Source organism: Tripterygium wilfordii, chromosome 1 (genome assembly GCF_013401445.1).
Source record: "Tripterygium wilfordii isolate XIE 37 chromosome 1, ASM1340144v1, whole genome shotgun sequence".
Classification (NCBI taxonomy): domain Eukaryota; kingdom Viridiplantae; phylum Streptophyta; class Magnoliopsida; order Celastrales; family Celastraceae; genus Tripterygium; species Tripterygium wilfordii.
In genome coordinates, this window is record NC_052232.1 from 2,000,041 (window position 1) to 2,054,236 (window position 54,196).

General features: G+C 35.1%; 6 protein-coding genes and 1 non-coding gene across 7 annotated transcripts; 3 read left to right on the forward strand and 4 right to left on the reverse strand.

Annotated features, from left to right (window-relative positions):
• Positions 1-2,467: 2,467 nt before the first annotated feature.
• LOC120003082 (zinc finger protein 10-like) lies at positions 2,468-3,512 on the forward strand. Its single transcript, XM_038851991.1, has one exon. The coding sequence runs from the start codon at positions 2,674-2,676 to the stop codon at positions 3,208-3,210; it is 537 nt and encodes a 178-aa protein (XP_038707919.1). The 5' UTR covers positions 2,468-2,673; the 3' UTR covers positions 3,211-3,512.
• Positions 3,513-11,668: 8,156 nt separating this feature from the next.
• Positions 11,669-15,652, forward strand: LOC119998574 (ethylene receptor 2-like). The gene is made up of 3 exons (XM_038845924.1): positions 11,669-12,170; positions 12,534-14,403; positions 14,908-15,652. Exons 2-3 carry the CDS (start codon positions 12,667-12,669, stop codon positions 15,448-15,450), a joined length of 2,280 nt encoding a protein of 759 aa, XP_038701852.1. The 5' UTR covers positions 11,669-12,170; positions 12,534-12,666; the 3' UTR covers positions 15,451-15,652.
• A 10,412-nt stretch (positions 15,653-26,064) lies between these two features.
• On the reverse strand, positions 26,065-27,835 carry LOC119999367 (AT-hook motif nuclear-localized protein 20-like). Its single transcript, XM_038846881.1, has one exon. The coding sequence runs from the start codon at positions 27,107-27,109 to the stop codon at positions 26,285-26,287; it is 825 nt and encodes a 274-aa protein (XP_038702809.1). The 5' UTR covers positions 27,110-27,835; the 3' UTR covers positions 26,065-26,284.
• Positions 27,836-42,428: 14,593 nt separating this feature from the next.
• Positions 42,429-43,111, reverse strand: LOC120000172 (uncharacterized protein At4g14450, chloroplastic-like). Its single transcript, XM_038848104.1, has one exon. The coding sequence runs from the start codon at positions 42,996-42,998 to the stop codon at positions 42,702-42,704; it is 297 nt and encodes a 98-aa protein (XP_038704032.1). The 5' UTR covers positions 42,999-43,111; the 3' UTR covers positions 42,429-42,701.
• A 4,281-nt stretch (positions 43,112-47,392) lies between these two features.
• LOC120000477 (enoyl-CoA delta isomerase 2, peroxisomal-like) lies at positions 47,393-48,438 on the forward strand. Its single transcript, XM_038848570.1, has one exon. It carries the CDS (start codon positions 47,419-47,421, stop codon positions 48,199-48,201), a length of 783 nt encoding a protein of 260 aa, XP_038704498.1. The 5' UTR covers positions 47,393-47,418; the 3' UTR covers positions 48,202-48,438.
• A 129-nt stretch (positions 48,439-48,567) lies between these two features.
• LOC120004405 lies at positions 48,568-48,692 on the reverse strand. The gene has a single exon (XR_005469527.1). It is a non-coding gene; the product is annotated as a U11 spliceosomal RNA (small nuclear RNA).
• An 899-nt stretch (positions 48,693-49,591) lies between these two features.
• Positions 49,592-52,995, reverse strand: LOC119982611. Its single transcript, XM_038826450.1, has 5 exons — positions 52,817-52,995; positions 50,574-50,688; positions 50,370-50,459; positions 50,125-50,223; positions 49,592-50,030 (listed from the first exon to the last, which is right to left on the reverse strand). The coding sequence occupies exons 1-5, from the start codon at positions 52,882-52,884 to the stop codon at positions 49,929-49,931; spliced, it is 474 nt and encodes a 157-aa protein (XP_038682378.1). The 5' UTR covers positions 52,885-52,995; the 3' UTR covers positions 49,592-49,928.
• Between the last annotated feature and the right edge of the window lie 1,201 nt (positions 52,996-54,196).

Sequence of the window (54,196 nt, forward strand, 5' to 3'; positions counted from 1 at the left end):
TTCGTGGTAAATATTTTTTCAAGTTCACACCCGCAATATAATGGCTGCAGATTCTAATGTTCAAAAGGAAAGGAAAATAAACAAGGAAAATCAAATGGCCCAAAATGAGGGCCCAAATTCTCAACCCAAACACACTATCAATATTGTACCATTTGGGTTTATCGGTTATTGTAGATACATCGGGCCCATAATACTTTATTCTTCATGTGTCATCTCACAACTATATTTAAGCTCAAAAAATAGGTTGTTGTTGAAGTGAGAGAGAATGAATTTTACGTCTAAGCCACTCCACTCAGTTATGCCAGATATATGATTATATTCTTAACAAAACAACTGATTCATCTTTCCAACACTTCCATATATTATGGGCCTTGGAAGACGGGCCAAGCCCATATTAGATTTAAGGAAATGTTATTAATCTGATACAAGAGATAGTAGCTAGCTCGATTGAATGATTGTAGTATTCTAGTGGCTCCTAGGCGGCTGGACTTACATAGTGACCTTGATAAAAGGCCCAACGATGAGGCTCAAGCTTGGGAAATTCCCGAATATTGTCTGGGCCTTAGATGACGAGACCAAGCCCATGTTAGGTTTAAGGATATGTTATTAAACTGATAAAAACATACATTAGAGACTTAAGAGTGGATCGCAGCATATGCAGGGCGGCTGTATCTCCAAAACCAAAACTGGCTCCTGGAGCACCCGAAGACAAACCCACAACGTAACCAATATTTTTCTTGAGACCGCAAAACCAATGTGCTGAAAAAGGTCACTTGTAAATCGGTACAATTTGCAAAACGACACTCGATGATGAATTACATTTTGACACCACACAATTGACTTTTCTTTATTATTATATTGTTTCTAGAACATTCCATTCATGATGACGTGGCATGCCAAATCACATAATTCTTTTTGAACAATCATATTTATAATTTCACAAAAATTCTTCTATAAGGACACATAAAATAAGGATAACTTTTTAACCATTGATTTAAGTGAAATGACAAATAAGGCTTACTGTTTTAGGTCCCACATGTTCCAAAACAATAAAAAAAGTTAGGGATCATAGTAAATGAGATCTCATTAATTTATTTTATCCATTGATTGATATAAGTGTTGAGACCCACAAAATCTAATGATCGAACCAAAGAGTGACTTATCAATTACGTATTGAGATGACTATCACTTCTGGCAAAACAATGATCAAAAAGTTGTCCATAAGAAAGAATTACTGTATAGCTTCAATTCTAAAGTTTTATACAGGAACTTCTTCAAGTCCATGTAAAAATTCTAGAAGACTTGTAGTTAACAATGTAGCCGTTTTAATCTGATACCATATGGAAATGAATTCAATTCCTTCACCAAAATATTGACTAATTAATTCTTCAAAGTTTCAATTTTAATTAATTTAATCCAATTTGCTAATCGGCTAAAGCATAATGAACTGGCACTAATTAAGCACGCACTAATATATACAAACACTCACGTTATTGTCAATGACCAAACTTAATTTTCTTCCATTTGTCTTTAATTGATTGTAATGTGTAATCACAAGGACAATACTTGAGGATCAATGTTCCATAGCTAGCTGTTTGAAGGATATGGTCAAGCTTAATTATATTAATCTAATTAATATGCATGACCAATTAACGCATACTTTGGCCGTCTAGGTATTCCAAAGGAGCAGAAGCAGCTAAACAAAATAAGCCACTAAAATGACATTTGGTATGTCTAGGGGATTACATCAAATTGTTCTTTTTGAACTGCTCCTCCAATTTCTGCTTCCTGATCATATGTGATTAAGCCAAGACTAGAGTGATTAGAGCTGGCTTAGGTAGGTTAAATGAATGAGATTGTGGCATGTGTATATATAATAGGACACTAGTACTTCTTTAATTGGTGATCACATTAACAAATGTCTCTACTTGGTCCCCATAAGACCAAGATATCTATGTATCTACTAGTTACATACATGATGAAGCAAGCAATTAGGTCACATGATACTTCCAAATTCATTACATTTCACTCTACATGATCTCCACATGATGTGAAGGTTTTGGGAGGTTTCACACCTCAAAGGCTCAAAATGGACATTCTATGAGAGTTAAGCAATGCTACAGATCCCCAATTTACGGCCCCCAATTTTTTCCTTAATCCTATGTGACAAGATAGTCATTGATTACAAATACACATATAGGGTCTATTTAACATCTAACACTCCACACGAATTGGGATTAAATGGGGTCATAAATCGGGAATTCGGGGGGTCACAAACATTAATTTTTCTTTCCAGTTGAAATTAAGAGAGACATGCATAGGATTAGGGAGCAAGAGAGGGGGAAAAATTAGTGTATGAGCTAGGAAAAACATCAAGGCATGAAAACTACACAAGGAAAAAAAAATATAGTAGTTAAAATTAAAGAGAGAAAAATTGACTGAAATAAGTGAAGGGTCCATCACAAAGCCGACTAGAACAATAACTCCAAATAGCAAAAGCCAAATAGTTCTTCTCCTAACACACAATTACTCACTCAGAGTGGCAATGCCTATGTCATCTTGTTGTCTCTATATTTCAGTCTTTTCTTCAACTTTTCCTCTCTCTCTACATATAAAACCCTATCTTCTTCTCTCTCCCTCTCACCATATATTCAACCTGGCTGATCAGAGGCTATGGAATCTGAAAAATACAGAAGCAGTTCGGAGTCCTCGAGCGAAGAAAACGATCAAATCAAAGGCGACAAGACCTCGAAAAACCGATCCTACGAGTGCACCTTCTGCAAGAGAGGCTTCACAAATGCTCAAGCCTTGGGTGGTCACATGAACATACATCGCAAAGATCGTGCCAAGGCAAAGCAAAACAACTATAATTCTTCCATGTTCAACGAGGAATACTTGTACCCTATCTATTCTCCGATGAATATTTTCGAGGATCAAAGCAATTACAACTTGTGTTTCCAGCGGCCACCGGCGGCCACAGCTTCCAGTGTTTCAAGAAATACAATTCTTCCTTATGGTTGTTTTAATCAGCAAGAGCAACACAATTTTCGCCTCACGAGGGCTCCGGTTTTGCGTAGTAATCAAGAGCAGCTTTGGGGAGAGAATTTGAGCTTGCGAGTTGGATCGACTAATGTAGAGGGTCTTGTCAAGCTGAATGATGATGAATTGGATTTGGAGCTTCGACTTGGTAATGGTCGAGAGTATACATGATAACTTATATGTATACTCTCTTGTATTTGCAGAAACTATGTGAAATTAAGGTATGATCAAAAGGGGTTCTTCTATTAGTATATGGTGAGACCTGCTGATATCATGAAATAATTGAGTCATCTTGTGCTCATATATCTATATATATAGATATGCACACACACACACACACACATCCATTGAAAAAGTTGTTGCATTTAGTACAAGTTTAAAAGCAAACCCATGTGTGTGTTGTTTTTTTTGGTCTCAACACTTGCTATTGCGATTATATGTATAACTTCCATGAATGGAAAAACAATATAAATCAAATGTTTGATGGCATGCATTCCCTGTATCGATAGGGCTAGCTAGCTCATCTTTCTCTCTTTCTCCTTCAGAATTACTTCACTGGTCTTAATTTGTTCATAAAAATAATTTGTCTTTCTTTGAAGCTAATGTGTAGTCCAATGGCTGGTTTTTGGAAGAAAAATCGACATGGAATCTCTTAGTTTCGGAAAATTTCTTCAAGGAAGCCGTCCAAGGATACTCATAGAGTCATAGAGCTGTTCATATTGGAATATGTTGGCGATTGAATTTTATATATATATTGATTATTCGTAATGTTCAAGACGTCTATTTGATGTTTTAAGTTTTTGAAGAGAATATGCTCATAACTCTCAAAATATATGCATTTGAAAAACAATGCAAATTAATCACGTTTTAGGCATTTTTGTTCACTAAAATTTCGAATAGCCGTCCCGAATTCAAGTTGATTATGTTTCGCCTCTTCCTCGGAGAAAGACGATCAAACAATTCCCAATCCTGGTCCTTGCGGATCGGATCATCCATATAATATACAAAAAGAAACTCCAGATATTTGAGATCTTTCTCTTTGAATGAGATCTCAATTCCAGCGACGGTTTCATTAGATATCTTACAACTAGAATCCCTCTTTTTTCCGATCCAGTTCCTCCACCATCGTGAACTCTAATTAGATCCAGTTTTTCATTTCTTTTAAAAATTCAAAATTAAAAAATGCCCTGAAAACACTCAACCCAAATAGCCATTCTAGCCTTCTTGGAATGATGGGCCGAATGGCACCATTAAGGTTAGGAAGGCCTCAACCATTACAAGTTGGGCCTGGTCTGATTGCTTCTTGGCACTAGAACTTCGGCCGCATTGTGTCACAAGTTCCATTGTTCCAATTCCCAACATTTCAAGCCCACTTTCCAACCGGACTAGGGATAGTTTTGCCACAATGAAAGCCCACTGGGTTAGTTAAAATGATTGTGAAGGCTCAATTAAAGCCCAATTCAATAAGTGTAGACATGTGGACCAGGATAATCTACGTATAACTATGGATTGGCCCAATATGATCCAACATATCGGTACAGGTAGAAGGCTTCGGCACTTCCTCTGGTATTTAGCTTTTGTTTGAACTTTGAATTACTAGAGTTCTCTTAGGCATTCCAACGCTTGGTATTCCAAAGTCATCCCAACTTGATGTGGCATGCAATGTAATCAATGGTTCTCTTTAAATGCAAGGGACTAATACACTCATTACATGCCACATCAAGGTTGGGATGACTTTAGGATGCTAAAAGTTAGGGGTGTGACGGTTTCATGAATTTAACTAGGAGATAAACCTAAAGAGTTAGATTCAGATTGAATTACATATTCTAAGTTTTGAGTTTTGTTTTATCACAACTGCAGTCTTAACATGTCAAGTGTTATATATATCATTCAAAGAGCTGTTGTGATGATTATCAAAGCTTTTGCTTAAATAGATATGAGTTCTTATTGCTTCGAAGTTTCTTTTGTAGATGCAATCTCTTTGAGGTAGAGTGCTAGAGTGAGACAGCTCTAAGTGGAGTGGATCACTTATTGGTGGGCTACCAAACAACGTCTTCTAAGCTAAAGTTTTTGGTAGATACCGAAGCACATGCAGCTAGCGTACTTGTTGTAGTTATCCAAACATACGATGAATCATAGATGTAGTAAAGTGTTTATTGGGTGAGTATGAAACCTTTGTAATTTTTATTCATATAATAGATTGTTTTGAAAGTTGGTCGCTTGATAGACTCGAAGTTTTTAACGTTTTTTCGCAATTACGTTTCCTCGTTAAAATTGTATATTGTTTATTATTTCTTATTCTGCAAGTTTTCCATACAACTTGACTAACCGTTCTTGAGAAACAACACACATTCTCACTTTTTCATAGTAAAACAACAATTTTACCAAAAACATGGAAGAGATGGTACTTATAAGTTATGAGGGATGGGGTGTGAGTGGGAGAGCATGTGCAATTGCAGCTTTTGTTAAGCATATGAAAGCTCTGCACATGGTCTGAAACCCACAAGTGTCTTGCCTTAAATTCCAAGACTAAGACTTTGCCATTGCCGTACTAATTAGGTTCAATTTTGTGATTATTACATTTCACCTTAATTTGTTAGAATAAAATTAAGCAATTGGCGGCTAATTCATTGCTTAAACACTATTTCAGTAAAGGCCTTTTTTTATAAAAAAAAATGTAAAGTGTACATGGCCTACACACTGAGGTTCGGCTCAAGATTAAATTGGTGGTCCGTTGTAAGCATACGGTGATCATCCCAGGTTTAAAACTGTCTCAAAAATCACAAAGTGACCATTGAATTGGTACCTTCACAAATAAAAAAAAAAAAGTGCATGGCCTACACACCCATCCATAAATATCTTTTCTTCCCTATGAATTCTAGTATGAATAAAAATGTTAGTTCTTACCGTTCATATGTTATGATATGAATATACCACGCCAATTCGTTATGTATGGATGAGATTCCATTGATACAGAGCCAATTCCAAGAGACTTATTGGAGGGTCCCATTGGCGAGGATGAAATGTCATTTTAGGGTTCTGATGATGTTCATGAACCTTAATTGTACAGAAAATTCATCATTGAAGCAGCAGCAGCAGAATAAAAACCCTAGATGTTTACAAATAATAATAACAACAATAATGCTATTCTTCCAAGTGCGTCCAGATTCGTTGTTTGAAAAATGAACGGTGACGTTTCACCGCATGGAGAGGAAGTTTCCATCCAAAGACAATGAACTGTCCGAACACGGATTGGTCTATAAATGTTCATTCACTCAATCAAATTATTATCTGCCATGCCATTTCAATTTGAATTTTCAATTTTCAGTGCAAACAGAGGTCATGACGGTGTTGAATGGGCCATGCTAGAGTGATTCCCACAACAGGGTCAAAACAAGCTTAATGTACAAATATGACCACCCATTTGGCTTCTTTTTTTTGTATAAATATTTTTATAAATCGTTGAATGATCTCCTAGCAGATTACAACCCTAAATAAATAACAAATTGAATACTTAGTAAACAAAGAAACTGAAATAAAAGAAATCGCAAAAATTATTAAAGTGTTTAAAAATAATAAAAATGCTAATTTAAAGGCCTAAAACAATAGAATTTGGTCAAAATAACGTGACATATTGAGTTATCCTGTTAAATTTGTGCAATTCTAGTCTCTTAATTTTTCGATCCTACATAAAGATATTATTGTAAAATACTTGAGTAGTGCTACATGATTAAGCTTTTGCATTAATTAATATTGAATATTTTACGTTCTTAATGATTTTTCCTCCACACAAGTTTTTACATAATTGCATGATGGCTTCAAAATGTAATCATTGAGAATTGAATTCATCCCCAAAGTCAAAAACATCAAGAATTCTCGTCCCTTGTATTGGGAGAGAGAGATAGATAGATTCCTGCAAATACACATAGATCAGATAATGAAGGTTGACCAGATAAACATAAGCCTCTCCCTCCAATCAAATTAGGCAAAGTAAATCATCCATTGTTTCAAATCCACTGTGTTTGATGTCTCCACTATCTCGTAAACACAATGGTTGAAAAGGTACATAATTCTTGGTTATGATCAATTCAAGTGATTTCTAAGACAAGAAAGTAATCGATTGAAGTGAGAGGATTCCTACTAAAGTATGGTTTTGTTCATGCATGTATGTATTCCACCACTTGACATGGACCTATACATCACCTCGACGACATCGACCTACATTCCATCAAGATGTCGACTTCCCCGTAATCTCGATGTTGTCCTCAACTCTCGATCTCTTACCATTTCGACAACAAATCCTACTATCAATCTTTTTCTGATCGACCCTACAATCAATTTTCCCGTACATCTCCGAAAACAATTACAATACTCGAGTCAATTTCCCTTTAGATCTTCTTCCTCGCCCTTTTCCTTTCTAATTTAACTGATCTCAAAGGCTTATTGGCAACTTTGATTATCCACAAAACGATATACACCGAATATTCACAAATTAAACATATAATATATTCTTTTTGTCATGGCGATTGTTATTGACTTGATCGTCGAATATCTTTTGAGTGATACTCCATCAATGTCCAAGTTCTTTGATTATCAACTTTCGTTCACTTGGGCCCCCTCCTTCACCTCAACCGTAGGACTTAAGTTATTGAACCATTGACTGTGTCGAGATGATGAGATGCCAGGTCAGCAGGTCAAAGGCTCCGAGCTTTTGCTCTCTTTATTGGTAGCTTATGTATTTTTATTACTTATTTAGATTCTTTACTTTTTATTACACTATATACTTGCGAACAAAACGACATTAGAACATCCCAAAGTTTTTTATTTCTGCCTTTTTCTTCTCTTCCCATGGTTGGGTGATTGTAAATGGTAAAACATTTATTTACATGGCATTCCAACTAACTTCTCTCCAATTCTTCAAACAAAGATTACGTACTTAAATTTGGGTTTGAATATAGAACCTTCCTCCTCCTAATTCCTAAACATTTTTTTTTGGCTCCAAGAGGCTGTGAAAATAAAAGCACTTACATGATAACGGAGTGGTGAATCTTTCTAAGGTCAAAGCATATGGACTCAAGAGGTCCTGATTTTGATTCCCATTAGGAGCCACACCCTTATGGTCACGCGTTGAGTTTTACCCTAATTTATACTATCGTCAGGTGGAATTTTTGCGCATGAATATCACGACATGAGTTTAAGTCTATATAAGATATTCGAAAGATCAAATTATATGATGTCATTATCGGTTAAAAAGTTTTAAAAATAAATATTCTTAACTAAACTTTAATTTTTTCCACGAAAAATATGGAAGAACCTTCCTAAGTAAAATTATAATAAAAAAACCCCTCAAAAAGTACATATGAATTAAGCTAGGGTTAATATCACGTTTACACACTGAAAGATAATCGTTGTTCTAATTTGTACACCGAAAGTCAAAATGTTTCAATTTAATTATTCAAAGATGAAAATGTGTCAAATAGGTCACTCAGACAGAATTTGATACTTTTGGGATAATCAACCGTATATGTGGTAGGTTGACTGTTAAGAAACCGTCGAAATTTGACAACATTAATGACGTGCTTGACGTAAAAGGCAAAGATCTGTGTAGTTAAATTAAAAAGTATTAATTAATACAGTTAAAACCAGATTAAATTATACCATTAAACTAAAACTACATCTAACAGCGAAAAGAAAATATAAAATAAAAAATAAAAAAAATCAATTTGTGGGTCGCGAACTCTATCCACATCGAAGCTATTTTCAGATTTCTTCAGCCGATTTTTCCATCGATGTCCTGAAAAATCTTGAATGGATCACTTGATTCCTTCATCTCATCCAAGCTATCTTCACTCTCCCCTCCATTAATGGCGAAGAGAGCTAATTAATATGTTGTGATTTCAGTGGATTAGTGGTTTTTTCTTGACCATTTTAGATCCCAAAAATCCAAATCTTCCGGTTCTTCAAAGTCACAATCTTCAAAAGCATCTTTTGAAGGTTTCTCTCTATTGGCACCTAATCGATGGTCTGCTGATCTACGGCTGCTGCCTCTGATGTGATTTAGCTGAGGAAGGACTTTTTATTTGAAACCACGACTTTCCTTCCATCTTTCGGTGGGCAAATGTGATATTAACCCAATTGAACCAACTATTGATTTGATTAATGGCAGAGATGGAAAAAGAGTCAACCAGTAGTAGTAGTATTCGAAAATGACATATAGCTAATTAGTTTGGTAGACTATAAGAGCCCAACAGATTTATTATATTGATTTCGCTTTTTTATCCCAGAATTCATTATCTAAATTTATTGTTTTAATATAAATTCAATTGTTTTTTAAAGCACAATTTAAAATTTATTCTTTTAGTTCTGAATTCATTATTTTTTGAAATTTCATTAGAAAAAACAATGGAATTTGAAATTTCATTGAAAAAAATTAATGGAATTGAGGTTTTACAGATAAAACTTTCTGAATATGTATTTTTTTTTTTAAATCTAACATGTATTTTGAGAGTTAAAATGTTTTAAAATTTCGTTTAACATACTTGGACTCCTATGGACTACCACTATACCTAACACTATTGATTAGTATTACTATTACACCTATTAAAATTGTGACTTTTTAACAATTTCAATGTCTCCTTGTCTCTTAAAAGGCAATGCTGTCAATTTTTCTTTGCAAGATTTTTCCATCTATAGAATGTGAATGTCCCACCTTCACGCACTTGCCACGTGTGTAACCAAGACCTTGCATTTGTAATTTACTAATTCCCTAGTTTATTTTGGTATTAAAAATACTACTAATTAAAGACTTTCCCAACAAAAATGACAATATTTTCATTTCAGAAAATATTAAATTGTCTAGAGTTAAGACTTCACATAATAAGTACGTGTCTAATTTATTTTATTTTTAACTTTTACAAATATGCGTGTACTTTAAATGAAATAAATATTTAGGGTTTGTTTGGATCAATGGTGGAGAGAGGGGGCAAAACTTTTTATATGTAATATACTACATATATTTTTAAGAAAAATATATATTTTTTATGTGTATATTTTAGTACGTATACATATGTTTGTATATTTAGATTATGATATTTGAAAAGTTTACTTTACTTATTATCTAATAATAATGAAAAATAGCTAACAAAAGTATACTTGAAATTATTCATTCTATTATTGTTAATATTAAAAAAAATACATAATAATACTTATGTGTTCTAGTTATACATTTATATATTATTTCATCTTACATTGTTTGTAATTAGTTTTCATCAATTTAATATGTATTGATATTAATCTTTTGGATTACTTTATAAGACCAAACATTAAGATAAATATCAAAATGAATGTTTATCAATAATATCATTTTAATAAGTTGTATTGTTGTAAGATAACATTAATTTTTTTTTTCGTGGACGCTATCCCCAAATCTCTGCTAAATTTTTTAGAACAAATCAAAATGCATAGCCCACCCCATTATTATTTCCTGAATCCACCATTGACTTGGATTGATGTTTTAAGGAGTTTGCGAGGAAGGTTAAGGAGGGAGAAGTAACTTCACCTTACTTGAATTGTAGGAGAGAGAGTTAAGTGGTGTGAAGATAGGGGAGGGGGAGAAGTTCCCCCTTACTTAGGGTTTGTTTGGATTGATGTTTTAGAGAGTTAAGTGAGGAGGGTTAATGAGAGCGTAGTAACTCCACCTTACTTAAATTGTAGGAGAAAGAGTTAAGTGGGGTGAACCCCCCTCCTTCACCTACCCCTAACTCTCCAACACTACATTTTGTAACCCCTCAATTTGAGGGGTTTGTGAGGAGAGAAAAAAATTGTTTATTTCTTCCAAAATCATCCATAAAAGTTTTTCAACCATTCTAATTTTCATAAAGGTATTTTTATAACTCACGTTTCTTAACTTTCTTTAACTTTACCTTCTATCCAAATGAGGGTAAGTCAAAGTAATCCCCTACCATAACTCTTCCTCTGTTAACTCTACTCTACCCTACTCATAATTTTTCAATCCAAGCAATTCAGGCAAACTTGAGTTAAGGGAGGAGAAGTTATGGAAGGGGGATTGCCTTTACCCACGCTAAGGGCAAATGCAATGAGAATGAATTTGTTGGGCCAACATTTTTGTTGGCCCAGTCCCACCTCTATTACACAAAAAGTCAAGTTAAACACGTATTCTAATACAGCCACATCAGCAAAACACAAATTTCTATACACTTTTTCTTCCCACACACTTTCTCTTTCCATCCAACCCAACAACATTCCATTCCTCCATATTATCCACAACAAAACTACACCAAAACATCAAATATCAATACATCCACATCAGCAAAACACTTATCCCAATACAGTCACATAAGCAAAACTCATTTTACAATACAGCCACATCAGCAAAAGACAACATCTTTGTTGGCCCAATATCACTTCACCATTGCATTTGCCCTAACTTGGATAGAAAGGTAGGGGAGCCACAAGCGTGAAAAGAGAAGCTGAGAGTAGGGGATGTAAACATTGACACGTGGCAACTTAATTAGGAGAAAAGGAAAGTTTTTAAAAATGATTTTTTTTCAATTTAATTATTCTTTTAATTTTATTCAATTCTCCCCCTTTTAATTCCAACTCCGCTTACGAAACAACGGCGCGATCACAAAAATCTCTTCCATTACCGTCTACAACCTTCTCTCTTACACTAAAACTCTCTTCCTTCTCTTTCTCTGTCTTTATGTGTATATATATATATATATACACTAAGGTCCTTCGAACTGTATGAAATCGTACTCCGTTTGGTTCACAGAAGCGACAACCTTGATAGTGGCGGCGGTTGCGGTTGCGGTTGCGGTAGCAGTGTGAAATCCACCGATTTGCGGGACGTGAAGTTGTCGGTTTTCTGTCTCCTGTTGAGAAAATCGCTTCTCCCCTGTCTGTACTGTCCATTTCGTTTTTGTTGGGATTTTTCGCCGGGTGGGTCCCTTTTTTAATTTCTTCCATGGAGATATCAGGTAGTAAATTTTTGAAGGGGCTGTACCGGGACTCCTTGCCTCTATAAATGCCGGCGAAGTGGAGCCTCTGTGGCTCTGTTTATGGATTAATTAACATGATCCGGAGCTGGGTGTGACTTGAATAATATTCCGGTATGGATTTTTCGCTGCACTTCTTCTTTATTTTCGTCTTTATTTTCCTAAAGAGAACAATATTTGGTGGGTTATCGCCCATGTAGTTAGGTTATTTCCTTTTCTGGAATTGCTTTCCAAAAGTTTTATGTTTTGTTTGAGGGGAGATGTCATTTTCTTAGTTACCGTGTTGTTGTTCTAAAGTTCTCTAATTAATAAAATGGAAAATTTTGAGATTCTTGGAAGATAAAAAAGAAATTGAAAAAGAACTATTTGATTGAAAAAAATCGGGATTTGATTAATTTTGGGAATCTAGGAGGTACTATGTTAGATCTCTTGGAAGGACCTTAAAAGATTTGTTGGGTTTTTAATTTTGTTTCACAGGATATAAAACTCAAAGATTGGGTTTTGAGTTCCAGTGAATGAAGGCACCCTTGGTTTTTTGAACCTATCTTTATAGTTTCAAATTCAAATGAATTGAAGCAGCTAGAAGCAACAAGTTGTCAATCTGTATGCAATGTTGAGGATATTGGCACCGGGGCTTTTGATTTCATCTCTCCTTATATCTGGATCTACGGCAGATAATGGCTTCCCAAGATGTAATTGTGACGATGAAGGGAGCCTATGGAGCATTGAGAGCATTCTGGAATGTCAAAGAGTGAGTGATCTCTTGATTGCTGTGGCCTACTTTTCGATTCCTCTTGAGCTGTTATACTTTGTGAGCTGCTCGAATGTTCCATTCAAGTGGGTCCTGTTTGAGTTCATTGCCTTCATCGTTCTATGTGGGTTGACTCATCTGCTAAATAGTTGGACATATGTCCAACACCCATTTCAGCTCATGCTAGCGCTCACTGTATTCAAGATCTTGACTGCTCTTGTATCCTGTGCCACTGCCATTACACTTATTACCCTTCTTCCTTTGCTTCTCAAAGTCAAGGTTAGGGAATTTATGTTGAAGAAAAAAGCTTGGGATCTTGGACGTGAGGTTGGGATGATAATGAAACAGAAAGAAGCTGGTTTACATGTTTCTATGCTTACTCAAGAGATCCGGAAGTCGCTTGATAGGCATACGATTTTGTATACGACACTGGTTGAGCTATCTAAGACATTGGGCTTGCAAAATTGCGCTGTTTGGATGCCTAATGAGACCAATTCTCATATGAATTTAACTCATGAGCTGAATAGGAGGAATCTCTATAGTTGTTCTTTAGCAATTACTGATCCAGATGTTGAGAGGATTACAAATAGCGATGGAGTAAATATCCTTGCGCCTGACTCAGAGCTAGCTGCAGCCAGTTGTGGAGAATCTGGTGAGCCAGGACCAGTCGCTGCAATTAGGGTTCCAGTGCTTCATGGTTCCAATTTCAAAGGGGGAACTCCAGAGTTAGTCCAGACTTGTTATGGCATATTGGTTTTAGTCCTTCCGAGCGAGCAGCAAAGATCTTGGAGCAACCAGGAAGTAGAGATAATTAGAGTAGTTGCTGATCAGGTGGCTGTGGCTCTCTCTCATGCAGCGGTTCTTGAAGAGTCCCAGCTTATGAGAGAAAAACTGGAAGAGCAGAATCGAGCACTGCAGCAGGCAAAGAAAAATGCTATGATGGCAAGCCAAGCTAGAAACTCATTTCAGAAGGTTATGAGTGATGGCATGAGGCGGCCAATGCACTCGATTTTGGGTTTGCTTTCTATGATGCAAAATTTGAGTGCTGATCAACGACTTATTGTTGATGCGATGCTGAAGACCAGCGATGTTGTATCTGCCTTGATAAACGATGTGATGGAGATTTCAATGAAAAATAGTGGTAGGTTTCCATTGGAGATGAGATCTTTCAGCTTGCATTCAATGATTAGAGAAGCAGCTTGCCTTGCCAAGTGCTTGTGTGTTTACAGGGGTTTTGGTTTCTCGACTGAGGTCGACAAGACTTTGCCTGATCATGTCATGGGTGATGAAAGAAGGGTTTTTCAAGTGATCTTGCATATGGTTGGGAACCTGTTGAACAGCAACGATGGAAGAGAGTTTGTAATACTTCGGGTTCTCTTAGTGGGTGGAAGTCAGGAATGGAGTGATCAAAGATGGGCAGGCTGGAAACAGAGCTCAACTGACAGGGATGTATGTGTTAAATTTGAAATCGGGGTACAGAATAGTGGTCCTCAATCGGAGGGCTCAAGTTCAGTACTGCAGCTTGGTAGTAAGAGAGATGCAAGCGAGGGACTTGATGAGGGCTTGAGCTTCAGTGTTTGTAAAAAAGTAGTGCAGGTAAGAACCGTAAGTTGTGTGTTTGTCTGCCTTCTCTTTTCTTCCTCTTCTATGTCAACGATTGTAGAACGAGCTTGCCTTTTGATTGAGGAACTTAAAAACAGAAAATTGTGTAGCTAATGTGCATGGGGATAATTATTCGTATCGAAATGGTCCTCTGTCATTATCTTGGACAATTTATTTTGATGTCTAAGCATAATTTTCTTCTCTTATATCATGGTGGAATATTCAACTGGCAACCTTGAGCTTTAAAATTATATGTGGTTTAAGAAGCTTTAGTTGTATTGTCATTTGTTTCCGTATAATGTCCTGTTGGTACATTTCATACACGACCTGCTGTCTGATTGTTCGTTATAAGCGTACGTTGGGCACTACAGTAGCACATTAGCACATAGCTTTGTTTACTGAATACTATAACATGTCATTGAAGCTCTAGATTTCTCGGATATTATTCTCTCTTTCCAATGTGCTCGTCCCTCATCTCTAACTTTCTTTTAATGGCAGTTGATGCAAGGTAACATCTGGGTAGTCCCGAACCCTCAAGGTGATACGCAAAGCATGACACTTGTTTTGCGGTTTCAACTCCGACCATCCATTGCATTAGCTATCTCTGAATCTGGAGAATCTTTAGAGCACCCGAACTCCAACTCCCTTTTTAGAGGCTTGCAGGTTCTGTTAGCTGATGATGATGACATGAACAGGGCTGTGACGCAGAGGCTGCTGGAGAAACTTGGTTGCATTGTTTCTGCTGTTTCATCTGGTTTTGAGTGCCTTAGTGCTGTTGGCCCAGGGACTTCATCTTTCCTAATCATTCTTCTGGATCTTCAGATGCCGGAGTTGGATGGATATGAAGTTGCAATGAGAATTAGGAAGTTTCACAGCCATAGTTGGCCATTGATGGTCGCCTTGACGGTTAGTGCTGATGATGATGTGTGGGATAGATGCTTGCAAAGTGGAATTAACGGAGTCATTCGAAAACCGGCCCAGTTGCAAGGAATTGCCAATGAGCTTCGGAGAGTGTTGATGCTTTCAAACAAAGTTGTGTGATGTTACAGAACCTGAGTAGCCTAGATCATTCAAATTCCATCCTGGGTCTTCTGATAAAAAAAAAAAAGTATACAGCGGCACTGTTTAGCCCTTGAAAACCCCACATGAACTGGCAGTACACAACATTCAGAAACAATGGTATACAGTTAGCTTCTTTTTCCTGATGGTATTTTCATCTTATTTCATAGATAATTTTGCACAATTATATGAGCATAAACCAAGTAATGATTTGCAGCACAAGGAAGGAAGGAGAGGATAAGAATGAACACCATTTTATCTAGGGTTAGTTAAGGTTTTAGAGGGCAACAATAACATTGTGTAGAACATTTTCAACTAAATGTTATAATTTCTAATGTATTTGCGTAATGAATATCAATTGTATGAAAAAGAGGATACTTTGATGATGATAAAACACAAACAAGTGTTGCCGAATCAATCATTATTTCTTTCGGTTTCTAATTTCGATTTTAGTATGATTGACTATCAAAGAATTTATTTGTGACAGAATTGCTGTAAGTGGTTAACACCATGCTGTTGTGTTCGAAACTTTGATATTTTATGAGCCCAAAACAGACAACTGTTGGCAAAAATATAACCATTTCAGTGAACATGGGTCAAAGACTCGTGTTTACGATGCTCGAAACTTTGATATTTTATGAGCCCAAAACAGACAACTGTTGGCAAAAATATAACCATTTCAGTGAACATGGGTCAAAGACTCGTGTTTACGATTCTATTCCAAATAGAATTGAGACGCGACTTCTTTCACAAATTATGAAGGCATATCCAATCTCTTAGGCCAATCCGTGTGATTCACACGGATCGTATTTGTGAGCCATATCGAGTGAAAGAGAAGCCAATTTCATCGGTCATGTTAATTTATGCATGTAAAAATCTTGTGCACGAGTGTTTTAAAAATAAAAATAAAAAAAACTTTCATTAAAATAGCCTCAAATTTTTGACAAGTAACAGATGGACATTTTTCATGTGTCCCTCTCCGGCAAAAACTATAGTCTACAATTTCTAGCAAATAGGGTAATGGGTTAGTAAAAAAGTTATTGGTGTGGGTATGGATGTCGCGTGGCATATCTGCACAATTCATATTTGATGATAGATAAATAGTTAGACAAGTTTTGAAAATGACAAAAACAAAAATATGATGTGATGTGATACATTTTCGAAATTATTATATTTAAATTATATACTCTATAGTTTCAAACGAATAATGGATCCCCATATCTAATTTTTAAACCGTGCACGAATCGTACTACGAATATAGACACTTTGCAATTATTATTATTGTTGGAATATTATTATTACACACCAAGTGGACTTTTGTCTGGGTAAAGATACATTTTTTTAATGGTAATAGAACCAAAAAAGAAAAAAATGTGCGATGAATTGGGTCAATAGAGTTTCTAAAATGATAATCATTATTGTATTTTTTTATGATGAGGTTCCTTGACGTTAGTCGTTGGATGCTCTTGTTAGATTTTTTTTTTTTTTGACTTGTAAATTTCATTCTATTCCCCACACACAAATTTCGGATGACATGAGCAGCTCCCCTGTAATATCATAATAAGAATGGGAAATTTTTTTAAACCGATGAAAATAATATAACTCCGCCTGCCCTTGCAAACGGTCGAAGTCCGGATATATATATATATATATATATATATATATATGCGCTCTGATATGCATGCACGTAACTTTCAAACTTACGAGCGTTTTTTCAACTGTGCATTGGGCTCCACTGTAAAGACAAAATGTCAACAACTTGACTTAGTGTAAAAACTGGATGATTATGAGCGTCTGTAGGTGAGCACCATGAAATACATTAATAAACTAAACTACAAGCCCAACTGAATAAGTAAGCTTAAAAATTGAATGACCCACTAATGATAATACATATCCTCCTAGCTCAATAAAAGGTTAATGACAAAGAGGTATTCATCATATGGATTAGAAAAAAATTTAATAATGTTTGATCGAATTTTGAGTGAGGTTATTATGCAATATTAACAAAATATGAGAATTTGAAAAGAAACAATTATAATAGTTTATCAAATTTATAGATATGATTTTCAATTTTATCTTAATACTAGCAATTGATATATATAACCTAAAAAAATTTCGGAGGCCTCGTATAAAATTTCACACCTATGGAGGGTATGAGAATTTGTTGCCCTTCATGTTGGGTGGGAAGGAAAAATGTATAGGAATTTATGTTTTATTGATGTGGTTATATTGGAAGATGTGTTTATTAATGTGATTATATAAAAAGACGTGTTTGACTTACTTTTTATATAATAGAACTGAAACCAATATTAATTTTTACTAACCCAGCAAAAATCAACCATTGGAAGTGCCCTAATATCCTATGTTTGTTCCGCCCTTGAAAACAAAGGTCCGGCACCCACAAATTTCTTCTTAATCAAATCCCTCGCTTTTGCCCCATTGTTTCATGTGAAAGTTGCCTTTTAGGTCTCTCTCTCTCTCTCTCTCTCATGGCATCCTCTCACAACTATACATCTCACCCGTGTCATTCTCCGTGGAGTCCATAGAACTTTTTAATGATATTTTATGGAGAAAAATGTTTGAAGATCTTGAAAGCAGCAGCATATCACGTGAAAATATGAAGAAAGATTTTGAGAATCTAAAAACTTGGTAAAATAAACGATGATTGGCCTAATTCTTGTCACACTCAACTTGTCCATACTTTATGGCAGATGAGATCCCCAGTAACCCAGAGAGTGTACATATATATATATATATATAGAGTGTTGTGGCAGGGGCTCTGTATCCCTAATAAAATAGAGCACCAACTTTTTGTCTTTCCCGACTTGCGATTGTATCAAGAGATCCACAGCTTGAAATCTATGTTTATAATATCAAATCAATGGGGACTTAGATGGACATTGACAGCTGCTGGAGATGGGTTGGCATACTCAAAACCACTTTCATGCTTAATGCTAAGAGGGAACTTAATAATATATATATATATATATACACCACATAAAGTAGACCATAGCCTTGCTGCTAACCTAAGTTACATTATTAAAATAAAACAAATTAATAAAGGCTTAACCTAGCTACTTGATTGAATAATTTATACCAATACATCACATTTATATAATTCCAAGTGGAAATATTCCAATTTAACAATAAAGGTGAATGGATCGAAATGGAAAATCAACTCTCCTCCCAACACTAGAAGAAATTTTGTCAAAACCGCTTCCATAGGTTGAAAAAACAACATAGCCTGGTTGGTAGAGCTTATGTTAGAGCTTATAAACTTCAAAATAAACTCTTTCAAACACCCGATATAAAATGTCTATTTGATACGGTGGTTCCCAAAGCGAGACCGCTAGCGAATACCACTATGCCAAATAGGTATGATAATTTAGCGGTATCGCTGGATATAAGCCAACGATACCGTTGGGTATGGAGCTTATGGCCAGCGTTATGTATTTTTTTTCTTTTTTTCCAAAAATTATGTGGGGCCCATGTGATGACTGCAATGGTCAAAGGTCTGTTTGGAACATGAGTTTTTCTTCACTTAAGTAGATTTATATTTTCATTAAACATAGATTTATATTATGTAATTATATCTATGTTCAATAAATAATAAATCAAGCACGTAAATACCCATTAATTTCACACTTCAATTTAGTTTTCTTTCACACATGCAAGTCATGTCCTTGTGAAAAACATAGTAAAAATCTTTCATTAGTATATTATTATTGTATTTAGACTTAATAAATTATATTTAGAGTACAATTTTTTTTTAAAAATCATGATTTTATTAATACATATATGGCAAATAGTGAAGTCAATTAATTTAATTAACCAAACACTACACAACTTATTCCACAGCTTATAAGCTACAAACAGCTTTCAGTTTCACCAAACACCTGATAACTTATTTCATAGCTTTAAACTCAGTTTTTTTTCACAATTTAACAGCTAGCGTTGAAAATCAATACAACCGCTCTACCAAACGGAGCCAAACTAGGGGTTGTAAGTTTTAATAAGCTAGCTTGTAAGCTCTAATAAGTTCAAAAAAAATAAGCTTCAATTTGAAGCTTATTTTAGAGTTTATGTTTGATTTTTTTTGTTTCTTCTTTTTTTATTAAGATAATATTATATCTAATACTATAAAAGATTTTATTTTATCTTTTAAATTAAACTTAAGTAGACTTTTGTAAAGTTTATAAGCTAATTTATACTATAAGTTTCGTCAAACGCCTAACAACTTATTTCACAACTTATAAGTTAGCTTATTTTTCATAAATTATAAACTAACTTATTTTGACATCAAATAAGCTTTACCAAATGGAGTCATACAAGGTTACATGATATTTCTAATAATTGGTACGTCTTTGGAAACAATATTATTTTGTCTAGTATTTAAGTCTTATAATAGTGGGCCTCATTGAATGGATCTAAACTCTCAAGCGACTGATTTATATTTGCTAAGGCCCAATGGTTCTTAGATCCACTACCACTTGGGCTAGAACTAATATTTGGTTGTTAAATTAATTATAATTTTTACCTAATCAATTATACTTATAAATTAATAATAATACAAATAAATATATTTTATACAACTTAACCAATAAAAACAAGTAACAGTTTTACCAAACACCTTACAGTTTATATTTCACAGCTTTAAGCTCGGTTTTTTTTTGTATAACTTAACAGCTAGAGTTGAAAATCAACACAACCGCTCTGTCAAACACACACATTATCCTAACAAGTAACAAAGCAGCATGTACGCTCAGTGTAGACTAACAAAACCATTAATGTTTTGAATTTCAAGGCCACAAATATGCAAACATCTTCCTTAGACTTATGACCCAACCTTCCTCTATAGTCTTCTTATTGACATTATTTTTAGGATTACATTATTAAACAAGTAATTAGTCCACAAATATCATTGAAATCCCAAAACCCTAAACCTACTTAGGTCCAATCATAACTCATATTTTTCTTCATTTGGATAGACTTGGTTGTCCCATGTACAAACATAAATATACATCCAAATTTGGGTGTCATCTAGGGGAGATGCTACCTAATCTCTCTTTCACTAGAAAACACAACTAAAGCTGTCACCTTGAAGAAGATCGAAATAATGCTGATGTAACATGGAAATCATTGACACCGGCCTGTTTTGTACAAATTCAAAACTCAAGAAGGTCAATATTTGTGCTCCGCAGCCACGGCCGGCATTGGTACAGAGTACATGTAGACCCACTCGATCGAAGTCCTATCATTTAATTTTTAGAATTCAAAATTTTTTTAAAAAAATTTGAAAAAATATATTTATATTTTAATCATTCTTACGAAACCAACGATATATTTTTTTGTTAGAAACAAAAATCAAATTCAACATGAAAAGTGTATGATAATTCTGGACCGTTAGATATAAAATAAAAAATATTTCTTGCACTTTTCAGGTTGCATTTGATTTTTGTTTCGAACGAAAAAATATCATTGGGTTCCTAAAATCGATCACAGTATAAATATATTTTTTTAATTTTTTTTATGAAAATTTTGAACCTTAAAAGTGAACCCTAAGAGATGTGTGTGCGCGTGTACGTACGGGTGCGTGTGTGTGCACGCGTGCGCATGTGAGAATTTAACGTTCTAATCAAGTATTAGCTATGACGTATAATAGGGCTTCATTTGGTAGAAAATTTCGTTAGTAGTTGGGTAGCAGATAATATGTAAGAAGCTCGTCCCCTCAAGTCCAGTAACACTTTATTCATATTGGGTCAAATTAGCCCTCACGACTTTATCTTTTCAGTAGGTCATCTATCCCAATATTACTCTCGCAGAAACACGTTTAACTGCGGAGCTTTTATGAGATTTGATGTCACAACTCCAGGGAAAACCGATTGTTACTGGTGTGAGAACTTGACATATTATATTCTGCACTTCCCCTCAAGTATTGTCCGATGTGGGATGTGCCACACATTATACCCCTCTCAAAAGTCGTACACACGTGCAAACACACATAGTCCACATAATATGCTGGTAAAAAATGATGGCATATATGTACTGTTCGAAATATTGGTAGTGTTTGGTTCAACTTTTTCTTATAACATATATGCTGTGGCAAATTTCGTGTAGAGGTATTATGTATTTTACTAGTAAAAGATGAAAAAAAGAAGTAAAATAAATAACAAACAATTTAGAAAATGAAGATAACAAAATAAAAATAATTTTTTAAATATAAAATTTAACACTTTGAATTTTTTTTTTCATATAAGAAATAGTGAATTGGGTGCAGATGTAGGCGGCGGCATCACATCAATGGTTGAAGAAGAAGCTTGGTCAAGATGAACGGTAAATAATGGGGTCTTTGAAAAGAAAAGGAGGATAGTCTGATAAAAAATAGTATAGTTTTGGTGAAATGGTCCATTGAAGCACAAATTTTGGAGTGACAATTTTTTTTATATGTTAGTAATGCATTAATATAAAATATTTACAAAGTACGTGGGGTATACCCCAAGTTAATTTTGAAATGATAATAGAATGTTATTTTTATTGTTCTTTCATTGTCTCAAAATACGTGCCACAAATAACTATTTATTTGGCCAACACCATATATGCCACTGAAAATGGTGCATCAAACTAGGGATGGCAATTTGTGTTTGACTCGTCTCGCCCCGCATGACTTTTCCCGATCCGATGTTTGTGCAAGGCGGGGACTGGACAAAGAATCTCAACCCGCATGTTGGGCGGGGAGAGAATGGGTCTGTCTCCCGGCCCGACCTGAACCCGTCCCACTACTCGCCCCGCATCCTGCCCCGCTATACATGTGTATATATATATAAATAATTATATATGTATATATACACATACCCCACATGTGCAAGATAGTTTTTATTTTTATATTTCATTTTAATAGTAATGATTATTTTAATTTAATATATTGAATTATTATATTTTCATAATCAAAAAACATCAAATAGCTTCATTGGTATGAGAATTATGGGCGGGGTCGATGATTAAATGTTACCCTGACATGCGGGGTGGGACGGATGCGGGGCACACCTGTGAATGTGCAGGGCAACCATGATCCGCCCTCACCCCGTTGCCATGCCTACATCAAACGAAGCCATGTTAAGACAAACATTAATTGTAGTGTAGTGCAGTAGCACTAATGAGAAAAGGTTCATGCATTTGATTTTTTCGATTTTTGGTGACAAATTAAAAACAAAATACTTTGTTCCCCGCATTTGACGGTAGACAACAGCCGTGAACTAGTAGGCAGAGGTAATCTTGCCACGTGGAAGCATCCGAGGGATTTGACGTTTGGTCAAACATTTCCATTTCAGAAAAGTCCGGACCAATGTTGGGGACGCTAGATGGATATGGGTCCCACTCAAACATTTCTATTTCAGGAAAGTCCGGGTCAATGTTGGAGTCTCTGATGGATATGGGTCCCACTCTGTACTCTTTCGGAGTTTCGGGTTTATTCTATTTTTATGAATCCATAAATAGAAAAACAAAAAGGGGTGGCCGGGACCTGCTGTATTTTTATTACAGCAGGTCCCGCTGTAATATAATTTTAAGTTAATAAAAAATTTTATTTTTATTTTTAAAAATAATAAGTATATAGTATTCTTCCTAACAAATCCAATGGTATATTTTTTGTTCGAAACAAAAATCATATTAAACATGAAAAATACACGACAATTTTAGACCGTCGGATATAAACACAAAACATTCGATGTCTCGATCGCGATGAATTTGGTTTTTGTTTCGAACAAAAAATATGTCGTTGGATTCGTTAGACCGAATACTACACATTTACGATTTTTAAAAATTAAATAAAAAATTATTTGTGCTCCAAAAGAGCTACAGTGGGGTCTGCTGTAATTTTTACTACAGCAGACCCCCAGCACCCAAACAAAAAGATCCCAAACCTTTATGTTATGTTTTTTTTTTGCCTTATTTGTATATGTTTGTACAAGGTTTTGTGAGGCGGAAGTTCGTTGTCCGAAGAAAAAACAAGCATATGAAAGCACCTTATTTTCTACTACATTTCTATGGATATTAATCATTGATTTGAATCATCTATACTTTTCTTTTGGTAATCGATAATGACGTCATATAAAATTATCATTTGATATCTGATATGAGCCTAAACTCGGACCATCAGGTTCATGCAAACAGAAATTTCACATCTAACGACCAAATAAATTGAGGGAAAAATCAACACGTGTGACCAACCATACCATAACTTAAAATTAGGAACAGTAGAGTTTGTAAGGTAGTGATCCTTATAGACATAATCACATTTCAAATAGTGCCAATATCACCCACCAATCACCATAACTTAATAATCTGTAGTCTTCCCAATTTGAAATGACTAGTTTGTGTGTGTATATATATATTGAAAAAAAAGTATTCACTGATCATAATAATTATGAATTTTTTTTATCAAATGTTGCCTACATATTGGTTTGCATTATCGGTTATTATAATACGTGTTTAATTTTTTTGGTACTTACCCATAATTTTTTTAAAAATAATTAATTGAATAAAGTAAGTTCAATTTAGGAAAAGACTTCTTCTAGTTTAATTGATATACAATTTTTCATTCTTTTTTGTTAAACTTTAATAATATTATATTAAATTACATATACACTAGATATTTATAAATTCTTATTAATAAGAATAAAAATGTGAAAAAAAATTAAACTTCATATAAATGTTTCTCAATTTATAATTTTTTTCTTAAAATCAATTCAACACATAAATTGTAAGTAATTATTTTTAAGTAAAAAATGTTATAAAAAAACAAGGAAAAAAATAAAAAAAATAAAAAATGATTTTATAAACTCTTATATAACATTGTTCGTTATTTTACGATGAGATGAAAAAAAATCTTTAAAATTATTCACAGATCATCACGATAATTATGAATTTATTTGTTCAAATATATCTACAGAGAAAGTTATCAAGTAGAAATTTTTTTAATACGATTAATTACGTGAATAATCAATATATATAGAATTATTTGGTATAATAATAATACACGCATAACTTAATTCATGGATCGTACATGGTTCTCTAAATTAATGTATGATTAGATATGTAGAGACCAACTGGCAGTAGACTCTTTGGGCTCGAATTTATTAATGTTGATCAAAGATGTTCCACATTAATATATCTTATCTTGTAATTTTGATGTTTTCATGTTTGCCGTGGAAGTTCACTGTCTGAAAACATATAATTCATAAGAATGCGCGCAATAATTGAAACACGGCAAAGATTTACTATTTTATAAATCGTTTTCAATTGTAAATGGTTTTTGAATCTCAAATTCAAAGTTCAAATTCCAATGTTCCAAAAAGAGTTTCATTTTTCAAATTCCAATCTCAAACCTTTCAACTCTCATCTCATCTTCAACAATCGATTGGGAGGAAGAGAGATGTGAATCGTCTCCTCTTCCCCTCATCTTCTCCTCTTCTGTACCTCTTCTTCCTCCTCTCATGAGTTTGATATGTCCTTTCTCAATCTAGATATGTTTAATTTTTTTTATGTTTTTGTATAGAATAAAAATTTTACAGGGTTTCTCTTTCCAGTTATAGATCTCCTTCATCTGTCACAGATCTTTGATCATCAAGTGTGCTCCGGCGACATATATTCGATTTTCTAGTGATAAGATTTCCAGATCAGAGAAAGATCGCCCTCTCTTGTTGAAGGGAAAGTCAAGATCCTTGATGTAGATCAAAGTTGTAATCTGTGTATTGATTTTTCTGTTCAGTCTTTGTTATCCGGCATAAACAGGTGGAGTACGGAATCATTCGACGGTCGTTCAACGATGTTCAATGTAATACGGTATCGTCCCGGAGTATCCAACGATGGTAGTCTTTGTGTTTGTGTTTTTTATTTTTTTTTAGTCCTCTTGGTTGTACTCGATTTTTATGGTGGCTCGAGTGCCTACGTGCCTCAATTCCCTAATTTATTAGGTAACTTCTACGAACTTCTTTTTTTTAATATATACGTATATATATATTAGTTAATTTAAAGAGTCAAAAGAAACGAATTCTTAATAGTAAACAATTATATCAATAATTGTTGATTTGGAATTTGGCTTAGGAATTCAAAATTTAACTTTGTCTATGGTTTCGTGTAACATCATGAACGCCGTACTCATTACGACTACATTCAATGAATTTTCATGTACATACCCGACACGTTTGGTTTGTGAATTATTGCGCAGCCTATGAATTTGCCTAGTGCACACCCTCGAAGGGTAGTGGTTCATGTGGGTTCTCATATCATTAAAAGAACTAAGTATACCAATAAAATAAAGCTAGAAGCCACATTTTAGAATCTGCATTTAATCTGAACACATATAACATGTTCCTGTTAAGTTCCTTCTCAACCAAATATAAATCTCACTCTCTTTTGTCGAAGTTAATCCCCCTTTCATTACTTCCAAAAGAGCTATAGCTATGATATATATATAAATCAATTGGTCTCCGGGATTTAGGTAGAACAATGGTGTCTTCTCCGGATCAATTTAGGTGGTAATTACCCTACAAGAAGAATCCACAACTTAGAGTAATTTCTTTTCTTGAAGGAAATCACTAGAAGAAAGACAGAATTCATAATTGTTTTATTTAAAACACAGAGCTAGAAAAGCAAAACCAAAAACCAAAATATAAAATACACTGAACACCATGATCAGAAAGTCATGGTTTCTTTCTCTTCTTACAAACTTATTATATCTTATCTACCTTGTTTGGAATCAATCCTACCTTTCAATACAACACCACTAACAACCACCCTCCAACTCCAATTGATTGTTTTAGTAAGGCGGCCTCGCATGAGATGCCCAACCAAACGGATCATGCGCTAACTGTCCACCATTAGGCATCAAATTCGGTGGCAGATTAAACATTGGCAGCGACGACGAAGGCGGATCCGGCGCCAACCCACTCGATTGTCCAACCCCACTTCCGAGCGGCGGTGAATTGTTACTCCCACCACTCTTCATCTGATCACCTCCATCTTCATCATCCTCAAGAGGCAATCTCTCGTACGTCGCATTTGCAAATGTCGCCGCTATGATCATTACAGGTCCAGCGGCCACTAATGCCCCTACAACACTTCCTCCGACCACTTGCCCTGGCCCGCCAGCTAAGTACACAGTTAGTCCGGTCGCGCCAGGCGGGGCAGGTCCGGGTAGAAATGTTCCGGTTAGGGAGAGAATTTCGAGCCTACCGTGTAGGGCCACAACAGAAGTTGGTGCTGCGGGCTGTCTTAGCGTGACATTCGCCACGGTTCCATTTCCGCTAAGCACGCAAACGCCTCTCTGACGCCTTCTAGCGAATTGCGCAACGCTCTCCGCCACGTCAACTCCTCCGGCTATCTCGATGACATGGCTGCGGAAGGCGTTTGGGCTGTCACGGGTGACGAAGATGGGCGGTTTGGGCTTGTTTTTGGATCCTGCAGGACGGCCTCTGGGCCTACGAGAGCCAATTTCCACCGCGCCCTCCCTAGGCTCGTCGCTGTTGTCTCGATCTTCGTCGTCGACGGCGCCGATTCTTTTGCTGTTGTGGTGGTTGATTGAGATTTCGAGGTTGTTGTCTTTGTTGTTCAGATTAGGTGAATCTGCTGCCGGGTGATCCATACCCGGCAGACCCACCTGCCCCGTCCACCAGTGATGCGCCAGTTTTGCTAATTGAAGACCAAACAAGTAACAAAAACAAGAAAGAAGATGATAAGATGATCAAATACTACTACCCACTTCTTGACTTTCTTGTTGCTGCTGATGATTTGAACAGAACAGCTGTGATTATGTCTTTGTTTTCTTCACAGGAAGTTTTGAGATCAGAAAAAGTCAAACGATAACACTTTGTAAGAAACAAGGTTTCAACAGATAGCTAGGGCTCCTGCTGCTGTACTATTAGAGGAAAAGAGAGAGAAGAGAGGAGAAAGAAAAGAGAGAATTAGATGCAATTGCTCATGGAATCAAGTACAAAGATTAAAGAAACAGAGAAAAGCTAGAGTATGCGTGCTTCCTCTATTCATAATTCATCTAAGAAATCACCAACTACAAAGAGAAAGAGAGAGAGAGAGAGTTATAAGCATAAATTAGGAGCAATTATAGGTAGAGCAAGGAAAGAAATGGATGAAATTGTTTTTTTGGTGCTTCACTTTCAAAGTGTGGGCGTGTATGTATATGTGTAATTGTGTGTTTGTATAGTGAGAGAAAGAGTTCTCTGCTTTTAGAGGAGAAGGTGATGGAAATTAGGGTTTTGGGTAGGGACGCGTGCACCTGGGGCAGGTGGCGAACACGTCGTTTTCTCGTGCCCCGGTATTTCAAATGCAAGAATGGACCGATCGAGTACGTACGCACCCTTTTCATGCTCCCCTGTTTCAGTTTGTCTTATAAACCATATCATCATCTTGGAGATTCGGACTCTTTTCTTTTTCCTGCAATTTTGGGACAGCAAAAAAAGCAAATATGTGTGTGTGTTTAGTGGAAAATGTTAATGGAGCAGAAGTGGTCAGAAATATCTCTATTAGAATCTGTATGTTAAATCTAAAAAATTAGATGATAAATTGTTCATCACACATGATATATTGTAGTTAATTCTTAATTATGACATACTATAGTTAATTCTTAATTATTTTCCTTACGGCACTCAACTCGTGGTTTCGCTAGATTTTTGAAATTTATTTTAGGTTATATGTATATATATATATTTTTTATAATGTGATATAAATAATTAAATATACCTTGCTACAAAAATACATGTATTTTATCCTATATTTTTAAAAAAAATTATTTATTACATATATATAATATTATAATAAAATATATACTATACATCTTTCTAAAAAATACATGTATTTCTCCTCATTACCTTCCTAAATTTTTCAAAAATACAAATATTTTTCAATAAATATATAATATGTATGGTTAAAATAGAAATTATAATTATTGATTAATGTGTTCATACATGATGATAAATGATATATTATTTGTATTCAATGAAAAATCGTCTAGAACAATTTAAACGATTTTTTTTTTTAATCTTGATCATCTTATGTTTTAATTTATAATATTTTCAATAAATAACTTTAAAACAAAATTTAGATGCGTTACCTCTAAACCCCGTCAAACTTTAGCTCCCTTTTATAAATTCCTCGCTCCGCCCTTGAATAAAACCATGTTTAATTGGATCGAAGAAGACACTGACAAGCGTCACTGGAATTTAAGCATAAACTAAAGAACAGAAAAGCAGGGAACATGGATTGCCATGCAGCTTCCCCCACCGCACAAGTTGTTTATTAAATTATTGTTATTCCCTTACTCACTTTTATTAATATAATAATATAATTATGAGGTCCACATTTCATTAATGCAGAGTTAGTGGATTCTCTTTCACATTAATGTTGACGTACATTTTTGTTGGTATTTAAAATCACCATCTTAAAGTGGTTGATTAGTGGTGCCTACCCCCTAGTTGGAAAATATTTGTTTTTATTGACATGGTGATATTTGAGGGGATTATTTTATAATTAATAGACGCAATAATTGTTGAACCAATGTGGGGTCCATGGATTTGCGACTTTTAATTCTTGTCTTGGATTGCTCCACACCCCAAGTTGCTAATTACTACATTATTTTCCATTAACTAGTTGCATGCCCGGCCTTCTTGCGACACATAATTAGTTTGAAAAATGAAGATTTTTAACAATTTTTTGATATTTTATAACCATAATGAACAACAGAGTTTAAATTATAGAAAATGGAGATAATTATGAGATGAAGAAATAACTGCAATACATTTTTCTTTTTTTTTTGAACAAACACACACACAGCAATAACCCTAGCGAACCAAACACCGCCCCTAAGGGCCAATACATTTTTCTTAATATGCTAAGAAATAAATTTCTAAGAGGGAGCGAAAAATTTGATGCATAAGGAAAAATATGCTCAGAGTTCAGCAATTCTTGTTTTCGTTGCTTTTTTCTTCAATGTGGCAAAGGTCACCAAGAATATGTGTATGGACAACATTCTATGCATAGTAGTAAATGGACAAATCATGAATCTCATTCTAAACCTGAGTACTCAATAACGTCAACAAAGTGAAAATATGTGTCTTCATTTATTGACACGACTAAAAGGTAAAACTAAAAGGTTTTCAAAAGTGGCCAAGTTTGAAGTGCAATACACTTCACAAATATTTTAATTATTATGCGAGTACATTCAGTAGCAAGATAATGACACTGCTATATATAACATGACATTATCGGTAGTGCTAGATGTACATAGTCAAACATCCCGAAATATCCCTAATACACATGGCATACCACATAAGTCAAATGACAAAATAATTTTTTGAATTTCAAAAAATTAAAACCTAGACTAAAAAGGTGTGCAACCCTCTCCACTTTCTCCTTCACTCTCTCTTGCTCTCACTTTCCAGCACTTTCTCTCACTTTCTCCCTTAGTCTCTCTTCCTCCATAGATGATGGTTTAGCACTCCAGTTCTGACAGTGTATCACGACACAAAGTTGGAGCATCTTCTCACTTTCTCCCTCACTCTCTCTCCCTCTTAGAGAAAACAAAGAGAGACTCTTTCAAACAAGTCGAAGATTCGAGAAGCCCAGAGAAAATGAGAGAATTTGATACCCATTTTCGACGATGACGGTCAACCAATATGCCATTTCCGACGGTGATTCGACTGGTTTCCGACCATAGATGGTATGGAATCCATGGATCTGTGTTTTATGTAACGATTTTGTAAGTAAAAGTGGTATTTGATGTGAGGTTTGAGATTTATTCGATTTTGGGGTCTTCCATATTGTGGGTTTGTTTGTTTGGGGTATTCTATGTTGTGACTTTGGTGGTTTGAGGTTTTTCTAATTTTATTAATTAGTTACATATTTTGTTTTGCCCTGCTTTGATTTTGAAAATTTGAAAATCGGTTTGTAGATTGCAGGTCAGATATTGTGTAATTATCATCCAAAACAATGTAATCAAGGTCATATACTATGTAATTATCAACCGAAACAATGTAATTAGGGCCTTGTGTAAAATGAGACAGTCATATCTTCACATTTTGGTTTGTTTGGGTTGGTGGTTCGCTACTATTCTTTCTTGGCTAGTTGTGGGTTTGTTTGTTTTGGATCTTCCATATTGTGGATTTGTTTGTTTGGGGTCTTTCATGTTGTGGCTTTGGTGTTTATAGTCTTTGATGTTGTGGGTTTTTTTGTCTTTGGTGCTTATGTTGTTTGTGCCTCAGAGCTGGTTGGGGTGCTCTCCTATTTCTCTGGACGTTCAAATATCTATTCAAAATAAATAATTACATTATTTTAATGCGTAATTACACTTCTAACTTTTAATTACAAAACAAGTGAATAATGACATTATTCCAATGCGTAATTACACATTAATATTTTCAATTACATTATTGTAATCATACTTACACATTTCAAAATATATTGCTCTAACGTCGTGATTAAAAATTATTTTCTCAAAATTATGTAAAATCTATGGAATCATTAAAAAGACTGAGTTCAAAACATACAAATTTCAATGTGAATCCAATTTGTTTTCTCTTGTGATACACTTGGTAATATATGTGTAATTACATTGTTTGTAAGTCCAATTACACTGAATAACTTTTAATTACATTATTTCAATGCATAATTACACTGATAACTTTTAATTACAAAACAAGTGAATAATGACATTATTTCAATGTGTAATTACAAATTGATATATTAATTACATTATTGTGATCATATTTACATAGTTCACAATATATTGCTCTAACGTCGTAATTAAAAATTATTTTCTCAAAATTATACAAAATCTATGGAATCATTAAAAAGACTGAGTTCAAAACATACAGATATCTATGTGAAGTCAATTTGTTTTCTCTATGCACTCGACAATATATATATATATATATAATTAGATTATTTACAAGTCCAATTACACTAGATGATTTTTAACTACACATTATACTGTCTTAATTATATCTCATAAACCGTCTGAATGATTACAAAACAACAGTAGATAATTACATTATTTGAATTCGGAATTACACCTTGAAAATTCTAATTACACTATCGTGGTCATATTTATACATTGATTTAGGCGTTGTCATAACTCTCTTCTCCATAAGAGAAAAAAGTATAAGCAAAACAGAGAAAAAAAGAAAAGAAAACGGTAGAAAGCTATAATGAGGAAGACAATAGAGAGAGAAATAACTTCAATTACAATTAGATGCATTTAATTGTGTCTGACAAAGTATGAGAGAGAAACAACTTAATTAATATTTTATTATCATATTCCTAGGTGGCATTCACATGTGGCTATTATGTACACTTATGGAAAAAGATTATATGGAAGATTAACATTTTCCTGACACTATTGAATTGTAACATATGGTTGATCACATGATGTGAAAAAGGTGTGATGATTGAAAGTGTTTCTTAACACAACTTCAATTTTATTTTATTATATGTGGCAAGAATTTGGGCCAAACAGAAACAGATGTGGCAGCTTCTAAACGACTTCAGTATTTTGTAATACATTTATCTTAATTATATTATTATGATTATGATGGTTCAACTGTTTAGCCATTACTTTTATTATTTTACCTTTTTTATCACTTTTTGTTATTCTTAATAATATTTATGCACATTTAATTGGTGTTTAGCAATTACTTTTCATTATTTTATCTCTTTTATCACTTTTTATTGTTCCAAATAGTATTTATGCACATTTAATTGGTTATCATTGAAATAACATTGATTTTCCCGTAATTAAAGGAAAATTTTTTACCTCTCTCTTTACTTTTCTTCGCAATTCATGGGGAAGCATCTTTGTGCCTCCATTTTATATATAGAAATTGATTAAGATTTGTTGTTATAGCGGCCGTGACACGTGAATTCATGTGAAGAGGGTCCTACTCTTGTTAATACTTCTTTTGAAAGCCTCCAAGTGTTTAGTAGAATAATGACTAGGGCTACCAATTCGATTAATTAGTGCAAATTTATCACGATTATATATAGTGACAGGGAACTATATAGTAATATGACGTCTGAATTAACTTTATTAGGTGGTACCAATCTTTTTGACAATTTTAGGGTGACAAGATTTAGCTCAATCACATTGTGTTCCACGAGAGAAACTAAAGCCTCTATGGTAGCTATGGACACCAAATGTATACAAATGTAGTACTCTTATTCCAACTTGGGATAAGTTCTAAAACGCTCATGTACTTTCACAAAAAGTTCAAACACGCTCATGTACAAAATTTCGAGCTAAACGAGCTGTTCTACTTTACATATCGATCTTAGTTAGCCCTTATACTAGATTTTCGTTAAATCGACACTGATCTTGTAAAGAAATGCCGTTAAGTAATCTGACATGGATTTTTTTTAATTGTTTTAATTTGCAATTATAAGATAAAAAAGGACATTGTATTTCGTACAAAAGATCCATTTTAAATCCCTATACTTAAAAAAGAAAAAAAGAGTCAAACGAGCCCTCAAAGAGTGGTGTGCGAAGTGAAAAGAAAAACTAGGGCGGCAAATTACCTGAATGGAAGATGATATGGACAACATGTCTAGTCGTGCACACGATATGAATAGTAAAAGTATAACGTATAGCTGTTATACCTGCGATTGGTCATGAGCCTATTTGTAGATAATCCATGGTGGATCTGCGTATGAAGTATGGGTTTTGAGCCTGGTTAGTCAAAATATTCATTGATCTTCAAAGACAATATATCTACAAAACAAAAATGACCGAGCACAAGCCTCTCATTGGTCGTGACTTGTCTCTTCTAAGATTCTCTCTCTCTCTTTTAATAGGTGAGATTGTGATAAGCCATTAGTGGTATCTGCCAATACTTCAAGTAGCATAACACTATAAGCACTAGCTGTTGTAAATCCACATCAACAATATCGGATCCGCACGACTTTATTTCTCCTTAACCCAGCTACTAAAGGCCGAAGCACATGGGTCAAAACCCAACTCACTTGAGCTAAGAAAAAGCCTTGTTGGTAGTTAAGGGATGAACTTGAGTTTATAAACCACACATGGTTGGGATTATCAACCGATGTGGGACTCTTTTAACACTAGCCGGAAAGGACGAAAAAAATATGTAATCCAATGTATATTATGTAATATGTTTGACATACTGCTGTGTAAAAATTAAATAGTTACTCTAAGGAAAAAAAGGCAATCTAAGGATATATCTATACAATTTAGACTAAATCTTGAGCAATTTTTTGTGTGAATTATTTTAATTCTGGAAAATAATACCATGCGAGTGCTCCCAAAATTTTGGAAGTCTTAGAAACTCGAAGTTTTGTGATGATAAAGTATTAATTTAATTTGTGGATTTCCCATTTTGTAGTTTAAGATATTTTTGCTTCGGGAAAGTTAGATGTGCACTTTTGATTAATAAGGTTTGTTTAATGTAATAGTATAAATATATATATATATATATATATATCACCATTATCCGTATCATATATATATTTTTTTATACAAACACATCATATAATAGAATGGAATTCTTTTTGAGCTTAAACTATTTGAATTTTAGAAAACAATCAACAAAGACAAAGATCCATTGTGGGATCTGACTGCTTGTAGCTTCCTGTCCACAATGTCTCGAACTGTAAAATTCAAAAGATTCCCTCACATTGGCCACTAAAATTCAAAGATACACAATTTTAGGTTTTTCAAAGATACTACAATTGTCCTTTTTATCACGGACAGTCAATAAAGACCACATTGGGCACTTTTAGGGACAGACTCTTCCAATGCTTTCAACTTTTCAAGTGGTCCTCGAAGTCTGGAGAATCGCCATGGAAGCTTACTCGTATCCTTAATGCAATCAGCCTGGCAAAACTCCAAATTCCAACACTTGGAAGTACAACACATAAGGAGGGAAAACAATGACTTGGCAGATCTACTTGCGAAGGAGGGCGTCCGAAGGTCTTCTGATATTGTTGTCTGGTTTTAGCTACTAACTGAGTCTACAAAGACGTTTCTTTCCCTCTATTTCTTTGCTATTTAGCTACTGTCTCTACCTTCTCTTTGTACCTCTCTTTCCTTCTGCTTTTGTTGGTATATATGCTTCCCTTTGTAAAAAAAAGAACAAAAAAGAAAAAAAAAGAGAGCTAAAGGTTAATGGGTTTCGGAGAAATGAATTAATGGAGAATTGGGCTGAAATGAATTTGGGCTTAAATGAATTATTAAATTCTAATTTTTTATTAAATGAATTGGGCTCATGCTCTTGTCTTTGGGCTCATACATTATTGGACTGGACGCAAGGCATATTCCAATAGCTGCACTATCACAGATATATATTGGGTGAGTTTTATTTACACCCCAATTTTATCAATTCCACCCCAACTTTGATCAATCTATCTTTGACCATATGTTTTTCTAGATATAGGATTAACACAACCCACTTCGAAACTTGACTTGCAACCTATCTCTGGTATCCAATATTTGATATCCAGAATCCTCCCGGCATCCTCTATCTATTCTCATCATTCTCAAGAAGCTCGTGTGGATTCTCTCGAAAATAACAAATCGATGATTTCAACTTGTCTATCAGGGATGACGGTGAGTGTGTACCTAGGGTTTTTGATAATAATCATAATCACTTGTGTTTCTTACGGTCAATTGTGGATTTGTTGGTTTTGCTCCCTTCTGCCTGACTGGTGTTGATCTTTGCATTGGATTTGTGGGCTTTTATTAGGTACTAGTGTGGTTTGTTTTTAATCTTCTTTTTCCATACGAGCATTGTGAGCCGACTTGTTTATGTGAGATTTTATTCGTGAATCTGGAGCAATTGTTTGAATTTAAATGCGAAGATGTCTATTAATCAAAAATTTCTTCTAGCAATCTTACTTACATACTTTACCAAAAAAAAAAAAAGAGATCATTATTTGCTATGTTTTTTGTCATTGGGATGTATTTAATAAATGTATCAGTTTTTTGATTATTTGGGGTGTGGTTAGTTATTTTTCAATTTTCTATTAGGTGTAGATATATTGGGGTGTAATTGATAAAAATTGGGGTGTAAATAAACTTCACATATATATTGTACTAAAAATTTTCAAAATTTTTGGGGGCAATGAATAGCTCTGCTAATGAATGAAAAATAGTTGTAAATAGATTGGGCCGAGGAAGATAGGCCCATACCTGATTCTCGACTGAATGCCTGCGGCCTAACTGCTGAATGGGATCAAAGTACCTCAACTTTGTAGAACTCTATCCTTACACTAACTTAGTCCCACGTGACACCTTCCAGCTTGTCGGATGGGGGGTTATATCCCTAGATGTTATACAAGGCTAATAAGATCCTCCTTTCCCTCTCTGTTATTCTGTAATGGTACAAGGTTACTAATACCAAGATTTTTTTTAATTTTGAGACAGGGGAAGGGGAAGGGGATGGGGAGGCTTAAACTCGAGATCTCTATAAGATATCATACACATGAATGACATCTGAGCTACTCGTGGTTCTCTACCAAGATTAATATTAGTAACCAATAAATCACACCAAAAAATAATACCCCAAACTGCTGAATGGGATCAAAGGGATGGCACAGAATCAACCAGCTTTAAGCTTTTGCATTATATTGTTCAAGATATACGATGGCTCCGTTTGGCACAGCGGAAAAATTGATTTTCAATGCTAGCGGAAATGCTGTGAAAAATATGCTGAGCTTAAAGCTGTGAAATATGCTGTGAGATGTTTGGTGAATTAAAAACTGACGCTATCGGAAAAACTGTTGACTAAAAGTATTATTTTGAATTTAATAATCATTTGTTAATCATTTTGTTATTAAAGTTAATTTAATAAATATAATTTATTATTGAAATTAATTTAACTATATTAGAATTTTTTTTATCAAAATTGAAAATTTTAATTAGTCAAATAAATAAAATAATAAGTTTTTATATGAAGATCATTAATGTGTATTTTATTTATTTTATAAATATTAAATTAATTTTTATAATATTAATTATAAATATTAAATTTATTGGCAAAAATATTTATAAAACTAAATAATATATTAAATATATATGATTAAGTTGTGGGACCCACATTAAATTATGTAAAAAGTCAAAAAATAATGATGAGGTGGCTCCCACAACAGAAAAATGAAAAAAAAAATAAAGGAGGCAGCGGATCCGCTGGCCGTTTGTGGCCTGTTTGGCACCGCGGAGCCGCCCTGCCAAACAGGCACGATGTTCAAGAGAATATGTGATTTGAGTGTGGGGGGATATGCAGTTGTGACTTGTGAGAGTATTTGGGCCTTGTGGGCTCACATGAATTTAAACATGGGCCTTCTTTGATAGAAAATCTCATGATATTTTAATATGGCTAAATTGTCAAATCTTGTGGTCTTGTTATTCATATGATAATAATGTTATTTATTTATTACATTCTTCTGAGGAGAATAATAAATTCAAGCTTCAATTCGTCTTTTTGTTAAGAAATTTTGTAGCCAAATAATGGAGCCTATCTGGGTCCAAGATTTGGCCGAGATAAGTGCGCTTGGACTTTGGAGGTAAATGGTTTAAACTTTTTATGAGTTGCAAGTTGTTCAAAAAACCATCTCTAAAATGGTTTTAAAACTCTCAGTGAGAGCTTTCTCCCCCCTTGATGGTTGTGGTCGTGGGTTTTATTTCTATATAGCATATATATGAAAGTGCATGTGTAATTTGTGTTTGAAAATCTCAACTCTACTCACATCAACAATATATTGTCCGTTTTGAGTTTATCGATTTCCGTGAATTCATTGTCCCCATATAGTTTTATCTTTTTTGGGTTGTCTCACTTAATGATACTTATTACTTAATCACAAAGAAAGGCCCTCAACGTAAACAACAAATAAAAACATTAAAAGGAGATATAAAATAGTTTATAGTGGTTTAGTCTATGAAGACCCCCTACATCTACTATGCAATTGCAATTGCAAAGCCCTAAAGTTAGATTTTCATTATAAGTGCTTAGTTTACAATTTAGAATAGATTCTCTATTTATAAAGAAATTCAAAACAAACTTAGACTTATCTCACATAACCAACTGATAAGATAATAATTCAAACAAAATCTATATCCACTATGAAAATCTCTACGCTAAATTTTTTTTATTATACTTGCTTAACTTTCCATTTACAATAGGTTCTCTTATAGAGAAAAGAAAATGTTTTCCAATGCTCTTAGGCATTGGATAAATGATATAAACTTGTTTTGGAGTCTGAAAAAACTCTATTAGAATTTGCATTTTAAGTTTAAATTTTTTAATAAGAGAGTGTTCAAAACATATGACATGCTGTGTTGAATCCAGAATCATTGCCCTTGGGGCACTAGTTAACAAAACTTATAGAGAAATATAAAACAAACTCGATGTTATTTCACATAACCAACTCATAAGATAACAATCAAACTTAATTTAAGTTTGATTGTTATCTTATTTTTAATAATGTAAAAGTTATCGTGGATTCTCGTATAATAAAGTAATATTAAAAAAAGACCCTCAAAGATTCTTGTAAAAAACAAAAAAAAAAAGACCGAATTACGTTTTGATGGGATTGAAGAAGTGGACCAACTTCATTGGATGGTTAGATCTTTTTTTAGGAAAATTACAGATACAATATACGACACACCACCAGATCAAGCCTACGTTTTGATGGGATTGAAGAAGTGGACCAACTTCATTGGATGGTTAGATCTTTTCTTGAGGACAAGTACAGATACAATATACGATACACCACCAGATCAAGCCTAGGAAAATACAGGTGTCAATAGACCCCACATAGGAGGCACAAACCAAGCCCAAACAGGAACAGACTAAGCCCACACACCTCCTTATAAATATTCAGGAGGAGGTGAAACTAGAACTCATGACCTGAAGTGAAGGACATGCAAAGTCATTACCACTCAACCAATGACTCGTTTGCCATTGGATGGTTAGATCAATAATTAGTTTAGTTAGGTGAAAAGGAATATATGAGGATTTGGTCGAACTTATCCGTCAGTTGAATAATTGACTAAAGCTTAATTTGCGTTGGCTATGTGGTCCTCAATAATTCCTTGAAATATTGGTTTACAACTCACTTTCACAAATATGCTCTGATTTTCAAAGTGAAACTCACAAATATTTTCTTTGAAATCCGCTCTGATGTGATCCCAATAAAAATTATTATTAGTGTTTTTTATTATTTTACTCTATTTATATATTTTCATAATTTTTTTTATAACCAATAGCGATATCACACAAATTTGTTCTTTAAACATCCGATATACGCCTAAACTTGAATCGTTAGGCCCTCGCGAACATATGTTTTCACCTAACGACAGGGTAAGTTGGGTCAAAATCTAGCGAATGATCATAAGGATATTGCTATCAGTGAGAATCGAATTCAGGATCTTTTGAGTCCATACTGTTTGACCGCATAGGAATTCACCACTAGATTATCACCCAAGTGGTTATATATTTTCATAAATTGAATTTTAGTATCTCAGTAACGATGATTTGTCTAATTAATTTGACACCCCTAATGATAAGTTTTAAGTTTTTCTTAGATTGAGAAATGAATAGTATAGTACAATTATTGGAGGAAGAGTTAAGTGAGGGGAAGTTATGAGAGGAGGACTAGCTTGACTCACCCTCATTGGAATAGAAGATAGAGTTCATGAGAGTTAACGAGTTTGAGTTATTAAAATACCTGTATTAAAATTAGAATGTGTAAAAAGAATTATGGACGATTTAGGAAATAAGAAACAAATTTTTCTCTCATCTCACGAACCCCTCAAATTGAGGGGTTACAAAATGTAGAGTTAAAGAGTTAAAATGAGGGGAACTTTTGAGTTAATAGAACTTTTGGCCATTGAAAGATAGTACATGCTCCAACTCACTCCTCCAATTTCTGATTGTTTCAACTCAGTCATTGTTGTAATCTGCCCGGGGCAATGAAGTTGAAACAAATTGAAACTTCCAACGACTAAGTTGAAACAATCTGAAATTGAGGGACTGAGTTGGAACATGGGTCATCCTTCAGTGGCCAAAAGTTCTACTAACTCGGAAACTTCTCACATTCTTCACCCCACTTAACTCTCTCTCTCCTACAATCCAAGCAAGTTGAAATTACCCATCCCTTCTTAACTCTCTAAAATATCAATCCAAACAAGTCTTTAAAGTTATCAGGTAATTTCTACACTTTCTCGGAAAAAACTATTTCATCTGGCACTAAAAGTTTTCCGTCTGTTTTTTACTAGTTGGACAAACTATATAATACTTGTTTAGTTGTTTTGCTTTCAAGACTTAAACTGATCACGACATGATATTGATCAATACTAAGGTGATTTTATTTTTTAAAACTTTTTGACATTGTGTACCACTTTCGACGATGCCGATTATTGAATTCTTTGCCGTAACACAAAGTGTCTGACTTTTCTTTTAGTTGATGTATTGTACATCCATATTATGGACACTAAAAATTTCACATTGGTTAGTATAACCCGACCGAGTGGTTTATAAGCAAAATTCAACTCTTCTTGCATTAAAGAGACGTTTTTTTAAGTCTAAAAATCAATGGCGAAGAATAAACATTAACTTTTTTTTTTCATTTCAAAAGAATAAGTAGTGAAGATTGAAGATGCACCTATGACCACTGCTTTTGCAAAACCAAGGAAAAGGAGAGCCATTGAAATGCAAGTAGAAGAAAATCTAGTTGGTTTGGTTATACCAGATTCTCAACACACTTTTGTACAAATTTCTCAAATTAGTATATACTTTTTTATTATCTTTGATGACTTTAGGCCTTACGTTTTTTATCTATTTTGATTTCTTTGAACAAGAGTATGACCATTCAACTAGGATCGGATCAACTTGTCGATAGATATTGTCGGTGTGATGGTGCTTCTTCTTCTTCTTCATGAGTTTATGAGAGAGACACTACTAAGGAAGATCCCTTTTCTAAACTCTAACCAAATTCCTCCAATTGAAATGAAATCTGACAAATAAATCAATGCAATTTAGGAGGAATCAATGAAAGGACGTCAATTCCAATCCTGGATTTTGGAGTTGGATTGACAGGACGAGCTGTGAATTTTCGGATAGGAGATATCCATCCTAGTCACGATGGACGCTTTCTTCACAAAGAGACTAAAATCACAAAATATTTTATTCCACTGAAGTGAGAAAATCTTAGTACCAAGAGAAGTTTGAATAGAAATGTTGTTTGGTCGCAAAACGGTAGTACTTATTGTACATAATCAAATATCCCTAAGTATTCATATTTATTTTTTCTTTTTTTAATTGAAACTTGAAAACATTTTATCTTTCAAAATACATGTTAGATTTTGAAAAAAAAATTACATATTCGAAATTAGCATGTAAAACACTTTCCAACAAGACCCATTGTCGATATTTTTCTTCTGGTCGTACTTGATAACACTCTCTGGATTAATAAAAACACGAACATTTATTACATTATTCGACTACTTATTACATTTGTTTCACACTCTTATTACATTATCTCGGGTATTATTACATTATTTTCTCAATGAACCAAACTTCTTTCACATTGTTTTTATAGGAGCATCCAAATGATCTGTGGCAAGATAAACTTGTCAAAATCGAGCTCACGTAGCGAGACAAGTCGGATTCTGCTCTCATTGTCGTCGGAAAACAAAAATTCAGCAAAATCCAAGTCGGAGATTTTCTAACGATTTCGACAACTGTGCGTAGACCTTTATTACATTATTTCAACTTCTTATTACGTTGTTTTAGCCTTTATTACGTTGTTGCAAACTCTTATTAACTACTTATCAATGAATAGTTGTATGGAAGTTAAGCATTTTCGGTGACAAAAATAACCCCTCGAGCTATGATTTGCAATACGGTTATGGAAAGTTAGTTATTAGTAAATTTTATACCTAAAGCATGTTTTAGTCCAAAATATTTTCAACAGCTCAAGCTAACAAAAAGGGGTTTTTTTTTTATATTTATGGTTTCCAAATTTTAGGTGTACTAGCCACCAAACAATGATTCAGGGGTGCCCCTACTCTACTAGCCTCTGTTTTCCTAAGAGTGTGTTTGGATTGAGGGATTTGGGGGAAGGGAAGAGAAGTGAGGGGAGGGGGAGAGAAGGGAAGGGAGGGGAAAGGGGACTATTTTTCCCTCTCCCATGTTTGGATAGATAAAAAAAAGATGGAAAGAAAATTTGTTTAATTTACTAATTTGTCCTTATTTTTATATTAAAATATTATGTATAAGGGTAAAATAGATATTTAACTTACAAATAACTCAATTAGTAATTTCTTCCCTCCAAATGACTCCATTTTAGAGAGAAAGAATTTTAACACAAATTTAATGAAATCTTCCTCCCAAATCCCCTCAAATCCCTCCCCTTAATTTCTTCTTAATTTTTAATAAACTATCCAAACAAAGGAATTGGAAGGAAACTCTATTTCCCTTCCGTTCCCTTCCCTCCAAATCCCTCCATCCAAATACACTCTAAAATATTCTTAATTTTCAATGCAACCTTCGCACGCAACACCAGCACTAATTAATTAGGAAATCAAATAAATCTTTTTAATCCTCCCATTCAAGAAGTAATGGATACTTTTTGTCGTCCACAGATTGATACTATAGTTTAATTATCTTGCAATGCTAGAAAATCTTGAGTTCGATTCGATTTCCATAATCCTAATATCATTTATGACTTTCATTGCGAGCAATACCTACATGTGCAACTTGCTCTGTTTTCCCAACCTAGCGCGTTAAATTTTGAATAAACTTGCTCTATTTCAGGGGGTAAACAATTTCTGCTTCCGCGAGTTGACAGCCCAATTCTATGCATATATTTGATATCTAAAGGACAAACTTACTCGGTTAAAAAAAGTCTCGGAATGCTGGCAATAAAGATGGATAGTAGGATGAGAAAATCCAATCACAATTTGTTGAATAAAACTTCCACAATTGGGCAAATTTACAGGCTGAGTTGCAACAGATATTAACATGAAAAAAAAGGAGAAGAAAAGCTGTGTACAAGTTATCAGAAATCAAAGAGTATATGTTGATTACAAAATCATATCTCCATCAACATACACTACCAGATCTTGTTCTGCTTTATGGTTCTTTTTTCTTTTTTTTTTTGACTAAATTGTTAGATCTAATCACTACATAAGCCTCTACAAATTCATCTCTAAACATCTATACAGGCACAAAGGCCTGTCTTAACTGAGCCGGCTCGTAGAAGAACGGTGCCGCCGGGTGCTGCCACTTCTTGATCACCACCGGTTTCTCCGGCTCCGTGCGCGGCTTCTGCTGCTCCTTCTGCCGCGTTAGATCTGCCATCAGGTCCACCGCTGTTGGTGAAGTAGCAAGCGGCGAGAGAAGCGGAATCGCCACGTTCCACTCTGGCGTCCGGTTTACCTGCAGCGACGCCGGCCTCCGCCGCTGTAACCGGCTCGTCTGAGTCCTGGAGATGTTTCTCTGTGAATCTGCCATCGTAGAAGACTGACTAGAAAATCTGATGCTTCGTCAACAGAAGAATTTACGTTGATTTTTGAGAGAGAGAGAGAGAGAGAGAGAGAGAGAGAGATTGAGATTGGGTATAGCTGTTTGAGTGAACAGAAGTGAGGCGTTTGTTATTTAGGGTTGAATGCGGGGAGAGGGTGTGTGTGTGTGTGTGTAGATATAGGTGGCTAGGTGGGCATGTGGCGTACACGTTCGGGGAGCGTTAGGGTCCAGAAAAAGTCTAAAGTAAATGAGTTGTCACACACGGCTTGGCTTTATAAGGCCTTTTTGTTCTTTATGTTGTTGTTTTTGACCGAGCGAGTCGGTTTTGGGATTACTTGGAATTTCACTTTTTAGTTCTTAGTTTTGGACCAAATAATCTTTTTTAAATTTATATTAGATATGTTGTGTTGGTTTATCGATCACTATAACAAATATGAATGAACTTAGTGACGACCCATACTGTAAATCTATTGTGATGAAAAACTCATAAATAACTCTTTATTAGTTCGAATACTAGTTATGACTCCATATATATGCTATATTATGCTTGGACCTTGATCATAGTAATATGACTAATCGAGACTTCTCTAATTTCTAAAATCAATCGCATTACTTCCCTATGCATCTTATCATATGTCTTCTCCAAGTTTATAAATATTGAAATGAATCAATTTTTTTTCTTTTTCTTTTGTCTATATTTTTTTTACAAGGTCACTTGATAAAAATATCACATTCATTGTGGATCATTCCGACATAAAACTAAATTGGCTTTTGAATATCATACATACTGATCTTAATCTCCGTTCCATAACTTTTTTTAAAAATTTAAATATGCGGCTCATAAGTTTGATGCCCATGTAATTATCACAACTTTGGATATCACATCTATTTTATTGTATATACATATTATATTGTTTCTCTTTCATTCAGCAACCATCCTACCAATCTTAATAATTTGATTGAATAGTTTTAGTTGGTACTTTCCATTTAATTAGTTTGCAATTTGATGGCCTTCAAAAGTTTCAGCTGGCTTTCATTGAGTTGAAGCCAAGCCGAATGAATCAAATGAAGCCGATTTAATTAACCACTATTCTCTTCTCTATGTGGCTTTTTGATTGCTTGTGTTTTCGAAAAAAGTGGAGCGGAACAATCCAACAAACCTCAAAAGAGAAGTTATAAACCGTAAAGCAAGAAGAAAAAATAATGGTGGCCGGTCAAAGGCTGAGCTGGATTTCTATCTACATTATCATAAAAACCGACCAACACGACCACAACTTACAAAACCATGCAGATTTTTGCACCAATGGATTTTGACCCACAACATCCCCATGCAAGCTATGTGGCATGACAAATAGGACTTTGATTTTCATGGATCTTATCCTACGGTTAGGAATCAAGTTGCGTGGTCAATTTGAAACCTAGGATTTCATTGAAGTTTGGAGGATCACACTTGTCTTTTATCCTCATATATTGTCGTTTTTGTTGAATCTGATAAGATCCGCACCAGATAATAAAAGAAGATGTGTTCTGTCGTGGCCTCGTGGGCCATTTTTTGTCCAAACCAGGAATTATTATATGTCAAGGGTGGCACAGTCATTTCCAGAATGTTCCAGTTGGACATGGGCTGTTGACGGGTACAATTTGACAGTCAATTTGCGAATAATGTGAAGGTCCTGACACAATATAAAAATTGGGCCACCCTCTCACTAGACTAGGCTATACACAAAAAGGCCATTAAAGCTATGCAATGCAATGCATCGCTTCCAATTTGTAAACCAGGAAGTTGAAATGAAGACTAAATTCACTGTCCGGTAATAAAACAAACAACTTATCTGTCAAAACTTTCGAAAGATTCCAGTTTGGAGGTTTAGGTTTCAGCCCATGAATCTTACCTTGACAATGAATCTCCTAACATGTACCCTACGCTTTTGTCCAATGCGATGGATTCGCATGATCGCTTGCTCCTCCACAGCAGAATTCCAGCAGGGATGTTAAGGTATGAATGTAGGGGATTTAACATCAATACGAGAAACTTTTGTGAAGCTCATTTCATTTCAAATTCTCATGTGTCAGAGTGATTATGGTGCTATTGCAAACTCATCATCTTAATGAAGTAACACAATCTGAACCTGAACACTACCGGCAGTGTGAGGACAAGGTAAAGGCAGCCCGGGTAGTACCTTGAGTCTTCCTGTTAAGTACACATCGAAAGATGTGGCAGCCCAAGTCAATTGAGTTTTTGATCCATGAGTTTCGACACTTAGTAGCTGGGTTAAGGAGAAAACAAAGTCTTACGGCCCCGATATATTTACGGGAGTCGGGCATCTCAAGACGGACAATATTGTTTGTGTGTATAGGGGTGTGGATTTACAACATAATATCTAAACAATTCTGTCCAATTAGACATGACCTATGCTTCAATTATTGGGTTTTGACATAATCCAACCCACAAGTGCTGGTGAGTGTTAAGTACCATATCGAAAGACGTGGGAATTATAAAGACAAGTCTACTTCCTTACATACCAACAAGGCATTTTCTTAATTCAAGTGAGTTGAGCTTTGACCCATGAACTTCGACGACCACTAGTAGTTGAGCTAAGGAAGAACAAAACCGTGCGAACCCAATAAATCATAGGGAATCGGATAACCCAAAGTAGACTATTATTGATGTGTATGAGAGTGTTGATTTAGATTCAGAATTTTTAATTTATAGATTTCTTATATTTTTTGGGGATAAATTGGAATAAAAAGTATTATTGTTTAATATAATTTTTTTATTTTAACAGAACCATTAGCGATTGTCGCTCTTGTCTTGTTGTGTTGCATTGACTTATCTTCTCGAGTGATGGCGCATATACCAATGTCTTGCCTCACTAACCGCCAATCGGATTATCCGGGCACATAAAAGAAAAGGCCCAAACAAAATAAGAGGTGAAATTTAAATGGAAAATGACATAGTAATACCACTTTCAAAACTGTTGGACATCTAGGTCCACTCTAAAAAACTTTATCCATCATAAGTCCATTTTTATTTTTAATAATATTTAAATCATTTAAATTTTATATTATTCTTTTTTTACCCTTTTTCAAAGAGGATTAGATCTAATATGGTTTTCTCTCTTATTATATGTTACATCTCTCTTATCTCACTACATCTTCTCTCTCTACTGCATCTCTCTGTTATCACAATAACTTTCTCTCTCCTACTGCATCTCTCTCTCATCACAACAATGTTTTCTCTCTTGCTAAATCTCTCTCTCTACTACATCTCTCTTTACTACATCTTTCTCTCTCTCATCTCTTTTTATTACTGTCATTTTGGTCCAAATATGACTGCGCATTATGTGTCTCTATGAGGGGAGTCTAATGGTGATGGTGGTATTACAAATTGTCGTTGAAATCGACCGGATCTGAAGTTTTTTTTCCAAATTATAACACTGGCCGACTAATGTTACTGTTTTGAAATAGTAACATTAACCAATGTTACTATTTTAAAACGGCCATATCCGGTGGCCGTTTTGGGCCATACTTGACTGGGCATTGTGTGTCTCAGTGAGGGGATTCTAATGGTAGTGGTGGTATGGCGAATCGCCTCTAAAATCTATCAGATCTTAAGTTTTTTCAAATAGTAACACTGACCGACCAATGTTACTGTTTTTGAAATAGTAATATTGGTTAACACTGATCGACCAATGTTACTTTTTTGAAATAATAACATTGATCAATGTTATTGTTTTAAAACAATCATATCTGGTGAGAAGAAGCTTTATGAGATAATGTGGGGGTGAGTATTTGAGTATTGGATGGAGGTTTGGTTTTGGTTGAAAAGTATTATTCATTCTAATGTATTACCAAAATAAGCAAATATATATATATGGTATTGAGATTGAATGCAAGCAGATCAAAGGATTCAGACAGACATATCCAATTTCTTTCTTCGACGGAGAAGATACACATCACAATCACCATGAGAGACTAGGAGTTTTTGACTTGGCCAAACATGAAACCTAGAGAAAATCGTCCCTCAATACTGGGAGTTTTTGACTTGGCCAAACATAAAACCTAGAGAAAATCGTCCCTCAATAAAAGGAAGAAGAGAGTAGAATGAAAAATGGAATACGAGATGAGGGAAGAGGACAGCAAGATCTGTGGAAGGAGACGAGAGAAATCGTCTCTGCATCGTCAGCACTCACATTCGGGGAGAGAGAGAAAGGGCAATGGAGCTTATGCGAGGTGTAGGTTTTGTGGGAAAAAGAAGACAAGGGTAAAAAAGTAATTAATGATACCTTAAAAGGATAAAGTTTTTTGGACTGGACTAAGTATCCAAAAGTTTCACAAGTGATACAGGCCTGAAATTTTCCCATTTAAATGGCTTGGTCCAAGTGATACGGAAAGATACACACATCTCATGATCTTTCAAGGAGTCTCCTTCTGTTTTTCAACGCGTAACCGACACCCACCTAGCACCATGTGCACATTAGAGAAGCGTGGCAACCTCTTCGTCTTGACCTTAAACGGCTCCAACTACCAGCACCGATTCAACTCTACTCTCATCTCTTCGTTCCGGTCGGCTCTCTCACAAGTCAAATCACAAGCCACTCTCGGCTCGGCTCTCGTTACCATATCTGAAGGCAAGTTCTTCTCGAATGGATTGGACCTCAGCTGGGTTCAAGCAGCCGGATCCCCACAGGGAGCTGTACAACGCATCCGCCACTTGGTGGATTCCTTCAAGTCGCTTGTGGCTGATTTGATGTCGCTTCCCATGCCCACCGTTGCCGCCATCTCCGGCCACGCTGCCGCTGCTGGATTCCTTCTTGCTCTGAGCCACGATTATGTGGTCATGATACGAGATAAAGCGGTGATCTACATGTCTGAAATAGACATAGGAGCGACTATCCCCGATTACTTCGGGGCGATGATAAGGGGGAAGATCGGATCGGCGCCGGCTCAGCGCAACATTCTGCTGAGCGGGGCGAAAATCAAGGGAGAGGAGGCGGCGAGGCTGGGGATAGTGGATTCGGCCCACGATAGCGTGGAGAGCACAGTGGAGGCTGCGATGAGAATGGGGGAGAAGTTGGGATCGAGGAAGTGGGACGGTGTAGTGTATGCGGAGATAAGGAAGGGTTTGTACCCTGAATTGATCGTCGTCCTGGGGTTGGAGACCAAAGCTATCGCCACTCCTAAGCTTTAATAAGACTCTATTTGTAATTTGTAATCTTCAATAAGTATTCAGATTGAGAAAGTTGGAAGCTGTTTTCAGAAAATTTATCACAATTAAATGTTGATCGATTAATGTTGTAAGAAAGTATCCCGTCTCCCCTACTCGAGCCTTTTAGGTAAATGGACGGGTATTCCTATCCTCGTCTCCTCGAATTTTTTAAGGTAAATGTACGGATATTCCTATCCTCCTCTTACGGGTATTTCTATCCTTCTCACAGTGTGAGATTTTATTATAAGCAATTATCCTGTCACGTCCACTCGAACTTATGACTAGTTGGTCACTTGATTACTTGAGTTCATAGGCAAATACGAAGTAAAAAAAGGGTTTGGCTTTACATGAAGGGTCGGCCAAGCGAGCCAACCCTATTTAGGTTCCATGAATTATGCCGGCCATGTCTTGATAGCCACGCAGCACTTACCGACCAGGTTAAGCATGGCAAATTTAGCCAACCGGCCCTTTTAATCTTTTAACGTAGGTGTCACGCCGTTAATACATGAAACTCTTTCATTCTACTTCTTCAGACTTTCTTATGTGGGATCTTGTAAAACCTTTTGCTCATCCTTGAAGAAAACAAGAGTCCTTTGTATTTTCGACATGAATTCTTTTTTTTTTTTTAGAAGCCACAATATATTAACCCGACAGAAAGGAGAAACAAACAGACATCTCAGGAGATGACAAGGAAATGGGATATAACCCCAAACAATATCAAGAGTTCCAAGGATCTGTCATGAACAAGATACCCTTGAACCCATCATTTCTATCATTTAAGTAGAGTCCACACTTTCAGAGATTCACCCAACAAGCTTAAAATCTAACCAGACCTACAAGGGTACACAAATAACAACAATTAAAGACCCTTTTCCAATAAACATATATAGGAGATACTAGACGCCTGTGGGAAATTGTAGAGCGCATATTGAGTAAAAATGTATTGTTCACCAATCATGCTCACCTAAAGGTCATAAGACCATACCAATGTCGATTGGGCAAGTTCAGCTGATAGTGGGAGGTCTACCGCAGGATATTTCACCCTCGTAAGTAGGAACCTTGTGAGTTGGAGGAGTAAAACTGGTAGCAAGATCAAGTGCTGAAGCTGAGCATAGAGGTATGGCATTTAGGGTACGTGAGTTACTTTCTTTGAGAAATTTGTTGAATGACTTGAGTTTTAAACCAAAAGTGGCAATGGATTTATATTGTCATAGTACATCAGCTATAGAGCTTGCTCATAATCATGTTCAACATGATCGAACGAAACATTTGGATTATCAACTCTCTTTGTCAAGTTTCTTTTTGGGATCTCCTATAATCATCATAAATATTTCTTCTTGACAAAGATATCATCATAAAAAAGAAGATATCATCATACAAACTGAAATATAAATATAAGGATGTTCAACAAAAGATCCGCAAAATTATGAAATTGATCAGCATTGTCGCCCAGAGTGGCCCTAGTACAAGATTTATGTATTCAATCTATTCTTTAGTTTTTTCTAAAAAAATAACAATCCCACCGTGCAGCAACAAACTAGCAATGTAGCCATTCCTAAAACCAGAAAATTACAATCTAATTTTCTGATGGAAAGCTTGATACAATTTCCACATAATTCTGGGCAGTGGACACTTGACATCCTTAACCTTAAAATTTTTGGACACATGCAAGAAGAATCCGACATTCAATCGTTGCTTCTCAAGAACATCTAAGCTGCTTTTGCCTTGGGCGCCTTCTTCTTGAGTTGCCTCCTTGGAATCAGATTCTTCATGCCTAGGAAGTAGAGCAATGCACCAAAAAGGGCAAAGTTCTGGGAGAAGAAAGTTTACAAACCAATTAACTTGTTTCCACATGTAAAGGCCAAATACAATGCAAGACAAACCATTGTTTAGAAGAAAACGAACCAGCAAGAAGTCGTTTAAGAGTGCAAAGTATTCTGGCTGTTCTCTACTGTAGTTGTAGAAGTCGTAAAGAAGAGGGGTAAAAAGTGCCAGGTGAAGAAGCTGCCGCAAAACAAAAAGATAAAATCAATATGCATATTTGCATTCAGTAAAAATAAGTAACAACTGCTGAAGTTCATAGTAATTGGTTCACAAGTAAATGCAGCCATTCAAAGACCCAAAAAAGAAGACAGAAGGAATATACAGACCAGGAGATAAGCGCCCAGAGAGCTGCCAAACACAAATAAGATGCCTCCAATTCCTTTCTGAAAAACACTAGCTGCAGCCAAATGTCTAGCCTGTATAGAACACATTAAAGTCAGAAATAATATATATCCAAGAGGTGTAATGCAGCACATTTTCTAAGACGAAATAATACACCAGTAATTAATAGCTGAGGAAGAAAGCCTCACATCAATAGTTGGCAGCTTTATTCCCAAGGTAGAGGATAGATGTTTCTCAACAAGAGCGACTTTGGGAATCAACTCCTTTGCAGCAGGGCCACCATCATCGCCAAATTCATTGTACCTAGCATATGAATACATGTGATAAAGAAGAACATGGGACTCTACATCCCCATCCATAGCATCAAAAGAGTTTTGCAGCGGATGAAATTAACCAGATGCCAAAAGTGCATCAAGTTAGCACAAAGAAAACAATACTCCATAGTCCTTATCAAACAAAATATTGTGTGACAATTAAAAGCGGAAAGAACAATGAACCCCAACAACAAGTGACAATGACTTAACTTGTGACAGTTTAGGTTCTGCGGCCGACTATGGGCAACTAGACCCCAGTAGACTACAATGAAATAGATAGTGTCAAGCTATAATTATTCCCTAGTCACTTATGTTTCTGATTCGCATTTCGTCAACTTACATCCATAGATTTTCCTAGTCTGGTTAATTAACATTAGTAATTACGTTGAAAGCTTTTTTTTTTTTTTTTAAGTATATGATTTAGCAGTATTGTTAACTTTCTGATAATTTCTTAAACTTCGAATAAAATTTATTAAAGCCTAATTTAGAACTTTCTTCATATCAAGTTTCGGCACATTTAGCATTTATTTATAACAGTGAATATTAACTAGATTATTTAATATACATTGTGCAGCATTCCACTTGGGTGTTAAATCTACTACAAGACTCAGAATTCAGTTAAGAAGATTCATCAAACTAGAGTTTTGCTGTCTTTAAAAGACCTCCACTTGAATGATAAAGACAAGATAATTCGAGAAAAGATATCGCAACTGAGTTTTAGGGTACAAAGACTTCAATGGTTTATTACTTTCACCGCAAATAGAGTTTGGTTTGTAGAAGCAGCGACCTTACAAGTCAAACTAATTTAAAAACTAGAAGACAGCTTCCATCACTGTCATTTGACCCCCACTATTCCATTCCTCATCTAGCATCTACGCAACTAAACTTGAAATCTTCAGCAGACAAGTTAAATAATCGCTACAACACTATGTAATCTCAAAAATCAAAAGGCATATCCTATTCAAATCTTATCCTGAGAGCCACATATGTAATGTGCGGCCCAAACCCAGTGCTTGAGATATCTCATATCATGGTATAGAGTGTCATTAATGCTGGACAAACTTGAACCCAAGCAGCAATCGGCCTAAAGCAAATTAAGTAAATTGACTAGAACGATCACCTTTTGTACTTGCATGGGATTAGTCATAACATTACCCAAGCTAAGATATCTCATATTTGAAAATCCCATTCAACATTTTTTAAAGGCATTCGGAATTTTCTACAATAGCCAAATACGGCACCGGCGAAGTGAAACAACTTGATACATGCCAGCCAAACCTTGTACAGGAACAACAAAAACATCCCAGCTTCCAGTTGAGATTCACATTGCTACAAGAATTTGGTATCCTCGTGAACAACAACTCTTGTCTTTGAGAATAAAATCCACAATTAGCCACGATCAAGAAGACCCAAACCTAATTTCCTAAATTATTTATTTCTTGAACTCTCACAAGAAAACATAAACTCTGACTTCAGAAAGATAAAAATGATAATAAGATAGAATGCATCCTAACTTTATAACCTTCTATGTGGCCCCTGTGCCACCTTCTCCAAGCCTACAGTACTTAGGAGTCATCCCATTTTAAGTCACCCATTCTTATCAGAAATGTGCCTATGAAAGAACATTAAAATCCAATTCAAATTCAAATATTTACAAATCTTCCTTCTCTTTACTAAGATTTCATCTTGATAGGCTCGACCTGGTATCTGACTAAACTAGCGATCAAAAGATATGCTAAATACATGTTAACAGACACGGAGACAACTGGACCAGAGATTATATCATATGGCCCGGCTCAGTTGAGAACAAATTTCAAAGCAGATAATATTAGAATAGTTGATTTCTCAATCAAATATCGAATACTGCAAACCCATTAAGAGAAGCAACAAATCCAATTCAAAACAGAAACAGCTACAACATTATGGGAAACGGTCATTGGTAACACTCCATTAGGCTATTTAGTCATGACCACTGAACAAAAAACAATAATCGGAAATCAAAAGCAGATAAAACGAGATCCCAGAGCGGATTCAGCGCCAAAATCCACAATAAGCATTACTAACAAGCTTTAGCTCAGTCAAGCAATCAGATCTGAAACAGAAAAGTGAGAGCTTACATCTGCCAAGCAGAGAGGATAAATATGGAGGCGAAGAGGACTCTGCCGAGGAAGGAGAAGAAACCCATTTGCCTCTTCTTTTGCCTTGTGTCTCTGCCGACTCTTGGGGCGTCTCTAGCAGCTAATTAGAACAAGTCCCCCAACCAAGACGACCAGGACTCCGAGAGAGAGAGTTGGTTGCTGGGTCTTAATAGGTCAATAATAGGGTGCTTGTCAGAGAATGTTTATCTGAATGAGCAAAGACGACTGCTACACCAAAATCGTTTTTAGGATCCGACCACGTGCCCCCCACAAACGCCACGCCACGCCACGATCAAATCACATTTAGGACAAAGAGTGTAGAAACAATTTATTTATTTGTATTTTAATGACAAATTTGTAATTATCTAATCATAATCAATTGTTTTGTCGTTCTTGCTTTTTTAATTTGATGAAGCAATGATGGATTTGGGTCATCTACAATTCTTTATGAGACAACTTTTAAAAATAAAAAATATAATGATGTGGCATACCTTTTAAATTATTGAATTTCAATTGTAAAATCTATAATTTTAAACTAATTGCGGAGTCTTCAAATCCAATTGTGACGGGCTAACTTATATATCATGAGAGAGATTGCAGCAGTTGATCTCAGTTACCTAGAGAGTTTTATGCACATGATTTCACGTACATTATGTGGAGCCCATAAATTCAAGCTAGGATAGCTGACATTTCAACTATTGGAATATTTAAGATTTTGGGGGCGTCAGTGCACCACTGAACAGGGTAATAACCTGTTCAGTTTCTGCACCGTCAGATCTTGGGGAGCAAGATCTGACGGTGTCCCCTAATTTCACTGTTTTTTACCCTTTTAGAAGGTTTTTTTTTTTGTAAAAAACCTGGATTAAACAACCATATCTGCATTTTCACAAACATCTACTCTTTGAAATACAATACCAAATCAGTAACCAAAGGCAAAACTCCATTATTCCCTTGAATAGACAAAATTAAGAACTGCAATCAGTGATGCTTTTCTTGTATAGACCCACACAGACAAAGCGGACATATCAAGTAGTAAATACAGGAAATCAAGTAGAAATCCAATTGAAAACAAACCCAAACCTGCAACCCATTTTTAATTTACTTGTGAAACAACATCTTGATGTCACTATTGTTGGATATTTTCAAATAATTAAATGTTTTTCACATGGAAGTTTAAAGTAGTTTTTTGCATTGAAGAGACACAACCAATGAATACAAAACTACTTGGAAGTTATTTGTCTTAAACAGTTTTTTTTTTATTCAAATTGAAAAGGTGCTTAGGCAATGGTTGAATATCTATATAATAACATTACCACAACCATTCTAGATGAGAAAAAGATACATCATCAAGAGTTACCA

Coding starts and splice junctions, on each gene's coding strand:
- LOC119999367 (XM_038846881.1), bottom strand. CDS start 27,109: ATGGATCACCCGGCAGCAGATTCACCTAATCTGAACAACAAAGACAAC.
- LOC119982611 (XM_038826450.1), bottom strand. CDS start 52,884: ATGGGTTTCTTCTCCTTCCTCGGCAGAGTCCTCTTCGCCTCCATATTT. Junction 50,689..52,816: donor ATCCTCTCTGCTTGGCAGAT/GTAAGCTCTCAC, acceptor TTCATATGCTAG/GTACAATGAATTTGGCGATG. Junction 50,224..50,369: donor CTCTGGGCGCTTATCTCCTG/GTCTGTATATTC, acceptor GTTTTGCGGCAG/CTTCTTCACCTGGCACTTTT.
- LOC120000477 (XM_038848570.1), top strand. CDS start 47,419: ATGATCTTTCAAGGAGTCTCCTTCTGTTTTTCAACGCGTAACCGACAC.
- LOC119998574 (XM_038845924.1), top strand. CDS start 12,667: ATGTTGAGGATATTGGCACCGGGGCTTTTGATTTCATCTCTCCTTATA. Junction 14,404..14,907: donor TTTGTAAAAAAGTAGTGCAG/GTAAGAACCGTA, acceptor TTTTAATGGCAG/TTGATGCAAGGTAACATCTG.
- LOC120003082 (XM_038851991.1), top strand. CDS start 2,674: ATGGAATCTGAAAAATACAGAAGCAGTTCGGAGTCCTCGAGCGAAGAA.
- LOC120000172 (XM_038848104.1), bottom strand. CDS start 42,998: ATGGCAGATTCACAGAGAAACATCTCCAGGACTCAGACGAGCCGGTTA.